This window comes from Staurois parvus, unplaced genomic scaffold (assembly GCF_062004578.1).
Source record: "Staurois parvus isolate SC_StPar_1 unplaced genomic scaffold, SC_StPar_1.0 ptg000196l, whole genome shotgun sequence".
NCBI classification, from domain to species: Eukaryota; Metazoa; Chordata; class Amphibia; order Anura; family Ranidae; genus Staurois; species Staurois parvus.
In genome coordinates this window covers 2,487,214-2,559,302 of record NW_028317992.1, presented here as the reverse complement: position 1 = coordinate 2,559,302, position 72,089 = coordinate 2,487,214, and the positions used below count along the sequence as shown (strand labels likewise).

At 41.3% G+C, this 72,089-nt stretch overlaps 1 protein-coding gene across 1 annotated transcript; it reads left to right on the top strand.

Annotated features, from left to right (window-relative positions):
* Positions 1-15,413: 15,413 nt before the first annotated feature.
* Positions 15,414-56,289, top strand: LOC149461620 (kelch-like protein 35). Its single transcript, XM_089677997.1, has 7 exons — positions 15,414-15,594; positions 33,011-33,877; positions 36,244-36,428; positions 40,497-40,615; positions 44,431-44,619; positions 48,764-48,952; positions 52,045-56,289. Exons 2-7 carry the CDS (start codon positions 33,012-33,014, stop codon positions 52,231-52,233), a joined length of 1,737 nt encoding a protein of 578 aa, XP_089534123.1. The 5' UTR covers positions 15,414-15,594; position 33,011; the 3' UTR covers positions 52,234-56,289.
* Positions 56,290-72,089: the final 15,800 nt, after the last annotated feature.

Here is a 72,089-nt window from a genome sequence, read left to right as displayed (position 1 = left end):
CAGCATTCTGATCACCGCCATACCCCATACCACATGATCGGGACCTCGTACAGAGGTCCCGTCCGACGATCGGTGTTTCACTGTGTCCGGAGGGAGCGCGCACAAGCAGGGTGCGGGGAGGCCGTTTATAAACGGCCACCCGACCCTGCAGTGCCATCGTCCGGCCGTTTATATGCAACAGCTGGTCGAGAAGTGGTTAATCCAACATGTGCAGGAATAACCTATATTGGTCGCCTAGTGTCCAATATGCAAGGATTATGGCCCCACTGGATATTTCCTGCTGTGGTCAACAATACAAATAATAATGATCATCAGCTTTCTCTTTAGTGTATACACAGTGACGGGAGGCCCATTCAAGTTCGCCATTTCTTGCCATATGTATACTCTTGCGATACCTTCCTTCTATGGTGGCCACTGTTGGAGCCACTTCTATGTTGGAGCTCACACCACTGTTATCTGGAACACAGGTGGGCTCCACCTCCCAGTACCGAAATTTCGGCTCCGGAAGTGCATCATCCCCATTTGGCTCCAAACCCTGAAACACTAATCCTGTCACCAATGATCATGGAATGTACCTATAAATTGAATAATATGTTTACATTTTACAAATATGATATAAAGTACTATAATATACTAAATTATATTAAGCCCTAAAAAGGAACCAATCTCCATGTTACTTAAATGTTACACTTTAATCTGCCGTTTGTTTATTGTTTGGATCTTTGGGGTGGGTATGCATCTTTCTGACCCCTCCCTTCTCCCCCTTCCCTTCGGTGGGAGGGATCAGAGATAAGTTTTCTCTATATTAAGGAGTGGATGGGAAGTTCAGACCTGTTTTGTTCTGATGAAGGGAGATGGTCCCTCGAAACGCGTCAACTGGTAATATGAAATCCATTTGAACCAGAGGAATTCTATTGCATGACAGACCTTTCGGTTCCTTGTTTTGTATACAACACTGTTACAATTTTGGCTTCTGTGAGTATGTACTCTTGTTATCCCTTAATAAAGTGCTGTAGATAATGCACTAGGCATTTGCACCCTTTTTTAAATTTTGTTGTATTTTACATTGTTTGCATAATTGGGGCAGCACAGTGGCTAAGTGATTAGCTCTTCCGCCTGGCAGCACTAGGGTCGTTGGTTCGAATCCCAGCCACGGCACCACCTGCCTGGAGTTTACATGTTCTCCCTGTGCCTGCGTGGGTTTCCTCTGGGTACTCCGGTTTCCTCCCACACTCCCAAGGACATGCTGGTAGGTTAATTGGATCCTGTCTAAATTGTCCCTAGTATGTGTATGTACGAATGTAAGTTAGGGACCTTAGATTGTACGCCCCTTGAGGGTTAGGGATTGATGTGAATGTACAATATATATGTAAAGCGCTGCGTAAATTGACATTGCTATATAAATACCTGAAATAAATAAATAAATAAAATAATTGCCAGATTCTCCGGACTCAAGAGGGCTTCATCGTCTCTACCATCCAGTTCTGATTGTGCAGTGACAGCCAGCACGTGTAGCAGCCTGTTCAGTTTCTCTGGAATTGTTTAGCACTACAGTATCAAGTTACTATTCCTTTGTGCTATGTTGTTCTAGGCCTGAAAATCAATGGGCAGGCATAGATGGGACATCTACCATGACCTGTTAACATTCACAAGCTTCCACGGAAAGAGGAAGATTTTTATCCAAGGATTATGAATCAAAAACAAATAAAGCCACAGGGCAAAACATCAATCAGTGGCAGTTATTGTGTGTACAAAGGTTTAGAAATTCTTTTACAGGTAATTATACAGGAAAAATAAAGTGGGAGGTAAAATAAAATCATTAAATATATAAGATGTTATCACTCTAATTTAAAAATATGACAGATGCAGGATAAAAGAACACGCTCATTGTTGTGTCATGACTGATGGATTTGGTAACTGCCATCCCTTTGATGAAATCCCCCAAAAAACTGAAAATCACTGCAGCTCTTTTTTTTACCACCAGAACAATTAACAGTTCCAGAAGGCAAATAACATAGTTACATAGTTAGTCTGGCTGAAAAACACAAAAGTCCATCCAGTTCAACCATAGAAAAAAAAAGTTATAATCCTACACCCACAATCAGGGGCGGACTGACAACTCATGGGGTCCCTGGACAATAGGGGATCATGGGGCCCCTGTGTCCTTGCCCAAACTCAAAAAAGCCTATGAAAAAAGTACCAGGGGCATCTCATGGGGCCCCCTACTGACCCCGGGCCCTCGGGCAGTGCCCGAGTTTCCAAATGGTCAGTCTGCCCCTGCCCACAGTTGATCCAGAGGAAGGCAGCAAAAAACCAGCAAAGCACGATTCAATTTGCACCTGCTGGGAAAAAAAATCCTTCCTGGTCCCCAGAGAGGCAATCAGATATTCCGTGTTGGGAACTGTTGGTTATGAGAAGGGGGTCTTTGGTGTCCACTAGCCAAAAAAGTGCTACTAAAATCCAACTTGTCTGGTGCGAGGGGGATTCAAAAGGTCCTGGAGGCCTGTTCCAGAGTGTGTAAAAAAACGAGCAAAGTGAGGAACCCAGTGGGCCTATGCACAAAAAATCATCCATTTTTTGGATGATGAAATGAGCCTGAAGACCATTGCGCACCTTTCATTACACAAATATACTGAACTATTTAAAGCAGTAACAGGAGATAGAGTAGCCTATTAGAGGGGAACTAGAAAACTTTAATGCTCCTTCGCTTGAAGGCCAAAAATGTCAGTAGGCTGCGACCATATCCAGGCTTTCATAGGATGCTCTCGCCTTTCTGCCCTCATGAGACTGGGGATGTCTAGAGATACTGCAATAACAAACAAAACAGAGGGTGTACTGGCCTAGTGCGTTATCCTTAAAATACAGCTTTATTGTGTAGAAAGCAGGGTGGATAAAAATCAATGATTTTTTAAAAAAAATAAAAAAAATCAGATTTAAATAAAAAAAATCAGATTTAAATAAAAAAAAATCAGATTTTTTTGATTTAAATCGGATTTTTTAAAATAAAATGCTTTTTGAGGAAAATATATTACCATCCAAAGGTTATTCCATCATGAAATAAAGATTAGTTTTTTTAATTATGTAGAATAAGGCTGTATATGTTTAATTGTTTTGGTAAATAAATTCCAATAATCCATTCACAATGTCATGCTCTTCCAGAGGTTTTTGTAAGATTATTGGGCAGTTTCTCTGCCTACAAGATATTATCACAGATGCTCGGTTTACTTTTGCAGTTCTCAAAACTGAATTTGACTCAGCGGAGATCACATGCCTCTTCTTCACAGCAAAAATGTTATAACATGAACAGAGTTAAGAAAAAGACCTTCATCCTAACTTCTACAAACCTATGAATACAGAATTAACCCCTTCAGTGCTAAGTTTCAAGAAGTTCAGTGAATAGAATAGAAACAATATTTTTCTGATTGTTTGGAGTGGAATAGATCTGCACAAGAAAAAAGTGAAACTAAGTGTGAGGAGGAAGGGGCTGACAGTCTAAGTTTCTTAAAATATATATATTTTGTTTAGCCAAATTAGTTAACAAACATGGATGTTTACGCAAATCACATATGCTGGAATATTATTGTTTCAGTTGAATAAATCTATTTAAATTGTTATTATTAAGGTAATGATTATTTTTCTCCTTCCTAAGTACAACAGAAAAGTTGTCCAAATATGAATGATTAACCTATTAAACTGGGGATAAAAAAACTAATATGAAAAGTTATTCTAAAAATCTTCATCTACTTGCATATTAAAGTTATACCAGCAAGAATTAGTCTTTATGTAGAAAACTAGGATTTACATCAAGCCTTACTGACTAGTGATTTAAATTGTGATTTAAATCGTGATTTAAATCAGTTTGATTTAAATCAAATCCACCCTGGTAGAAAGATAAGTATTATACTCACAAAGCACGCTAAAAATACAAGCTCATCGCATGGAAACAGCATAGTCCAATCTACAGATCATCAAAAGGTAACTATGTAAGCCTTTCTCAGCATGAGTGAATCAGCATGCACTCCCAAAATGGCAAGTACTGTCGTGGGTCTGCCAGCAATAGCCTTTCTTTTGCCCAGTTGGCTACCCTAAAGCTCCTTAACTGATGGCCGTCCCTTGAAAAGGATGGTCTGATGTCCAGAGCTGTGCCATAATCCACAACCTGATTTCCTTGTGATCTCAATGCACACCAGGATGCATGGCTTTTCTATGGCGAAATTAGTTGCCATACTGTAGCCACACTCAGCCACTATATACCCTATGAGTATCTCTTATTATATCCATTTGGCAGGAAGAATCCAAACAATTTTGAGGCACTTTTTTACCTTTTGCACTGGTCAAAATTGCCAATGCCAGGAACCAATTGGAAGAAGTCCACAGAATGAAGTGTCACCTGTGCTTACCCTTCTCCAGGGGTAAGAGTGAGAATATTTCAGGGTATTCCCTTTTCCAAATCGTTTACTTTACATGTTGTTTCAAGCATACTCTAAGGGGGCCCTCAAAACAAATGTATACATGTCCCTTTGCTGAACCTAATGAACCTTGTCTTTCTGCATTTCTGTTGCCAAAGCTGTTCCACGGCAGCTGCTGATACCATGTTCCCCATCTGCCTGAACCTCATTCCACCCACCCAGTCCGTAAGGTGCCCTGTGCAGGCACCGCCACCTATACTGAAGCCTGACCTCTCCATAAAAGTGCTCTCAACACAGCAGAACATTGTAACAAGGGTGAGGACCCACAAAACTCCACCATGCCTGGCAAAATACCCACCAGGCCGCTGTGTGCTCCAAACTGTTGGTAAACTGTGGTACTCACTAGACTGCCTCAGCACCAAAATGCTCCATACTCTTGCCACCATAAAGGGGCTCAGTTGAGCTGTCATCACTACTGATCTCACCAGATTCCACCAATGATTCCTACTGCTCTGAAGGTGTGTGGGCCCTCCAATGCACTGAAGTCAGCTGCAATGGCAGGGGTGTGCAGAAAGCAAGTTGCTGGTGGATCACTAATGATGCTCCCTTATCGATTCCAGACCCGTGGGGCAGGGTGTGAGAAGGGCTAAGAATCTCAGGATTCAGGATGCCTAGACCTCCTAGCACATATTGGAACAGGGGGCTATTTATGGTCCTCCCTAAACCCTCATAACTTCAGGCAGATGCGTCCTGGTGCCATTGTGCACCCCCTGCAGCTGCTCAGACCCCAGAACCTTTTGCCCTTGTTGACTTTCCAGACAGAAAGATCTTCCAGCAGTCCCTACAGCTGCTACCCTGCACCCCCCCAACCCAGGCCGCCGCCACCTAACCCTTGACTTCCAATTAGGTAGGAAATAGTTTTTTACACTAACGTTTAACTCTTTCCTGGAGAACTATTCCTTATCCCAGTCATGTAGCCCCTCCATTATTTTCCTCTGGGTCTTTCTTTATTCTTCTTTTTCTGCCGTTTAAGGGGGACATGTGGAGTTTTCAGTGCATGATGTATATAATATAATCAAGCCTGATCTGCATATCATTTTTTCAATACTAAAACACCTTGTTTCCATGCATAATTAGATATGTACATGGCGGAATCTATAATATACACTCACTGGCCACTTTACTAGGTACACCTTGCTAGTACCGGGTTGGACCCTCTTTTGCCTTCAGAACTGCCTTCATTCTTCGTGGTATAGATTCAACAAGGTATTGTAAACATTCCTCAGAGATTTTAGTCCATATTGACATAATAGCATCACGCATTTACTGCAGATTTTTCCCTATCAGAGTGCCCCCTTACATCAGGTGTCCCTATCTGAGTGCCCCCTTACATCAGGTGTCCCCATCAGAGTGCTTCCTTACATCAGTGTTTCCATCAGAGTGCTTCCTTACATCAGTGTTCTCATCAGAGTGCCCCCTAACATCAGTGTCCCCTTACATCAACTGTCCTCATCAGAGTGCCCTCTTACATCAGGTGTCCCCTTCAGAGTGCCCTCTTACATCAGGTGTCCCCATCAGAGTGCCACCTTACATCAGGTGTCCCCATCAGAGTACTCCTTTGCATCAGGTATCCTCTTCAGAGTACCCCCTTACATCAGTTGTCCCCATCAGAGTGCCCCCTTACGTCAGGTGTCCCCATCAGAGTGTTCCTTTGCATCAGGTGTCACCATCAGAGTGCCCCCTTTGCATCAGGTGTCCCCATCAGAGTGCCCCCTAACATCAGTGTCCCCTTACATCAACTGTCCTCATCAGAGTGCCCTCTTACATCAGGTGTCCCCTTCAGAGTGCCCTCTTACATCAGGTGTCCCCATCAGAGTGCCACCTTACATCAGGTGTCCCCATCAGAGTACTCCTTTGCATCAGGTATCCTCTTCAGAGTACCCCCTTACATCAGTTGTCCCCATCAGAGTGCCCCCTTACGTCAGGTGTCCCCATCAGAGTGTTCCTTTGCATCAGGTGTCACCATCAGAGTGCCCCCTTTGCATCAGGTGTCCCCATCAGAGTGCCCCCTTGCATCAGTTGTCCCCATCAGAGTGCCCCCTTGCATTAGGTGTCCCTATCAGAGTGCCCCCTTACATCAGGTGTCCCCATCAGAGTGCCCCCTTACATCAGGTGTCCCCATCAGAGTGCCCCCTTACATCAGGTGTCCCCATCAGAGTGCCCCTTAGCATCAGGTGTCCCCATCAGAATGCCCCCTTACATCAGGTGTCCCCATTGGAATGCCCCCTTACATCAGGTGTTCCCATCAGCGTGCCCCCTTACATCAGGTGTCTCCATCAGAATGCCCCTTAGCATCAGGTGTCCCCATCAGAATGCCCCCTTACATCAGGTGTCCCCATCAGAATGCCCCCTTACATCAGGTGTCCCCATCAAAATGCCCCCTTACATCAGGTGTCCCTATCAGAGTGCCACGTTACATCAGGTGTCACCATCAGAGTGCCCCCTTGCATCAGTTGTCCCCATCAGAGTGCCCAATTGCATCAGGTGTCCTATCAGAGTGTCCCCTTACATCAGGTGTCCCCATCAGAGTGCCCTCTTACATCAGGTGTCCCCATCAGAGTGCCCCCTTACATCAGGTGTCCCCATCAGAGTGCCCCCTTACATCAGGTGACCCCATCAGAGTGCCCCCTTACATCAGGTGACCCCCCTTACATGGATTGTTACCAACCGAGTGCCTTCTTGCTCTAACTGTCTGCATCAGACTGGCTCATGGATTAGTGGATGAACTCTCAGAGACCGGAGGGGGCACAGCTAAAATCTGGGTGGCACGGCCCAGCCCCTCACTAGAAACCGTCCCTGGGTGGGAAGCAATCAGTGCAGCAACCTGTGAGGCACAGAACATGCCTTGCTAATCAACTTCTGCTGCACTGATTACAGAGGAGCGAACTAAATCGCCTAACAGCCTACACTGCTCTAAGTGGGAGCTACAAAAGCCTCTACAGCGTGCCTGCCTGGTCCAGCATTTGTTATATAGCTGTTTCAGCTTGTCTGCTTTGTTACACTAATGCAAGCCATAGATGGGGAGAAAAACGGCCGATTTTTTGTTTAAAAAAAATGAAAAATCGGTCATTCAAGCGGCCAACGTTACCAGGAACGGTAAAAAAATCGGCCGATTTTCATCCCATCTACAGCCGGCAAAAAGAGTCCCTGCAGAGAGCTCTGCTATTTCTTTGACAGTTCCTTGACATTTATAGCGGTTGCAACAATGTATCTTCTTCTTCTTCATCCTCTTCTTCTTCCTCTTCTTCTTCATCCTTTTCTTCATCCTCTTCTTCCTCTTCTTCCTCTTCTTCTTCATCCTCTTCTTCTTCTTCTTCCTCTTTTTCCTCTTCTTCATCCTCTTCTTCTTCCTCTTCTTCATCCTCTTCTTCATCCTCTTCTTCCTCTTCTTCTTCATCCTCTTCTTTCTTCCTCTTCTTCATCCTCTTCTTCTTTTTCTTCTTCATCCTCTTCTTCTTTTTCTTCTTCTTTTTGTCTTCCTCTTGCAGGTCGCGGCTCATGCGCAGATTTTTTTATCGGTAAAAAGATTGGCCGATTTGCCCATAATTGCCGCGAAAATCGGCCCGATCGGCAAAATCGGCCGATCTTTTTCCAACTTTACCGATAAAAAAATCTGCCAGAATACCGAAAAACGGCCGAACTATTAGCCCACTAACAATCCAAAAATCGGCCGATTTTATTTTTTTATTTTCGACCCATCTATGGCCTGCATTAGTCCTCATGCACACGGGGCGTTTTTACAGCGGCTGGTTTTGGCATTTGGTGTTTTTTTCTACAGCCAGTAAACCCCCCAGCATGTTATCCTATGTGTCCATGTACACATAGGCTTTAATCAGCATTTTTTCTCAGGGGCTTTTTTTGGCTGGAACCCCCCCAACCCGAAATAGTGGGTTTCTAGAGGAGTTTTTTAGCTGTAAAAACGCACTAACGCTGGTAAGTCCTCATGCACATGGGGCATTTTTACAGCGGCTGTTTTTGGCTTTTGATGTTTTTTTCTACAGCCAGTAACCCCCCAGCATGTTATCCTATGTGTCCATACACACATAGACTGGAATCAACATCTTTTGGCTGGGATGTTTTTTGGCTGGAAAAAAGTCCAGGACTAGTGAGTTTCTAGAGGCGCTTTTTAGCTGTAAAAATGGTCTAACGCTGAAAAACACGGCAAAACATGGTAAACCGCTGCAAACCGGCGTTTTTGGACTTTTTTTTTTATAAAAAAAAAGCTAAAAAACACGAACGCGGAAAAAAGTTGCTAAACGCTGCTAAACACTAATGCCAAAATGCTAAAAAAGCTGAAAAACTTGTTTTTAACCTGACTTTAACGTGTGCATGGAGCCTAAATGCAGAAAAACATGGCAAACCGGCATTTTTGGGCTTTTTTTTAAACCCAAATTTTTTTTTCTGTAAAAAACGCAGCTAAACGCTAATACAAAAATGCTAAAAAAACCCTGAAAAACATGCGTCTTTAACGCGACTTTACACAGCTAGCACTACCAGAGTTATTAAAACGCCACGTGTGCATGGGGACTTATGTCGCCCATAGACTGTTCGGAAATCGGCTGATTTTCACACTGTTAGTGGGCAGGGGCAGACTGACAACTCATGGGGCCCCTGGGCAATAGGGGATCATGGGGCCCCTGTGTCCTTGTCCAAACTCAAAAAAGCCTATAAAAAAGGTACCAGGGGCATCTCATGGGGCCCCCTACTGACCCCGGGCCCTCGGGCAGTGCCCGAGTTTCCAAATGGTCAGTCCGCCCCTGTTAGTGGGTTAATTGGTCGGCCGTTTTTTGTTTTTTTTGCACAATTTTTTTTATCGGTCATGTTGGAAAATTTGCGGCCGATTTTCCCGGCAATGATGGGAAAATGGGCCGATCGTTTTACAGATAAAAAAATCTGCGCATCAGCCGTGACCTGCAAGGGACAGAAGTTATGGGGGGAACTTTATGATTTAGTCAGCCAATTTTTTTTTTTTGTCTTTATTTTTGGTGGTAACGGCCGAACGAATGACCGATTTTTCTTTTTTTTTTTTTTTTTTTTTTAAAAATCGTCCGATGTTTGACCCATCTATGGCCTGCATAATACTGAACATTGCCTGACATCAATGGAAGGAGGAGTGATTTGGAAGAGGGGTATGCGGTGGAGGGAGCTAGTCATGCCAATTAATGAACAGACTCTGCCTGCAGCCGAAACTGCCACCAACAGGTGATGGTGGAGGAGCTTTGTCAACGTTTCAGCCTCAAGCAGCTTTAGGATGAAATTGTAAATGTACAAACTGAACGTTACATTGGAAGAATACATTGACGTTTCTGGATTTATGAGCAATATTTCTCAGCTAGTACTCCATTATACTACATGAAGTGTCCAATATAATTCAATAGTGCCTTTATATGGAGGAAAGAGGAACAGTCTGTCTGGCTTTGTGAAAATGTGGTTATGTTTTATTATGTGTAGTAAAAGGATGTTTTTATTTTAAAGTGTTACTGAACCCACAACAATAAAATCAGTCTGTATATGCAGTAAAGCATGCTTGTTATACTCACTGTGGAACCAAAGGGGTTAATCCTCTGCATTGTGTAAAAACGCTGTTTGATCCTGACTTCTCTGATCCTCCCCTTCTTCCAGTGTCCCCCTCTTGGGAGAGTGCATGTGTTCAACACAGGGCCAATCAGCACTATCCAGGCAGAGGTCAGGGGTTCTGCATCCTCCTGAGCATAATGCAAACTTCTCCTACAAGCATTAACCAGTGCTCAGCTGGACACTGATGGAAGTCACAAGACCTCTCTAACTGCCATAGTACAGTGCTCTGAACTCACTGTGGAAACTAAGGGGTTAATGCTCTGCATAGTGTAAAAACGCTGTTTGATCCTGACTTCTCTGATCCTCCCCTTCTTCCAGTGTCCCCCTCTTATCTCCTGATAAGACATATCATGTGGAGATATTCTGCACATGCTCAGTTTGGTGTGTACTGTTAGAGAGGTTTTTTTTAATTTAGAGAGTGCATGTGTTCAGCACAGGGCCAATTAAAACCATCCACGCAAAGGTCAGGGGTTCTGCATCCTCCTGAGCAGAATGAAAACTTCTCCTTCAAGCTTTAACCAATGCTCTGCTGGATACTGATGGAAGTCACAAGACCTCTAACTGCCATTGCACAGTGCTCTGAAGAAACGGCACAGCTATGCCGTTCCTTCAAAGCGAATGCTCCGGCTGTCACAAAGAGCGAATGTCTCCTCAACAGTGCGCATTTAGAAGATATTCATTTTACCTACAGGTAAGCTTTATTACACAGTAGGCTTACCTGCAGGTAAAATATACAGAAAGAGTTTACTACCACTTCAAAGGATAAGTTCACATTTGGAATATGTTACATGTTCCACCTGATTTGTGGGTGGAACCAGGGGCAGACTGACCATTTGGAAACTCGGGCACTGCCCGAGGGCCCGGGGACAGTAGGGGGCCCCATGAGATGCCCCTAGTACCTTTTTCATAGGCTTTTTTGAGTTTAGGCAAGGACACAGGGGCTCCATGATCGCCTATTGCCCGGGGGCCCCATGAGTTGTCAGTCCGCCCCTGGGTGGAACATGTAACATGATCAGCATCTGCAGCCTCTCCCCTCCCCCTGAAAACAGCTCTGCCCGCACAACTGCATTATTCATTCACAGTTTTGTGAATGGATAGACTACAAGTACCTTCATCCATTGTGGCTGACGGCTTGTAGTTCTCAATGAACTACGGGGGCGCTGGAGAGCTCACTGGTAGTTCATTGATCTTCCTGCTCTCTGGTAACTGCCTGCCTGTACAAGGTACGAGCTATCCTGAGAGCCTGCAAGAGGCTGATATTGCAACTGTGATCTGCTGAACTTGGGTGCAATGCTCTGCAGGCTTCTTAGAAAAAAAATAATAAATACACATTTTTTTTAACTTTAAAGGTTTACTTAAAGTGTTACTAAACCCAGGACCCTGCATTCACTATATCCGGTCTCCCCGGACCCTGCACTCACTATATCTGGTCTCCCCGGACCCTGCATTCACTATATCTGGTCTCCCAGGACCCTGCATTCACTATATCTGGTCTCCCCGGACCCTGCATTCACTATATCCAGTCTCCCTGGACCCTGCATTCACTATATCTGGTCTCCCAGGACCCTGCATTCACTATATCTGGTCTCCCCGGACCCCGCATTCACTATATCTGGTCTCCCAGGACCCTGCACTCACTATATCTGGTCTCCCCGGACCCCGCATTCACTATATCTGGTCTCCCAGGACCCTGCATTCACTATATCTGGTCTCCCCGGACCCCGCATTCACTATATCTGGTCTCCCAGGACCCTGCATTCACTATATCTGATCTCCCAGGACCCTGCATTCACTATATCTGGTCTCCCAGGACCCTGCATTCACTATATGTGGTCTCCCCAGACCCTGCATTCACTATATCTGGTCTCCCAGGACCCTGCATTCACTATATCTGATCTCCCAGGACCCTGCATTCACTATATGTGGTCTCCCCAGACCCTGCATTCACTATATCTGGTCTCCCTGGACCCTGCATTCACTATATCTGGTCTCCCCGGACCCTGCATTCACTATATCTGGTCTCCCAGGACCCTGCACTCGCTATATCTGGTCTCCCCGGACCCTGCATTCACTATATCTGGTCTCCCCGGACCCTGCATTCACTATATGTGGTCTCCCCGGACCCTGCATTCACTATATGTGGTCTCCCAGGACCCTGCATTCACTATATCCGGTCTCCCCGGACCCTGCATTCACTATATCCGGTCTCCCTAGACCCTGCAATCACTATATCCGGTCTCCCTAGACCCTGCACTCACTATATCTGGTCTCCCCAGACCCTGCATTCACTATATCTGGTCTCTCCAGACCCTGCATTCACTATATCTGGTCTCCGCAGACCCTGCATTCACTATATCTGGTCTCCCCAGACCCTGCATTCACTATATCTGGTCTCCCACAGTACACGGAACATGGAAATGCAATTATTTTTGTAAATATAAACGGCTAAATACATTTTCTCATCAGCAGTCTTGTGACTTCTATCAGTGTCCAGCAGAGCACTGTTTAAAGCTTGTAGGAGTTTTAATTCTCCCATGATTGTCCTATAAGGCTGCATTACCCCTGACCTTCTGTCTGGACAGTGCTGATTGGCCCAGTGCTGATCACATGCACCCTCCCAAAGAAAAAAAAAACTCTCTAGCAATACACACTAAACTGAGCATGTGCAGCTTGCCCCCAAGACTCTGTTCAATCAGCAGATGGACTGGGGACAGTAGAAGAAGGGGAAGATTAGGGAAGACAGGATCAAACAGAATGTTTACAAAATGCAGAGGATTAACCCCTTAGGTTCCACAGTGAGTATAACAAGCATGCTTTACTGCATCTACAGACTGATTGTACTGTTGTGGGTTTAGTAACACTTTAATGAAAGCAGGTCAGAAAGCACAAAGATGAAAAAAAAAGATGAATTCACCGACATTTGCTATTTTTTTTTTATATAAATTATTGAAAAAGAAAACAGCAAAATTAGCACCTGTTCGATCAAGTGTGAAGATAAATGTAAACAGTTCACTGTTGGAGTGTACAAAGTTCGAAGGTGAACAGTAAACATTCCACTGGGTCTCCAAGCACACAGACACTCTTAGTCTCCGTTCACACTACTGTGACCTGAAAGTCACACGACTTACAGTGTGACTTCCTGGCGACTTGAGCACTACTTTGAAGCAACTTTCAGCAAATGCCTGGGTAATCTTCCTGTGATGTCAGATCCAATTCACATCATTATAGATGAGGATCCGACTTGGAAGAGAAGTCCATTAAAGTCTATGGGCACAAGTTGGATAGAAGTCTCCTTGAAGTAGTACAGGAACCTTTTCTAAGGTCGGAGCGACTTCAGTAGTGCTAATTACTACGGCTCTCATTGATTAACTCGGGATTTCACATGTCATGCGACTTGGGGGTCTCACAAGTCGGATCCCAAGTTGCAGCAGTGTGAATTGAGCCTTAAACTTCCAATTTGGATGGGCAACAGAAGCTGTGACGCATGTATGTGCTAATTTTCTGATGGATTTGTTTGTGATGTAAATGTAATCAGTAATAATAATTAAAAATAAGATAAATCAAAAAATTATTATATTTGTGTTTTGTTGGGAGAAAAAAAAAAGTATATATATATAAAATATTATGTTTTGTTGAAAAAATAATAAAATAAAATAAAACATATATATATATATATATATATATATATATATATATATATATATATATATATATAAATATTATTTTTTGTTGAAGAAAAAAACAGAACAAAACATATCTATGTATATGTTTTGTTAAAAAAAAAAATAAAAAAAATAAAATATATATATATATATATATAATGTTTTGTTGAAAGAAAAACACACATATATATATAAATATTATATGTTTTGCTGGGAGAAAAAAAAATTATATATAATCTTATGTTTTGTTGGAAAAAAATTAAAATAAAAAAACCCAAAACATCTATAAGTATGTATATATATATATATATATATATATATATATATATATATATATATATATAATATGTTTTGTTTAAAAAAAAAAAAAAATATATATATATATATAATGTTTTGTTGAAAGAAAAACACACACACATAAATATATATATTATATGTTTTGCTGGGAGAAAAAAAAAATATATACATATATATATATAATATTATGTTTTATTGAAAAAAAAATAAAATAAAAAAACCCAAAACATCTATATGTATGTATGTATAAATATCTATATATCTATATATATAATATGTTTTGTTTAAAAAAAAAATATATATACATATATATAATGTTTTGTTGAAAGAAAAACACACACACACACATATATATATATATATATATATAAATATTATATGTTTTGCTGGGAGAAAAAAAAATTATATATATATATATATATATAATATTATGTTTTGTTGGAAAAAAAAATAAATAAAAAAACCCAAAACATCTATCTGTATATATATATATATATATATATATATATATATATATATATATAATATGTTTTGTTTAAAAAAAAAATTTAAAATAAAATTAAAAAAATAAAATAAATATATATATATATATATATATATATATAAAATGTTTTGTTGAAAGAAAAAACACACACACACACACATATATATATATATATACACATATTATATGTTTTGCTGGGAGAAAAAAAAATTATATATATATATATATATATATATATATATATAATATTATGTTTTATTGAAAAAAAAATAAAAAAACCCAAAACATCTATATGTATGTATATATATATCTATATATATAATATGTTTTGTTTAAAAAAAAATAATATATATATACATATATATAATGTTTTGTTGAAAGAAAAACACACACACACACACATACATATATATATATATATATAAAAAATATGTTTTGCTGGGAGAAAAAAAATTATATATACATATATATATATATATATATATATATATATATATATATATATATATATAATATTATGTTTTGTTGAAAAAAAATAAAATAAAAAAACCCAAAACATCTATATGTATGTATATATATATATAATATGTATATCTATATATATAATATGTTTTGTTTAAAAAATATATATATTTTTTTTTTTTTCAACAAAACATATACTTTAAAAATGAATAATTGTACAGTCATGATAAAAAAATGGGAATTACAATGGCAGTTAATTTTGAAGCATTTAAAGACAGAGGCCACTTCCAGAAATCAGGGACAGCTGGCACTAATGACAGCCTCTGGCTCTTTGAGAAATCCTCTCCAGAGGTCTGTTTCATGTATAATCAATACATAAATCCCCCAGGAGAGGGACTGAAGCCCCCTCTGCCTTTGTCTGTAATAGGACTCCTCCTCTCCTGCATGCAGCTGACACACAGCTGAGCTTCAACTACACACTTTCCATTCAGGAGGAAACAGACAAAATTTTATTTGGTTTTCTGCCAGCATGCCTGCCCGCATTCTCTGCTGAATACAAATAAAGGAGAAGACCGTCTCCAACTGACACTTCGTGACACGAGACGGTGCAAGACGTTGAGCCAGCAATTTCTCTTCAATTCAGGTAACATGACAATGTCTTTGTTTTTGGAGCTGCTGTGACATAAGCTGGGTCATCCTAGGAATCATATTGCATGCTCATTGTCAATTGCCTGCAGGGGCTATATATGATAGAACCTGTAGGATACGTTAGTCTGCACTAAATGGAAATTCAATAGTTTAATATTTTATATTACCAGAATGCTCAAAAGTTTGCATCCCCTTGGAGAATTGGCAATATACAGTATGCACCATGTTTAAAGAAAGCATGAGTGTGCAGGCAAACTACAATTCTTTTATTTCATATGGGATTCATATTCATCTGTAGGTCATAACAGAATCGTAAAACAAAACATGACAAGTCAAATCAACAAACAAATGAAATGTTCCTGTTAAAAGGTCTGCATCCTCTTAGTTCCTAATCCTGTGTTTTGCCCCCTTTAGCATCGATGACAGCAGCAGTCTTCTGTAATAGTTGTCTATGGGACCCCGGATTCTTGCAGGTGGTATAGCTGCCCATGCGTCTTGGCAAAATGCCTCCAGGTCCTGCAAAGTCTTTGGTCATCTTGCATGAATTGCTCGTTTGAGATCTCCCCAGAGTGGCTTGATGATATTAAGGTCAGGAGACTGTGATGGTCACTCCAGAACATTCACCTTTTTCTGCTGTAACCACTGGAGGGTTAACTTGGCCTCCTGCTGAGGGTCGTTGTCCAAGAGCATCCCAATCACAGCATAAGAATGCAAATTGTCTGCCAGTATTTTCTGATGACATGCTGCATTCTGCTTGCCATTATTTTTATAAGATTCCCCGTGCCTTTAAAGCTCACACCCCCCCAAAACATCAGCGAGCCACCACCATGCTTCACAGTGGGGATGGTATTCTTGTCGCTATACACCTTGTTGACCCTTTTCCAAAAATAGCACTTATGGTTGTGACCATAAAGCTCTATTTTGGTCTCGTCACTTCAGATTACATTGTGCCAGAAGCTTTGAGATGTGTTAAGGTGCTGTCAGGCATATTGTAACCGGGTTTTTTTTGGCATGACACAGTAAAGGCTTTTTCTGGCAACTCAACCATGCAGCTCATTTTTGTTAGAGGAAGCGTCATATTGTGCTGCTTGAAAACACATACTGTCGTTTTCCAGAGCAGCCTGTATTTCTCCTGAGGTTACCTGTGAGGTTGTTGTTTGTGTCCTGAACAATTCTTCTGGAAGTTGTGGCTACAATCTTTCTTGGTCCATCTGACCTTGGCTTGGTGTCAAGAGATTCCCGAATTTTCCACTTATACAGTAAATAAGTGATTGAATGGTATTGACTGACATATTCAAGGCTTTGGACAGAGGTGGACTGACAACTCATGGGGCCCCTGGGCAATAGGGGATCATGGGGCCCCTGTGTCCTTGCCCAAACTCAAAAAAACTATGAAAAAGGTACCAGGGGCATCTCATGGGACCCCCTACTGACCCCGGGCCCTCGGGCAGTGCCCGAGTTTCCAAATGGTCAGTCTGCCCCTGGCTTTGGGTATCCTTTTCCTTCTTTATAAAGTTCCATTACCTTGTTACGCAGGTCTTTTGACAGTTCTTTTCTGCTCCCCATGGCTCAGTATCTAGCCTGCTCAGTGCATCCATGTGAGAGTTAACAAACTCATTGACTATTTATACACTGACACTAATTGCAATTTAAAAAGTCACTGATATGGGAAATTAACCTTTAATTGCCGTTTTAACCCGTGTGTCACCTTGTGTGTCTGTACCAAGGCCAAACATTCCAGGAAATGGAAACTATTAATCATGGCCATTTGGGTGATTTCTGTTATCATTATGATATAAAAAGGAGCCAAACAACTATGTGATAATTAATGGCTTCCTATGATCACTATTGTGAAGTAGAAGACAGTTTTTTGGCATGATCAGTCATATTTTCAATGTCAATGCCTACATTTCCTGATTTCTGCCAGGGTATGCAAACTTTTGAGCACAAATATACTGTATGTTTAGGAATAAAAATAGTTAAAGCATTATTTTTCTTTTTAATTTTAAATGGTGTCTATGAATATTCCATTGCCAACCATTAATTGGAGCTGTCTTGCATGTCTACTCGGCTAATCTTAGGCGCTCTGCTGAAAAAAAGAAGCCTGTTTATTACAGCATTCAATGTTTATATGCACACAATGAAGTCATAACTTATCTCCTTCTCCCGGTCTGCTCTGTTCAGAGAAGGCTTTACAAAATTTCAGTCATAGAAAGTCTGAAATCAAACAGCTTTAGATGTGGTATTAGAATTTTTAGATTTTGAAAACCCAAAAGGCTATGTGATATCAGTGGCATATGATTTAAAAAACAAAAAATCAGTGTAACCACTTGAAGACTGGACATAGAAAAGATGCCAAAAAGGAGACGGTACTTCTATGCCCAGTTCCCTTTTCTCCCCCTCCCTGTGCTTCCTGTACGTGGAAAAATCACTGGGAACGGGGGCCCCACTCTGTGTCTCAGGGATTGAGAGGGACCCTCTAAATATGAACCCTGCAGTCTCTAAATCTCTAAATGGGGTCCATAGCCTTTCAAATTTATCAGGGCAGCCCCTGTGTGGATAGATGTACTTTTCCATCCTAAGTGCATCTACCATATATCCTATCCATTTCTGCTATCTTTTTTAATTTTTTTTTTTCAAATGCAAAATTGATTTTTTCTTTCATTTGTGTTTTTCAATATTGAAATTAATACACGCAATAGAAAAAAATATTTATCATTTATATATTAAATGTAAATTAAATGTCTGCTCCTGATGACATCATGTGACGAATCAATATTGAAAAAAATACACGCAATAAAACAAAAAAAAAAAATTATCATTTATAATGTTGCCATGCTTTGTACCAGAAATAAATGTAAATTAAATGTCCACTCCTGATGACGTCATGTGACGAATCACGTAGGGTGGGGTTTGATAGCATTATGGAAAAAAATACAAGCAATTAAAAAAAAAGCAAAACAAAACATTTATTTATCATTTATAATGTTGCCATGCTTTGTACCAGAAATAAATGTAAATTAAATGTCCGCTCCTGATGATGTCATGTAACAAATCACGTAGGGCGGGGTTTGATAGCAATATTGAAAAAAATACACGCAATAAAAAAAAACCAAAAAAACATTTATTTATCATTTATACTGTTGCCATGCTTTGTACCACAAATAAATGTAAATTAAATGTCCACTCCTGATGACGTCATGTCACAAATCGTGTAGAGCGGGGTTTGATAGCAATATGGAAAAAAATACAAGGAATTAAAAAAAAAACAAAACAAAAAATGTATTTATCATTTATAATGTTGTCATGCTTTGTACCAGAAATAAATGTAAATTAAATGTCTGCTCCTGATGACGTCATGTGACCAATCGCATAGGGCGAGGTTTGAGAGCAATATTGAAAACAATACACGCAATTAAAAAAAACAAAAAAACATTTATTTATCATTTATACTGTTGCCATGCTTTGTACCAAAAATAAATGTAAATTAAATGTCCGCTCCTGATGACGTCATGTGACAAATCGTGTAGGGCGGGGTTTGATAGCAATATTGAAAAAAATACAAGCAATTAAAAAAAAAACAATACAAAACATTTATTAATCATTTATAATGTTGCCCTGCTTTGTACCAGAAATAAATGTAAATTAAATGTCCACTCCTGATGATGTCAGGTGACAAATCGCATAGGGTGGGGTTTGCTAGCAATATTGAAAAATATACACGCAATTAAAAAAAACAAAAAAACATTTATTTATCATTTATAATGTTGCCATGCTTTGTACCAAAAATAAATGTTAATTAAATGTCCGCACTTGATGACGTCATGTGACAAATGGTGTAGGGCGGGGTTTGATAGCAATATTGAAAAAATACACGCAATTAAAAAAAAAAACGAAAAACATTTATTTACCATTTATAATGTTGCCATGCTTTGTACCAGAAATAAGTGTAAATTAAATGTCTGCTCCTGATGACGTCATGTGACAAATCGCATAGGGCGGGGTTTGATCGCAATATTGAAAAAAATGCACACAATTTAAAAAAAAACAAAACATTTATTTATCATTTATAATGTTGCCATGCTTTGTACCAGAAATAATTGTAAATTAAATGTCCACTCCTGATGATGTCAGGTGATGAATCGCATAGGACGGGGTTTGATTGCAATATTGAAAAAAATACACGCAATTAAAAAAAAAACAAAAAAACATTTATTTATCATTTATAATGTTGCCATGCTTTGTACCAAAAATAAATGTAAATTAAATGTCCGCACTTGATGACATCATGTGACAAATCGTGTAGGGCGGGGGTTGATAGCAATATTGAAAAAAATACACGCAATTAAAAAAAAAATGTATAATTTATAATGTTGCCATGCTTTGTACCAGAAATAAATGTGAATTAAATGTCCGCTCCTGATGACGTCATGTAACGAATCGCATAGGGCGGGGTTTGATAGCAATATTGAAAAAAATACATGCAATTTAAAAAAAAACAAAACATTTATTTATCATTTATAATGTTGCCATGCTTTGTACCAGAAATAAATGTAAATTAAATGTCCACTCCTGATGATGTCAGGTGATGAATCGCATAGGACGGGGTTTGATCGCAATTTTGAAAAAAATACGCGCAATTTAAAAAAAACCAAAACATTTATCTATCATTTATAATGTTGCCATGCTTTGTACCAGAAATAAATGTACATTAAATGTCCACTCCTGATGACGTCATGTGACGAATCGTGTAGGGTGGGGTTTGATAGCACCACTTCCATTTCCAAGAGGGAGTTCAGAGAGGGTGCAGCGTTCCTAGGACATTTTGTTTTTAAAGCGCCATACTCATGTAAGTGCCTTTTATACAATAAAAGCAGTATAACAATATGGAGGTTGCCTTCTGATTGCTTTTCACGGTGGTGGAGGAGTACTGTGGATGCTTTGGAAAGCTTCCATCTATGGAGTCCAAGTTCAGTGGGTAGCAACTTCAGAAGTACACTGGAGACTGCTCGGCTCCAGGGGCTTGTTGAAGCACTAAACATGCTGTTTGACCTACCTTATCCAGGTAGTCATCTTGTGAGTTGGGCTCTGGACGGGGAACACGAGTGGAGCACCCAACACAAGATTTTTTGTTATCAAGATTATCATCACCAAGTCACTTTGAATGTGGAAGGTGTTCTTTAACCACCTCCCGTCCAGCCGTTGTATATAAATGGCCGGAAGGTGGCAGTGCAGGGTCAGGTGGCCGTTTATAAACGGCCTCCCCGCACCCTGCTTGTGCACGCTCCCTGTCCTCCGGACACAGTGAAAGAGCGATCGTCGGACGGGACCTCTATACGAGTTCCCGATCATGTGATCACTGATTGGCCAATCAGTGATCACATGCAGAGTAGTAAGCAAGATGTCACTTCTGACATCACTGCTTACTACGTTTGAAATCTGTGAATGATCACAGAGGTCACATGGTACAAGGCTATTCACAACAGCCTTGTACCATGTGACAAGCTGTGACCAATCACAGCTCACTCAGTAGTTCTCAATGGCTGCAAGAATGCAGACAGAGAGAAAGAGAAATGATTGCTTTTACATCCTATATGGGTGTAAAAGCAATCAGTGTAAAAAAAAAAAAAAATCATCATCCCCCAAAATTAGTAGTGTCACCATGTAAAAAAAAAATAAAATTAAATAAATAATAATATAAAAAAATAAATAAAAATGTTTAAAAATTATAATTTTTGGTTATAGACTAATTTGGCTTATTTTGTTTCTACTAAAAAGATAACGGAATACATTTCGGCCAAGATTTATGATGAAATATTATTTATTTGCAAAATTTTTAATTTTGTAAGAAAAACACTTTTTTTTCAAAATTTTTGGACATTTTCATTTACATAGCAAAAAAAATAAAAATCCCAGCGGTGAATAAATACCACCAAACTAAAGTTTTATCTGTTTCAAAAAATGGTAAAAAAATTCATATGGGTACAGTGTTGCATGACCGCGCAATTGTCATTCAAAGTGTGATAGCGCTGAAAGCTGAAAATTGCCCTGGTCAGGAAGGGGGTAAAAGTGTCCGGACTGGAAGTGGTTAACACCGGGACTTTATTATTGTGTTTATGGTTGCACTTCTTTTAATTTGTTCACTGAGAAACCAGTATATGTCATAGGGGTCATATTAATTGCAGTCACAGCACTATTTCATTCATTTGTGTTTGGTTTATAATACTTTTATATGGTGATAGCATCATTGAGATATCGCATTTATTATTGCTATTTCACACTAAATGCAATTTTCAGGTATTTTACTTATCTTCCATAACACAGGGGTTTATTGAGCTCCTGTCAGAGGGAGGTGCATTCAGCTTTTAATCACGGTTTATTATATTATATTATTAATAATTATATTATTGTGATGACACATTGCAGAGGGGAGTGCGGTGCAGCACCATTTATGCACCACTAGATCCCCAAGCAGCAGCACAGCAATTTAATTAACACATTCTCACCCACACCCTTGCGGATATTGCTAGCAGCAGCCCGCTGTGTATATAACCAATTTTTTGTCCACTGCGCAGGACCTACAGTTACATAGTTAGTCTGGCTGAAAAAAGACAAAAGTCCATCCAGTTCAACCATTAACCATTTCAATACCGGGCAATTTTACACCTTCCTGCCCAGGCCATTTTTCACGTTTCAGCGCTCTCACAGTTTGAATGACAATTGCGCGGTCATACAACATTGTGCAAAAATTTTATAATTTTCTTCACACAACTAGAGCTTTCTTTTGGTGGTATTTAATCACCACTGGGGTTTTTATTTTTTGCTAAATTAACAAAAAAAGACCAAAAATTTTGAAAAAAAAACACGTTTTTCTTTGTTTCTGTTATAAAAGTTTACAAATAAATAATTGTTCTTCATAAATTTAGGCCGAGATGTATTCTGCTACATGTTTTTGGTGAAAATAACCCAAATTAGGAAGTATTATTTAGTTTGTAGGAAAGTTATAGAGTTCACAAACTATGGGATATATCTGAAAATTGATCAATCCTGAAGTATTGACAGCCAATCTAATTTCTTGAGGTTCAAGAATGTCAGACTAGTACAGATATCCCCCAAATGACCCCTTTTTGCAGAGTAGACAGTCGGACGTACTTCATAAGAGGAATGGCGAGTTTTTTGAAGTTGTATTTTTTTGTCATAATTTTTCGGAAAATGAAAAAATTAAAAAAATTATTTTCACTATTTTTTTTTTTACATACTGTCACCAGTGCAGTACAGCGTCATCATATAACTGGCATGGCAGTGAACAGGGACACTGACTGGTGACAGTATGAAAAAAAAAAATATATATATATTTTTTAATTTTTTTATTATTTTTAATTTTTTATTAAATTTTTCTTTTATTTTATTAAAGATTTTTTTTTCATATTTTACTATGACCAAAGTAGTACAACGTTACCATAGTAACATTGTACTACTTTGGGGAAGTGATCAGTATTTTTTTTTTTTTCTTTACACAATTTGCTTATAGCAAAGAATTACTTTGCTATAAGCAAGCATTTACCTGAATGACATCGATTCATTCAGGGTTTTTTTTTTTTTTTTTTTTTTTGTGCTTAGCTGTGATTTGGACACAGCTAATCACATGACATGTGCATGTGACCTGCTGTGACCATTCACAGCTAGGCACTAGTATACAATGGATGGCATGAATGAAGCCATCCATTGTATACAACTGTCATGTGACCTGCTGTGATTGGTCACAGCAGGTCACATGGTACCGGCAACTGGAGTCGGTACTCAGATCTGTCATCGCCCGTGTCCGAGGTACACGGCCGGTGACAGATCGCGCCGCTGCGCGGCTCTGCAACTGCGCGAACTGCACATGTGCGGGAGCACGCCAAATGGCGTGCACCCGGAAAGGTACAGCGCTTCTGATGCCGCCAAATGGCTATAGGCCGGGCGGCTAATGGTTAAAAAAAAAAGTTATAATCCTATAGCCATATATGTTCTGTCATTAGAATCTCTATTGTCTACACTAAGGAATAATGTGGATATAAAGGGAATATGGATAGGAGACACAGAGCATAAGGTGGCAGGTTATGCGGATGATATGTTGTTCTATGTGGGGAACCCTAGGATAACTTTACCAAACTTAATGAAATCACTGAAAGAGTACGGGGAGATATCAAACTTAAAAATTAACCCAACAAAAAGAGAGATCTTAAATATAAACCTTCCAAATAGAGAGAAAAATAAGATACAAGAGGAATTTCCCTTCATTTGGAGAGAAAAAGAATTAAAATATCTAGGAATAAAATTAACTGCCTCCTCCAAAAACTTATAAATCAAACTATATTCCATTGTTAAATGAGATTAAGGACGAACTAAGGAAACTAGGAGGGGGAACGCCATCGTGGATAGGTCCTATAAATCTAATAAAAATGGTGATTGTTCCAAAAATCTTATATAAATTTCAAATGATACCAATTAAACTCCCAGAAGCATATTTTAAAATAATTAAAACCACTTGACCTCCAGAGGATTTGCCCCCCTTCCTGACCAGGCCTCTTTATGCTACTCGGCGCTGCACTAATTCAACTGATAATTGCGCGGTCATGCAATGCTGCACCCAAACAAAATTTACGTCCTTTTTTTCACACAAATAGAGCTTTCTTTCGGTGGTATTTGATCACCTGTGCGCTTTTTATTTTTCACGCTATAAACAAAAAAAGGCCAAAAATTTTGAAGAAAAACAATATTTTTTACTTTCAGATATAAAAAATATATAGTAAACTCAAAGTTGGTTATAAATTTAGGCCAAAATGTATTCTGCTACATGATTTTGGTAAAAAAATCCCAATAAGTGTATATTGATTGCTTTGTGTGAAAGTTATAGCGTCTACAAACTATGGTATAGATACTGCAATTTACGCCATTTTTTTGCTATACAGCGCTGCGCTAGTGTAACGGACAATTGCGCGGTCATGCAATACGGTACATAAATTAAATTTACATCCTTTTTTTCCCCACAAATTGAGCTTTCTTTCGGTGGTATTTGATCGCCTGTGCATTTTTTATTTTTTGTGCTATAAAATAAAGGCTGACAATTTTGAGGAAAAAAAAACAATATTTTGGACTTTTTGCTATAAAACATGTCCAGTAAAAAAAAATGTAAAAATCAAATTTAGTCATAAATTTCTGCCAAAATGCATTGTGCGACATGTCTTTGCTAAAAAAAAACCCCAATACGTGTAAATGAATTGGTTTATGTGAAAGTTATAGCGTTTACAAATGGCGGGAAAGATACTGGAATTTTTAGTTTTTTTTTATACTAATAATGGCGGCGATCAGCGACTTATGGCGGTGATCAGCGACTTATGGCGGGACTGAAGGACTGCGGCGGACATTCTGACATTGGGGGGTACTGACTTAGGGTCACTGACATCACCAGTGACACCAATACAGTGATCAGTGCAAAAAAAAAAAAACACTGACACTGTACTAATGGCACTGGGGAGGAAGGGGTTATGTTTATTTTGCAGGGAAGGGTTTTCTGTGTGAGGGGAGTGTTTTACTAGGGGGCGGGGGTGTGTACTGCAGGGGACACGGCTAATCGGGAGAGAGAATCTCTTCTGTCCCGATCACCCTGTCCTGGAGCTGTCAGGGAAGTGACAGACAGCACAGCTACTGCAGCTGTGCTCTCTGTCACTGATTGCTGCCGATCGCTGGGAGATAGCCGGTAAGGACATCCGCGGCTGTGATCGGCAGGACAGGAAGGGCAGCGGTGCGCCTCGCGCACGCCCCCTTCCTGTTTACAAAACACACATTTTAAAACGTGGTTTTGCCTGCCCGTGCCGCCCTGCCGCCGTATTTCTACAGTGGCAGGGTGGCAAGTGGTTAAAAGATACTATAACTCGGTAATATTGGCGAGAATTTTTTACTGGACGCATAACGCAAAAGGGAAAAGCTGGGTTAAAATTGAAAATGTATTAAGTAAAACTAATTTAAGTAGGATCATATGGGTGCCCACCAGGGGCGGACTGACAACTCATGGGGCCCCCGGGCAATAGGGGATCATGGGGCCCCTGTGTCCTCGCCACACTCAAATCACACCAAAAAAAAGCCTATGAAAGGTACCAGGGGCATCTCATGGGGCCCCCTACTGACCCCGGGCCCTCGGGCAGTGCCCGAGTTCCCCAATGGTCAGTGTGCCCCTGGTGCCCACACAATATCGAGGATTAGCAGAGAGCACAAGTTGGTACACATAAATGTTTTAAGAGTTTGGGGTGTATTGCTCAGACAGAAGGGATGGCAATCTAATTCACTGTTAATGCCCTTAGGGTCCACAGAGTTTTTTCTCCCGGGTAAAGAAGGCATCACAGGTAAGTGGATTAAGAAGGAGGATGCACAATTGAGGGATATAATGGTGGGGGAGGGAATGGGTTCATTTAAGGATTTGGAAAAGAAAAAGTGAGAAGTTTTTACGAGAATGGATGAGTGGCGTTATTTTCAACTGAAACACTTTGTAGGGAAGCTTCCAAAACCCTTAAGAACAAGAAAGGACTGGAACCCCTTTGAGCGGTTATTAGATACATGGGGGGATGGGAAACACGGAACTTCTAAAATATATAGGATTCTCACTGAAATAAACACAGATATAAGGCCACCATATATAGAAAAATGGAAAAGGGATATTGGTGTTATAAAAGATGTAGAAAAACAGAGTAAAACGTATAGATTAATTCACGAAAATAAAAATATGCGGGAGGTAGAAATGAACTATAAATGTATGGCAAGATGGTAAATCACACCGAGTGTGGCACACAGATTGAGTGGAGATAATTCACCTTTGTGTTGGCGGGGATGTGGAGGTAGAAGCACTATGTATCATATATGGCGGGAGTGTCCTAGAATACAGGAGTGCTGGGAGAAAATAGTAAATTTGATTCGGAAAATGACAGAGGTTGATATAATATTAGATGCAGAGACTTGCCTTTTCCATAGTACCAAGCTCTCAGTCAAAAAGTATAAGCAATCTGGTGTATTGTATTATTTAAAAGCCGAAAAAGGGCTTGATACCCAAGTTTTGGCGGAGACAGAAGGTGCCGAAAATAGAGGACTGGGTTGATAGGGTGGATCAAATATGTAGGATGGAGGAACTATACCATATGAATGAGGATAAGATGGAGAGTTATTATTTAGGATGGAACAAATGGGAGGATTTAAAAAAAAAATAAAAAGTCAAAGTTAAATATAGAATGTATGGGGGATAATATAATATAAAACAATATTGTTACACTTTTCTCTTCTCTATGAAGGATGTGGATCTCCAGAAAGGAATAGGAAAATGCAGAGCGGAGGGGGTGGGGGGGGGGGGCGGGATGCAGATGAGAGGGTGGGGGTGGGGTAGAAAAGGTGATACGATAAATGAATTGAAAATATGTCAATGTTTTTAAAAGAGTATGTTTGTATCTATTTGAAAATCAATAAATATTTAAATAATAATAAAAAAAAATCCTATAGCCACAGTTGATCCAGAGGAATGCAAAAAAAACCCCAGCAAAGCATGATCCAATTTGCTCCTGCAGGGACAAAAAATTCCTTTCTGATTCCCCGAGAGGCAATCGGATATTCCCTGGATCCACTTTACCTATAAATATTATATCCAGTTATATTCTGTGTATCTAAGAAAGAATCCAGGACTTTTTTAAAACAATCCACTGAGCTGGCCAGGACCAACTCTTGAGGGAGTCTATTCCACATTTTCACAGCTCTTACTGTGAAGACACCTTTCCATGTTTGGAGATTACATTTCTTTTCCTCCAGACGTAAAGAGTGCCTCCTTGTCCTCTGTGATGACCTCAGGGTGAATAGCTCTACACCGAGTTCACTATATGAACCACTGATGTATTCATACACGGAGATCATATCCCCCCTTATGTAATCATACATGGAGATCATATCCCCCCTTATGTATTATACATGGAGATCATATCCCCCCTTATGTATTATACATGGTGATCATAGCCCCCTTATGTATTATACATGGTGATCATATCCCCCCTTATGTATTATACATGGTGATCATAGCCCCCCTTATGTATTATACATGGAGATCATATCCCCCCTTATGTATTATACATGGAGATCATATCCCCCCTTAATCTCCTCTTCTCAAGAGAGAATAAATTCAGTTCCTCTAATCTTTCCTCATAGCTGATCTCCTCCATGCCTCTTATCAGTTTGGTTGCCCTTCTCTGTACTTTCTCCAGTTCCCCAATGTTCTTTTTGTGAATTGGTGCCCAAAACTGAACTGCATATTCCAGATGAGGTTTTACTAATGATTTGTACCGGGGTAATATGATATCTCTCTCTGGAGTCTACACCTCTTTTAATACAAGAGAGGAATTTGCTCGCTTTAGAAACCGCAGCTTGGCATTGCATGCCATTATTAAGCTTGTGATTAGAGATGAGCGAATCGAACCTGGCGAAGTGGAATTCGTTTCGAATATCAGGAAAAATTCGATTTGCATCGAATCCGAATTTTAGCAAACTTCGGGTGCACGAATCAAATTTTTCCCGATCAGCCGGCAAAAGTGTCACTGCAGAGAGCTCCGCTATTTCTGACAGTTCTGACAGTTCATTTACAGCGGTTGAAACATTGTATCTATTTGTTTCCATTTAGGATACAGATCTTTTTATTCGCAAATAAATAGATACAATGTTTCAACCGCTGTAAATGTGAAGGAACTGTCAGAGAACTGTCAGAAATAGCGGAGCTCTCTGCAGATACACTTTTTGCTGTACTGGAATACTTCTTCTTTTCATTCTTCTTTTAATTCTTCTTCTTCTTCTTCTTCTTCTTCTTCTTTTCATTCTTCTTTTCATTCTTCTTCTTCTTCTTTTCATTCTTCTTCTTCTTCTTTTCATTCTTCTTTTCATTCTTCTTCTTTTCATTCTTCTTCTTCTTCTTTTCATTCTTCTTTTCATTCTTCTTCTTTTCATTCTTCTTCTTCTTCTTCTTTTCATTCTTCTTCTTCTTTTCATTCTTCTTCTTCTTTTCATTCTTCTTCTTCTTCTTTTCATTCTTCTTTTCATTCTTCTTCTTCTTCTTTTCATTCTTCTTCTTCTTCTTTTCATTCTTCTACTTCTTCTTTTCATTCTTCTTCCTCTTCTTTTCATTCTTCTTTTCATTCTTCTTCTTCTTCTTTTCATTCTTCTTCTTCTTCTTTTCATTCTTCTTCTTTTCATTCTTCTACTCTTCTTTTCATTCTTCTTCTTCTTCTTTTCATTCTTCTTTTCATTCTCCTTCTTCTTCTTTTCATTCTGCTTCTTCTTCTTTTCATTCTTCTTCTTCTTTTCATTCTTCTTTTCATTCTTCTTCTTCTTCTTTTCATTCTTCTTCTTCTTTTCATTCTTCTTTTCATTCTTCTTCTTTTCATTCTTCTTCTTCTTCTTTTCATTCTTCTTTTCATTCTTCTACTTCTTTTCATTCTTCTTCTTCTTCTTTTCATTCTTCTTTTCATTCTTCTTCTTCTTCTTTTCATTCTTCTTCTTCTTTTCATTCTTCTTTTCATTCTTCTTCTTCTTCATTTCAATCTTCTTCTTCTTCTTTTCATTCTTCTTTTCATTCTTCTCATTCTTCTTTTCATTCTTCTTCTCATTCTTCTTTTCATTCCTTCTCTTCTTCTTTTCATTCTTCTTTTCATTCTTCTCATTCTTCTTTTCATTCTTCTTTTCATTCTTCTTCTTCTTCTTTTCATTCTTCTTCTTCTTTTCATTCTTCTTCTTCTTCTTTTCATTCTTCTTTTCATTCTTCTTCTTCTTCTTCTTTTCATTCTTCTTCTTCTTTTCATTCTTCTTCTTCTTCTTTTCATTCTTCTTCTTCTTCTTTTCATTCTTCTTTTCATTCTTCTTCTTCTTCTTTTCATTCTTCTTCTTCTTCTTTTCATTCTTCTTTTCATTCTTCTACTTCTTCTTTTCATTCTTCTTCTTCTTCTTTTCATTCTTCTTTTCATTCTTCTTCTTCTTCTTTTCATTCTTCTTCTTCTTCTTTTCATTCTTCTTCTTTTCATTCTTCTACTTCTTCTTTTCATTCTTCTTCTTCTTCTTTTCATTCTTCTTTTCATTCTCCTTCTTCTTCTTTTCATTCTTCTTCTTCTTCTTTTCATTCTTCTTCTTCTTTTCATTCTTCTTCTTTTCATTCTTCTTCTTCTTCTTTTCATTCTTCTTTTCATTCTTCTTCTTTTCATTCTTCTTCTTCTTCTTTTCATTCTTCTTTTCATTCTTCTTCTTTTCATTCTTCTTCTTCTTCTTTTCATTCTTCTTTTCATTCTTCTTCTTCTTCTTTTCATTCTTCTTCTTCTTCTTTTCATTCTTCTTTTCATTCTTCTTCTTCTTCATTTCAATCTTCTTCTTCTTCTTTTCATTCTTCTTTTCATTCTTCTCATTCTTCTTTTCATTCTTCTTTTCATTCTTCTTCTCATTCTTCTTTTCATTCTTCTTCTTCTCTTTTCATTCTTCTTTTCATTCTTCTCATTCTTCTTTTCATTCTTCTTTTCATTCTTCTTTTCATTCTTCTTCTTCTTCTTTTCATTCTTCTTCTTCTTCTTTTCATTCTTCTTTTCATTCTTCTTCTTCTTCTTTTCATTCTTCTTCTTCTTATTCTTATCATTCTTCTTCTTCTTCTTTTCATTCTTCTTTTCATTCTTCTTCTTCTTCTTTTCATTCTTCTTCTTCTTCTTTTCATTCTTATTTTCATTCTTCTTCTTCTTCTTTTCATTCTTCTTCTTCTTCTTTTCATTCTTCTTCTTTTCATTCTTCTTTTCATTCTTCTCATTCTTCTTTTCATTCTTCTTCTCATTCTTCTTTTCATTCTTCTTCTTCTTCTTTTCATTCTTCTCATTCTTCTTTTCATTCTTCTTCTCATTCTTCTTTTCATTCTTCTTCTTCTTCTTTTCATTCTTCTTCTTCTTTTCATTCTTCTTTTCATTCTTCTTCTTCTTCTTTTCATTCTTCTTTTCATTCTTCTTCTTCTTCTTCTTCTTCGTCGTGCCCCGTGACTGCCCAAATGAGTGAAGTGCGCGGTGATTCTAAGATCGACAGCACTCATCTGCATGTCATACTGACTGACAGTATTATTTCTCTTCCCCAGCAGACTCCAAGGGCATTTAAATTAAAGGTACAGTGTTCTGCACTAATATAAAGGCTCTCTGAAGCCTAGAAACCCTTTTAATAAGTTAAATTCGCGGCAAATAAATTCGCATCGAATCGAATTTCTCCCGCAAATTCGGCGAATCAGCCGAATCGAATTTTTGAATAATTCGCTCATCTCTACTTGTGATCTACCAGAACTCCCAAATCCTTCTCCACCATTGGTTCCCCCAGTTGTACCCCCCCCCCCAGTATGTTGGACGTGGTTAAATTTATTGGATGTGGAACAAATCACAGAATACAATTCAAACTTTTTTTTTACACAAACAAGAAAACAAAAACTGGTCAGGTAAAAAAAAAAATACAAATAAATATATCTTTTTATTTTTTTTTTAAGATGGTAAAAAAAATATATATATATTTTGGCAGGACAAAATTGAAAAAGAGAGCCTTGTTTGCCATATCTTGTACAAGAAACATGATGGTAGCATCATAGACGGGCATCAAAGCCACAGCATCTGTTTAACACAATCAGTCTAATGGAAAATATTGATTGGCTGCATCATGACTCACAATTTTCAAAGCTTTCAGCTTGGATTCAAAATGAACCTAATAATACCTTATATATAGAGATTTTTGTAGCAAGCAACAAACTGGCAGATCATTCTGTATCACACATATTAAATGCAGATGAAGCGTAATGGCCATTGTACAAAGAATGCAAACCAACAATTCTTCAATAGTTAAAGAATTAAAGGACTCACATGGATACTCCCCTTGCTGAAAGTGATTGATCCCTGATTTATCCTGATCAGCAAAATTGCACAAAATTCACATCCATTATATGGAAAAGGTGTCCTAAACCAATCTCAGGGTTACAAATCTCTCTCTATATTGTTCTTATGGTCTTATATGTGGACTGGTAATATTATCCTGACCCTGAGAAACTATGCATGTACTGTTTATGTCAAAATTTAATAAAAATTAAAAAAAACCCAGTTTTTGTCAAAATGTAAAAAAATCAAAACAGTATGTTGGGAATTTTTTTAATTTACATTTTCATTTCTTTTCTTATGCCCCAGTAAGGCAATGTTTGCGAGCTCTCACTGGCTTCTTCCAGATTTGGGATCTTCGACCAACTTGAATGTCCTTGCTGGGCAGACATGACTCCTGCACATGAGCATAGGAGTTAAAGAATATGTAAACCCAACATTTCATATTCCTGATATTGCTTCCTTTCTGTGAAACACCTGGTGTACCCAGCATTCCCTTTGCTTTCCTATTAAAAACTGACCACACTAAGCAGGAGAGCACAGCTTGGTCAGTTCTCTAGCTATACTGGGAATTCAGGCTGCTCTCCTCCAATGATCAGACTTCTGCTGACACATTCCGCCCCCCCCCCCCCAGCACAGCCATTCACTGGGAAGATTAGTGAGCTGCTGTTCCTCCTTCCCCAGCTCTTATGCCACTGAGAACAGAGGTAATGTGATCACTTATAAAAAAGGGAAAAAATGTTTATAATGCTTTTTTTTCATATGTACACACAAATGTATTGCCGTTCATTTCTATTTTAAACAGAATGTCTTGTTTTACAAGCTGAGAGTTTCCATATACTTTGATTCATCTCGACACCTCTTACATTCTGCAAAAAAATACCCTTCCTGCTCAAAAATCTTTAAATTTTGCTTTACATTTAGCATTAAAGTGGTTGGAAAGGCTGAAGGTTTTTTACCTTCATGCATTCTATGTATGAAGGTAAAAAACCTTCTGTGTGCCGCAGTGCCCCCAGCCCCTTCAATACTTACCCAAGCAATGTGAATGACAGCCTCAGCTGTCCCAGGTCTCTGCCTCCTCCTTGGTTGTCAATCACAGCCAGTGAACCAATGAGGAGGGGGGGAATCCGTGGCTCCATGTGTGAAGGGTGCCCCCATACCAAGCTGCTTGCTGTGGGGGCACCTGGAAGACAGGAGGAGCCAAGAGAGCCTGTGAGAGACTCGAGAAGAGGAGGATCCAGGCTGCAAATCCACTGCACACACTATGTAAGTATAGACATGTTTGTTATTTTCCATAAAAAAAATTAACCTCTAAAATCACTTTAATAAATATATCTTAATTTAAACTTACTTTAAAATAACTAATAGGACAATACTAGTGTATTTTTATCAAAAGTACGTAAAATGCAACATTATCAGATAAAGGTCCATTTATTTTCTATCATTTACAGTATATATTCATTGTGATTTGTTGTTTTACAGGATGAAAAAAGAACTGAGCTTTTGTCTTCAAAGTCCCATAAGAGAAAACATAACACATGGAGATTCTAATCCCTGTGTTGGGTCATGTTATGCTACAGAAATTCTAGAGAGTTTAAACATCTCCAGGAAGAATGGGTTATTCACCGATCTAATGCTACAAGTAGAAGGTCAGCAGTTTCCCTGCCACCGAGTGGTTTTGTCCACCAAAAGTACATATTTTAAGGCCATGTTCACCAGCAATCTCAAAGAAAGCCATCTTGGCATGGTCTGCCTTCCTGAGGTTTCAGCGTCATACATGGCTCTAGTTTTGGACTTCATGTACGAAGGAAGAATTACGATTCAAGAAGAAAATGTTCAGGAGATCCTCTGGATGTCAGATTTCCTGGACATCAGCAGTTTACGAAACCTGTGCGTGAAATTTCTTGAAAGTCAACTAGATCCTTTGAACTGTGTAGGGATAAAGAAGATTGCAGACACATTATCCATTCCTTCTTTGTCTGATAAAACCAGTAAGATGATGTTGGAAAGGTTTACAGAAGTTTCCATACAAGAGGAATTTTTGGACTTAAGTAAAGAGGAACTGATCGAGTACCTATCTAGCGATGACTTGGTGGTGCCCAAGGAGGAGGTGGTCTTTGAAGCTGTCTTGAGATGGTACAAGAAAAATGAAACGAGAGGGGAAAAGGTGCTAAAGGATCTTTTGGAACATGTCAGATTGCCCATGCTGGACCCTGCTTATTTTCTGGAGAAGGTGGAAATGGACAAGGTCATCCAAGATTCCCCAGAGTGTGTCCCTTTATTATATGAAGCTCAGCTGTACCATATTCTTGGTGACACTGGCAACTCAATTAGGATGAGGCCAAGGAGGTAATAATATATTTACTTATTTTGGCTATAGGTTATGTCATTAGTACGGATGAGCAGATTGATTTTGGTGAAATTAATTTTACTATTAAAGTAAAGTTTTGCCATCTGTGTTCCATTGGGGAGATATCCCTTCACTTCCTGTCCCATAGCCAAGACAGGAAGTGAGAGGAAATCCCTGCAATTTAAGGGAATCCCTAGGGGACCCCCGGGTCACCAGAACTAATGCCCCCATTGAAAGACTTCCCTTCTATTACTTTTCTGGGGACAACCCAGAAGTCTTTTGGTAAAGATGATCCAGGGAATATCCGATTTCCTCTCGGAAGATCAGGAAGGAATTTCTTTCCCTGCAGGAGCAAATTGGATCATGCTTTGCTGGGTTTTTTTGCCTTCCTCTGGATCAACTGTGGGTATAGGATTATAACCTTTTTTTTTAATGGTTGAACTGGATGGACTTTTGTCTTTTTTCAGTCAGACTAACTATATAACCCAACATTTTGGAGTTTCTTTTACTTTCATTTTGAATGATGATGGCAAACAGGAGAAATAGAGAGGGGGGATCTCCCTAATGGGGACACAGACAGCAATAAAAACTGATAGTTTTTCTAATCCCTTTTTAATTTTGCCAAGTTTTGTCTTTAGTTATTCTTTAACTCCTTGATGCCGACGTCAGACAAATATGTGGCCTCATGGAACTGGGCTTTTTTCCATGGGGCCGCATATTTGCGTACTTGTCTTTGTGCTGGGAGTGCACCGCTCAGCGTGCTCCCAGCACAAAGACCGCGGTGTCACTGAGAGCCCCGGGTTCCGGTTCTAACGATCAGGACCCGGGACTCCCGATTCCGGGTCACATGATCGCTGTGATAGCCTCTGATTGGCTATCACAGTGATCAGTCACTGTACAGCCCGGCCCCCTTGCTTTTTTCTCTCTCTATGAATGGAGAAGAGAGATACATTGTATATCTCTAACTCCTGGCATAGAGATAAAAAAAAATGTTTGTAAAAAAAAAAAGATAATTAAATAAATATTAAAAAATAAAATAAAAACTAAAGAAAAATACCTAGATCAAGGTTTGATCTAGTTCAGTGCCAGGGTTAGTGTTTGGGTCAAGGTCAGGGTCAAGGTCAATGTCAAAGGTCAGGATTTTTAAAAAAATTGGTCTCAGTGTCAATGTCAGTGTCAGTGTCAGTGTGTTTTAGGTAAAAAAAAAAAGACAAAAACAAAATGCGCACTATTGTTTCTGGGCTGTACTACGGGTACAAACAACAAATAACATACACATATATGGTATCGCTGCGATCGTAAAGAGCTGGAGAATTTATTTTGGGTTGTTCTTTGGTGGTAGGTTATGGTAGTAACAAGAAACACACAGCTAAATAAAAAAAAAGATTTTTTTTTTACTATTTTGGGCCAGTTTTCCTTTGATAATACAAAAAAATCAGGAGCTATCCATTACAATTTACCACCAAATAAAGGCCGAATTTCTCCTGAAAAAATCAAGCTATAATCCACCTGGATGTACAAAGTAATTGTGATGATGTGTACGGTTTTACTAACACATGTCAACGTTGCAGAATTGTGCTTAGGCATTTACATTTGTTTTACCCTTAGGCGTGAAGGGGTTAAATTAAAAATTTTCACTGGTGTAAAAAAAAAATGCACATTCTCTGATTTACTTTTTATTTTAATGATTTGGGCATTGGTACTTTCTTTGTATGTATGATAGCTTTTTTTTTCATTTTGTATTTTTTTAAATCTATTTGTTTGTGTATTGTTGCTCTAATTGTTTTTTCACTGTCTTTTTTTCTGAAAAAAGCTAAAATAATAGGGCTGATGATAGATTTTTTTTTTTGGCTCAAGGTTAGTTGAAAGCAGCTTTTGTAACCTTCAGAAACTTCACTATTTAAATGTTACCCTCCCAACCTTTACTCCATTGCATTTAGCCAGAATGGTAAATTTTTTCTAAAATTTAAATTATGGGATATAGGCTAGCTCTTAATTTTGCTCATGTCTAGTCAATAGATAAAGCAACAACATGTAAAAAAAATCTAGGGAAAGAAATCAAAAATTAATTTTTGCATTCTATTTTTAGGTATCTGTGTGTTTTTGTTTAAATAGTACTCACGATGAACAAGAGATATGTTTATTTTTTTGTGTTTTTGACAATTTACATAGCCTCATATTATTGGTCTTATGTACATACTAGCCCATTCATAAAATAATATATATGAATGACCTGTATTATACATAACCTCATTCTTTAAGCTATGAACTTCATTGCAGAAATTTCTGTAAAAAATTGGTGAAAAGGTAATTTTAAAAGTTATTTGTGATCAGATGTTTTATTAGGTATACTATATCCTTCCAGATTTATGGATTTATCTGAAATGATTGTTGCCATTGGTGGCTGTGACAAGAGAGGGGCCTTAAAGTTACCATACATTGACAGCTATGACCCTAAGACGGGACAGGGGATGGGGCTCTCTGGACTCCCAGGATACATCAAATCTGAGATGGCCACCTGCGTGTTGAAGAATAACATTTATATCTCAGGTATGAGTGAACACACATGGGCTCATTTGCAAATAGCACTTGTTGGTCCTTTAATGTGGAGCTTTGTACAGTGGAGTGGTCAACCTTCAAAAAAGGAAGGTTGTTTTAATTACAAATAAGTTAATATATGAAATAAATTAAATGAATAAAAAAAATATTCTAAATAATGTAACTATATGATCCAGTGAAAAAATGTCCCAAAGAGAAAAGATACGTGAAACCCTTTCAGTGTGAAAATTATATAACAATTTCAAAGTAAACGTTCCAGAATCATCCCGTGATTCTGTCACCCAACACCACCATGGAGACAAGATGCGGGCATTTAAAAATCATAAGCATCTTGATATAATCACCACCACCCCTCTGTCCAAGTATACCACATCCACTGCCACCCCTCTGTCCAAGTATACCACATCCACCACCACCCCTCTGTCCAAGTATATCAAGTCCACCACCACCTCTCTATCCAAGTATACCACATCCACCACATCCTCTCTGTCCAAGTCTACCACATCCACCACCACCCCTTTGTCCAAGTATACCACCTCTATCACCACCTCTCTATCCAAGTATACCATGTCCACCACCACCTCTCTATCCAAGTATACCATGTCCACCACCACCTCTCTATCCAAGTATACCACGTCCACCACCACCTCTCTATCCAAGTATACCACGTCCACCCTCACCCCTCTGTCCAAGTATACCACCTCTATCACCACCTCTCTATCCAAGTATACCACGTCCACCACCACCCCTCTGTCCAAGTATACCACATCCACCACCCCCCCTCTTTCCAAGTATACCACATGCACCACCACCCCTCTGTCCAAGTCTACCACATCCACCACCACCTCTCTATCCAAGTATACCACGTCCACCACCACCTCTCTGTCCAAGTATACCACGTCCACCCCCACCCCTCTGTCCAAGTATACCACATCTACCACCACCCCTCTGTCCAAGTCTACCACATCCACCACCACCCCTCTGTCCAAATATACCACGTCCACCGCCACCCCTCTGTCCAAGTATACGACATCTACCACCACCCCTCTGTCCAAGTATGCCACGTCCACCACCACCCTTCTGTCCAAGTATACCCCATCCACCACCACCTCTCTATCCAAGTATACCATGTCCACCACCACCTCTCTGTCCAAGTATACCATGTCCACCACCACCTCTCTGTCCAAGTATACCACGTCCACCGCCACCCCTCTGTCCAAGTATATCACGTCCACCGCCACCCCTCTGTCTAAGTATACCACGTCCACCACCACCTCTCTGTCCAAGTTACTTGGTAAAGACTTTAATCCCTTTTTAAAAATAGGCACCACATTGGCCTTATGCCAATCCAGTGGTACTATGCCAATCATTAAAGAGTCCCTAAAAATTAGAAACAATGGCTTTAAAATGACAGAGCTCAATTCTTTACCCCCTTCCTGTCCAGGCCAATTTTCAGCTTTCAGCGCTATCACACTTTGAATGACAATTGCACGGTCATGCAACACTGTACCCATATGATTGTTTTAGCATTTTTTTGAGACAGATACAACTTTATTTTGGTGGTATTTATTCACCACTGGGAGTTTTTTTTTTTTGCTATATAAATGAAAACGTCCAAAAATTTTGAAAAAAAGTGTTTTTGTTACAGAATTTTGCAAATTAATAATATGTCATCATAAATCTTGGCCAAAATTTATTCAGTTATCTTTTTAGTAAAAAAAAAATAACCCAAATTAGTTTATAACCAAAAATTATAATTTAAAAAAAAATATTTTTACATTTTTATTTAATTATTTTATATTATAATTTATGTTTTTTTTTACATACTGTCACCCTAGCAGTACAGTGTCACCATGGTGACACTGTACTACTTGTGGGGGGTGATGAAGATTTTTTTTTTTTGTTACACTGATTGCTTTTATACCCATAAAGGCTGTAAAAGCAATAATTTCTCCTTCTCCTTCCTAGTTGCATTCCTGCAGCCATTGAGAAATACTGTGTGAGCTGTGATTGGTCACAGCTTGTCACATGGTGCAAGGCTGTTGTGAATAGCCTTGTACCATGTGACCTCTGTGATCATTCACAGATTTCACACGTAGTAAGCAATGATATCAGAAGTGACATCTTGCATACTACTCTGCATGTGATCACTGATTGGCCAATCAGTGATCACATGATCAGGACCTCGCACAAAGGTCCCATATGACGATCGGTGTTCCACTGTGTCCGGAGGACACAGCGGGCACCGGATCAAGGTGCTGCGTGCTCCCAGAGAGCGCATACAAGCAGGGGGCGGGGAGGCCGTTTATATACTACGGCCGGACAGGAAGTGGTTAAGGACCCGTGGGTGTATGCCATCCTCTCCAGGTGCTTTATTCACCTTTATTCTGTTTAAATATTTCTGGATAATATCAATTCTGGGCCATTGTTCTACCATAGGCAGTAGAGGAAAACACATGAAAGCAATGGTCGACACACAAGAGCATGGCTAACAGGCTGCTCACCACACAGACATCCATAGGAAATCCTAGAAAAACGGTCAGTCCTCTGATGGCTGACCCTACAGGCTTGGATGGAAGATGGTGAAGATGAAGGGTCACTCTCTGGCTGAAAGAGGGCAGATGAGGTTCCCTGTGAGGTCTCCAAGGTTCTGCAGAGGGCAGAGCAAGGTGTAGGCCACAATATTGGGGTTTCCCAGGTCATCCTCCTCTGGTAGGTCCACGTGTCCTCTTATCCTTGTTCCTGCCTCGTGGTTCTCAGGTTTAAAATCTGGCCACCTTGAGGCTCTCTCATCTCTCCGCCCTTCCTCCTTTGTCTGTGCTGGGACTAATGCAGGCCATAGATGGGGAAAAAAACGGCCGTTTTTGTAACAAAAAAAAACAAAAATCGGTCGTTCAATAGGCCGACGTTACAACCAACAGTAAAAAAAATCGGCTGATTTTCTTCCCATCTACAGCCGACATTTAATTACTTCTGTCCCTGCAGAGAGCTCCGCTATTATATTTGACATGAAAAAGTAATGCGGTTGCAACATTGTATCTATTTGTATCCATTTCGGATATGGATGGTTTTTTCGGATACAAATAGATACAGTGTTGCAACCGCCATACTTTTTCATGTCAAATATAATAGCGGACTGGAATTCTTCTTTCTCCTCTTCTTCTTCCTCTTCCTCTTCTTTCTCTTCTTCTTTTTCTTCCTCTTCTTCTTCTTTCTCTTCTCCTCTTCTTCTTCTTCTTTCTCTTCTTCTTCCTCTTCTTTTTCTTCTTCTTCTTTCTCTTCTTCTTCTTTCTCTTCTTCTTCTTCTTCTTTCTCTTCTTTCTCTTCTTCTTCTATCTCTTCTTCTTCTTTCTCTTCTTCTTCTTTCTCTTCTTCTTCTTCTTCTTCTTTCTCTTCTTTCTCTTCTTCTTCTATCTCTTCTTCTTCTTTCTCTTCTTCTTCTTTCTCTTCTTCTTTTCTTCTTCTTCTTCTTTTTCTTGCAGGTCATGGCTCATGTGCAGATTTTTTATCGGTAAAAAGATCGGCCGATTTCCCCATCATTGCTGCGAAAATCGGCCGATCGGCAAAATCAGCTGATTTTTTTCAAACTTTACAGATCAAAAAAATCTGACAAAATCCAGAAAAACGGCCGACCAATTAACCCATTAACGGTGCGAAAATCGGCCGATATTTTTTGTGGCCGAAAGATCGGCCGATTTTTTTTGCGGCGAAACATCTATGGCCTGCATTAATGTGGATCTCATCAACATTTGAAATAACTGTGTTTATATATAACTATTTTTAATCCTTCTGCTGCTAGCAGTAGTAAATTATTTATGAATGTGAGTTAGGGACCTTAGATTGTACACCCCTTGAGGGTTAGGGACTGATGTGAAAGCACTGCATAAATTGACGGCGCTATATACAGTAAGTACCTGAAATAAATAAATACATATCAGTGCTCATTAATGCGATGACCTTTTAATGCATTTCTATTGATTTCAAAGGAAAACAAACTTGCTACCAGTCATACAAAAAGCAACAATTGGTTTGAATGTTGTTTATCACGTTACATTCCAGGTGGTCATATAGATAGCCGGCATGTTTGGATGCTCAATGTCCACGTCAACAGTTGGGTTAAAGTCGCCTCGCTGAGCACAGGCCGATGGAGACATGGCATGGTGACATTGAAGGGACAGGTGAGTGGGGAGGGAAACTACAGACAATGGCCCAATAAATTTTCATCAGGCATGTGCACAACGAAAAAAATGTGTTTTGTTTTGGATGGATTCATTATGTTACAAACTGAGATTTGTCCCATTTGTAACAAAATTCGTTTTCGCTTTCATTTAACCGCCTCCCACCTGCCATATAGTAATATGAGGGACACAAGGTGGTTCTCTTATTCTGGGAGGACATCATAGGACGTCCTCCCATTCTCACCGTGCATGCGCGGCTCAGGGAGCGCGCGGCGATTGGCGGTTCGCGGTGTCCCTCAGACACAGCGGATCACCGATCACGGAAAGAGCCGAAGATGTCGGTTCGGTCATGTGATCGGCTGTGTCCAATCACAGCTGATCACATGTAAACAGGGAAATGGCATTTCTCTCCTCACGAGCTGTCACGCTGACAGAGGAGAGAAGGGGAGAGGAGAGCCGGTAATCGAGAGCTGGATTACCCTGATGATCTTTGTAGCCCCAGCATTGCCACCTGTCAGTGTCCTATTAATTCTATTAATTTTTTTCTATTCTATTCTTTTCTATTCTTTTATTCATTCTATACTCTTTTACTATTTTTTTTTTCTGTACTTATGTTTTCTATTCCTTTATTTTCTATTCAATTCTATTTTTATTCTTTCATTTATTTATTATTTTTGAGGTACTTATATAGCACCGTCAATTTACTCAGAGCTTTACATATATATTGTACATTCACATCAGTCCCTAACCCTCAAGGGGCATACAGTCTAAGGTCCATAACCTGCATTCATACATACACATACTAGCATATTCTATTCTATTCTGTTTTATTCTATTCTTTTCGAAGTTCAGAATATGGCTATATTCGAACACTAATACACACAGTATTTAAAGGAAATCAGCAATAGTCAGCAATATGTTTATATTTTGAATTCAATGTATTTCAATTTTTAATTCAAATCAAATTTGATTCGAATTTGATTCAAATTTCAGATGAAATTAGTTGTTTTTTTTTAATTCATTTAATCATACATCTGATACAGCCAAATCTCTGAATAACAAGAATTTTGTCCAAATTTCGATTCAGAATGAAATGACCGTCACATGTCTAATCTTCAATGGCCCCTCTGACTCTTCAGGATCCTATTTGGATATCTCCAGCTTTTAGTGTGGCCAGTGGTTGTCTCTAACAGAACTTGTTCTGATTCTTCCAATGCGTCTGCTTAGAAAAAAATATTCACCAAATTTAGGAGGAAAGGTCGCTGGGGTCAGGTGTATGGCAGTCATTCCAAATATCACAGAGGAACACTGTCATACACCATCCATGGCCAGTCTACAGAAATCTTGGTGTGTCCATACATGGGTTCAAATTTTTAAGTAGTGTGCATTAGAAAAATACCCATAGCCTAGGGGAACATCATGGGACTTTACTGGTACAGTATAGGACAAACTCACATATTTTAGTTATAAAATATTTTATTGAATACAACATAAACTGGACTTGTTTTAAAACAATACATGGCTAACCAGCCCAAATGTATCCGCAATGTTCTCTATAGCATTATATCCTCCAAAGGTCGACGCATTTCGCTTGTTAGCTTCCTCAGGACCCTACAGATTGGAGGCAGAAAAATCAATTGTCTTAACTAAAAAATATATAAATACATAAAACATTACTCATGTGCACTTTGACGGTCACGGCGTCAGACTCCCAGCCCTTCTCACCGACTTGTGACCGAAGGACTAGCCATTCTAGAACCATTGCGTAACAATGTCACGCTCAGCTCACTGGACCACAATCTATGTGCCGCAGCCTGAGAGCGATTGTTACTGGGTCAGATTAATAACGCAATTAACCCTTCACAATGCCACCACCTTTTTTTGTACAGAGGAGGAAACTCTCAAATCTTAGCAGTAACACTATGATGTTTGAATAAGCGTGTGTATACACACTGTCACCGCAGGCAGATGTATGCAGTAGTTTAAAACACACAGTAGCGCTCTTCAGAGACAGGGATTCTTAGTTTGCATTAAAGAGCTTTAGAAACAGTTCAACACTTTTCAGAAAATAGGATTTATTACTAAAAAGGTCAAAATGGTGCAATAAAAATATTTACAGAAAAAGATGTAGCCAATATATATATATATATATATATATATATATATATATATATATAAATACAGAGAGCAATAACACAGCAGAGAAATAACAGAAAGAAGTTTAGAGAGGTAGAATACTTGCTGAAGTCCTTGGTTAAGCAGATCAAGTGTCCTGAACAAAAGGGTACCATCTTCCAAGTTGGTTCCTGATGTTAAAAAGGGAAAATCTCTCATCTTTCCTCTCTCCAGGCATGACAGCTTTTTGTAGGGTCCCAGCAGGGGGGTGTCTCTGAAACCAAGGACCAATCGCCTCATATGGCAAGGGGGTTGGGGCAGAGCCCTGGCTAGGACCAAAATCCTTCCCAAGTTATACCATGGTCAATAACCTTCCATAGGTACATGTAGAATCCTATCCAGGGGCGTACTGACAACTCATGGGGCCCCCGGGCAATAGGGGATCATGGGGCCCCTGTGTCCTTGCCCAAACTCAAAAAAGCCTATGAAAAAGGTACCAGGAGCATCTCATGGGGCCCCCTACTGACCCCGGGCCCTCGGGCAGTGCCCGAGTTTCCAAATGGTCAGTCCGCCCCTGATCCTATCCACTGGTAGGATAATATGCAGAATGATAATCTGAATGTCCAGTCACCAGATATGACATATCGGCTTGGGACGGTTAAGGAGATATTGCTTTCTGCTCTCGGGTAGACGTATTCTAGGGATGTAAGGTATCAGGTGACTCGCATTAAACTGACCAATCTGAATATATATTTTGTTTTATTGTATGAATTTCCTGCGAGAAGTTATGAGTGTATGAGAAAGTGGTTTCCAATGTTTTACTGCTATTTACTGCTGAGATGTATGTTTTACTGCTATTCCGGTATGCTTTCAAGTCCAGTGACTGGCGGGTTTATAGCTTTACGAGCAGCTCAGAGCAAGAGTCGGACAGACACCATGGCATCAGCTAATTGGGTTTACAACCATGAAGTGTATCCAGCTTTGCCCGATGCACTCCTGAACTCAGCACACACCAGGCCACCTGCCATTCAACAGAAAGGGAGGGGCTGATTTGGAGTGAGAATGACACAAGATGGAGGATCTTTAGCAAAATGGATGTTCGCGTCCATATTTGTACGTACAATCGCTACATGCATATGTGGCTGTTTTTTTTCTCCCTGCTTTACAGGGGAGAAGAAGCAGCCAGATCGCTAGTCCCTGTACACAGAGTTCTGTGTTTTTGTAAACACAGTACTCTGTGATTGGCCACAGCCAATCAGCTGCCTTCAGCCAAAATCATTGCAAAGCTCGTACTGTGTCTATTCACAGCACAGGTTGGCAGGGGATGTGCGCATGCAAGCCATCAAACTCAGGAGGAATCAGCCTATGCACAGATACGTGATGCATTTACTGTGAGCGGTCGGCAAGTGGTTGACATTTGATTTTGAAATGAATGTAATTTCCTGAACAAAAACCCCATTCACTGTTAGAAAATTGTTAATTTGAGAAATATCTTCAATCCTGCCCCTTCCAGTGTTCTGATCACGGTCAATAACGAATGTTAATTTAGGTTATGTTAAGACATGAAGGGGAGGAGTTATTACTTAGTGAACACTTGTGGGTCTATAAAAAAAATACAATTATATAACTGATTTTACATTTATAACAATAGTAAAAAAAAGTCCCCTAATAATATGAAGTGATTCTCTTCTTCTCCATAGATCTATGCAGTTGGTGGTTTTGATGGTCAGAGCCGGTTGTCCACAATGGAACGGTACAGCTCGTTTACCAATGCCTGGACTGCTGCCACGCCCATGCTGGAAGCTGTGAGCTCTGCGGGGGTGGTCACTTGTAAGAACAAGCTGTATGTCATTGGTGGAGCAGTAAATGATCATCAGAGCACAGACAAGGTAATCTACAGTTCTGATACTTTACTGGATTGTGTAATTAAGTTGGGTTTTAACGTTCAATGTGTTGCGGCTTTGTATATATTTTTTATTTACTTAGTATGGTCAGGACTGAAAAAGTAAAGACAAGCAAAGAAGAGTGATGGCAAAAAGACCTACTTTAGATACTTTCCTTGAGGGTTAGGGACTGATGTGAATGTACAATATATATAAGAATATGCATGCATCATACATACTAGGGGGGTACAACTGGGGGAATCAATGGTGGAGAAGGATCTGGGGGTTCTGGTAGATCACAAGCTTAATAATGGCATGCAATGCCAAGCTGCGGCTTCTAAAGCGAGCAAAATCCTCTCTTGTATTAAAAGAGGTGTAGACTCCAGAGAGAGAGATATCATATTACCCCGGTACAAATCATTAGTTACACCTCATCTGGAATATGCAGTTCAGTTTTGGGCACCAATTCACAAAAAGAACATTGGGGAACTGGAGAAAGTACAGAGAAGGGCAACCAAACTGATAAGAGGCATGGAGGAGATCAGCTATGAGGAAAGATTGGAGGAACTGAATTTATTTTCTCTTGAGAAGAAGAGATTAAGGGGGGATGTGATCTCCATGTATAATACATAAGGGGGATATGATCTCCATGTATAATACATAAGGGGGGATATGATCTCCATGTATAATACATAAGGGGGGATATGATCTCCATGTATAATACATAAGGGGGATATGATCTCCATGTATAATACATAAGGGGGTATATGATCTCCATGTATAATACATAAGGGGGGATATGATCACCATGTATAATACATAAGGGGGGATATGATCTCCATGTATAATACATAAGGGGGGATATGATCTCCATGTATAATACATAAAAGGGGATATGATCTCCATGTATAATACATAAGGGGGCATATGATCTCCATGTATAATACATAAGGGGGGATATGATCTCCATGTATAATACATAAGGGGGGATATGATCTCCATGTATAATACATAAGGGGATATGATCTCCATGTATAATACATAAGGGGGATATGATCTCCATGTATAATACATAAGGGGGATATGCTCTCCATGTATAATATATAAGGGGGATATGATCTCCATGTATAATACATAAGGGGGATATGATCTCCATGTATAATACATAAGGGGGGATATGATCTCCATGTATAATACATAAGGGGGGATATGATCACCATGTATAATACATAAGGGGGGATATGATCTCCATGTATAATACATAAGGGGGGATATGATCTCCATGTATAATACATAAGGGGGATATGATCTCCATGTATAATACATAAGGGGGGATATGATCACCATGTATAATACATAAGGGGGGGTATGATCTCCATGTATAATACATAAGGGGGATATGATCTCCATGTATAATACATAAGGGGGATATGATCACCATGTATAATACATAAGGGGGGATATGATCTCCATGTATAATACATAAGGGGGGATATGATCTCCATTTATAATACATAAGGAGGGATATGATCACCATGTATAATACATAAGGGGGGATATGATCTCCATGTATAATACATAAGGGGGGATATGATCACTATGTATAATACATAAGGGGGGATATGATCTCCATGTATAATACATAAGGGGGATATGATCACCATGTATAATACATAAGGGGGGATATGATCCCCATGTATAATACATAAGGGGGGGATATGATCTCCATGTATAATACATAAGGGGGATATGATCTCCATGTATAATACATAAGGGGGGATATGATCTCCATGTATAATAAATAAGGGGGATATGATCTCCATGTATAATACATAAGGGGGGATATGATCTCCATGTATAATACATAAGGGGGGATATGATCTCCATTTATAATACATAAGGGGGATATGATCTCCATGTATAATACATAAGGGGGATATGATCTCCATGTATAATACATAAGGGGGGATATGATCTCCATGTATAATACATAAGGGGGGATATGATCACCATGTATAATACATAAGGGGGGATATGATCTCCATGTATAATACATAAGGGGGGATATGATCTCCATGTATAATACATAAGGGGGATATGATCTCCATGTATAATACATAAGGGGGGATATGATCACCATGTATAATACATAAGGGGGGGTATGATCTCCATGTATAATACATAAGGGGGATATGATCTCCATGTATAATACATAAGGGGGATATGATCACCATGTATAATACATAAGGGGGGATATGATCTCCATGTATAATACATAAGGGGGGATATGATCTCCATTTATAATACATAAGGAGGGATATGATCACCATGTATAATACATAAGGGGGGATATGATCTCCATGTATAATACATAAGGGGGGATATGATCACTATGTATAATACATAAGGGGGGATATGATCTCCATGTATAATACATAAGGGGGATATGATCACCATGTATAATACATAAGGGGGGATATGATCCCCATGTATAATACATAAGGGGGGGATATGATCTCCATGTATAATACATAAGGGGGATATGATCTCCATGTATAATACATAAGGGGGGATATGATCTCCATGTATAATAAATAAGGGGGATATGATCTCCATGTATAATACATAAGGGGGGATATGATCTCCATGTATAATACATAAGGGGGGATATGATCTCCATTTATAATACATAAGGGGGGATATGATCTCCATGTATAATACATAAGGGGGATATGATCTCCATGTATAATACATAAGGGGGGATATGATCTCCATGTATAATACATAAGGGGGGATATGATCACCGTGTATAATACATAAGGGGGATATGATCTCCATGTATAATACATAAGGGGGATATGATCTCCATGTATAATACATAAGGGGGATATGATCTCCATGTATAGTACATAAGGGGGGATATGATCTCCATGTATAATACATAAGGGGGGATATGATCACCATGTATAATACATAAGGGGGGATATGATCTCCATTTATAATACATAAGGGGGGATATGATCTCCATGTATAATACATAAGGGGGGATATGATCTCCATGTATAATACATAAGGGGGGATATTATCAACATGTATAATACATAAGGGGGGATATGATCTCCATGTATAATACATAAGGGGGGATATTATCAACATGTATAATACATGTTGTGTAAGCCACCCTTTGCCTGTTAGGGGTGCAGGGTGATCTGTCCTAATATTGTGTAGACATGTATATGTGGGGGTGGGGGTTGTCCATTGTTCACTGCCATGTGGCTGCATCCCATTATTCTATTATGTGGCTGGCTTGAGAGCAAACTATTATGGGATGTATGGGTTTGTGTATTGTCTACTTCCACATGGTGTATCCCATTGTTCTACTGTGATTGTACTGGCTTGGTGGGGGGTGTTTTTTTGGCAGCCCTTCCCCCTGATGGGACGGCCTGCTGATGTGTTTCCTGTTACTGGGTGTATTTCCCCGCCCTGTGTATATATCTTGTATCTGTATTAAAATAAAGCAGTCCATTTCCTGTCTTTCATACGAGTCTGGTGCTGTCCCGTCTTGTATGGCCAGCGGTGGTGTGTGTGGTCGGAGTTTGGACAGGGAAGCGGGAGTCTAACGGAAATACCCAAGTGCAGTCTGGGACCGGTTCTGTTACAACTCATTTTTTTCAATTTAAGTTGTTTTCATTTTTTAATGGAGTATGGAAGGGTTAGACCAACTGTCGTGTTTTAGTGCTGTCTGGGTCCCAGTTGAGGAGATCAACCCTCTGGTGACCACTGTCAATGTGGCAGAAATTGAGGGGAAATCCAACAATTTTGAGTTGTCCCCAGAACAAGAAGTAAGGAGCAATCTCCCAATGAGGACATCTGCCTAAGAGTGGAATTCAATTCCATTTTGGGAGGTTTCCTCTAATTTCTTATTGTGTCTGTGGGACAGGAAGTGAATGAAAATTTCCCCATCGATATACACAGAGTGAAAAAAATAATTAGTGGGGTTTTTCACCCTTTCCATGCTACCAAAACTAACCAAAACCTATGCAGTTATACATTCACTTTAAAGGATTCTGGTTTTGCATGCGTTCTGCATTTTATGGGAGAATTGTATTCTGGTCTTTCAGCATAATGACAGACGTTCTACATCTTCTAGGTTCAGTGTTACGATCCCGTGGAGGATAAATGGACCTATAGGTCTCCAGCCCCATTCTGCAAGGACTGTATCAGTGCGGTTGAGATAGATGGATTGATTTATGTTGTTGGCGGGTTAATGAGCACCATCTTCAAATACCAGCCGGAGCCGGATGTGTGGAGCGAGGTGGCTGCATTACCTGGAGTACTGGTGAGAACTTAAAGTGTTACTAAACCCACAACAGTACAATCAGTCTGTATATGCAGTAAAGCATGCTTGTTATACTCACTGTGGAACCTAAGGAGGTAATCCTCTGCATTGTGTAAAAAGGATGTTTGATCCTTTCTTCGCTGATCCTCCCCTTCTTCTACTGTCCCCAATCCATCTGCTCATGGTACAGAGGCTTGGGGACAAGCTGCACATACTCATTTTGGTGTGTATTGCTAAAGAGTTTTTTTTTTCTTTGGGAGGGTACATGTGTTCAGCACAGGGCCAATCAGCACTGTCCAAACAGAAGATCAGGGGTCCTGCAGTCACATAGGACAGTGAGAGGAGAAAAAAAACTCCTACAAGTTTTAATCAGTGCTCAGCTGTACACTGATAGAAGACACAAGACTGCTATATACTGCTGATGAGAAAAGGTGTTTAGCAGTTTATATTTACTAAACTAATTTCATTTCCATGTTTTGTGCACTGTGTGCAGGGTCCGGGGAGACCAGATATAGTGAATGCAGGGTCTGGGGAGACCAGATATAGTGAATGCAGGGTCTGGGGAGACCAGATATAGTGAATGCATGGTCCTGGGAGACCAGATATAGTGAATGCGGGGTCCTGGGAGACCAGATATAGTGAATGCAGGGTCCGGGGAGACCAGATATATTGAATGCAGGGTTCTTGGAGACCAGATATAGTGAATGCAGGATCCTGGGAGACCAGATATAGTGAATGCAGGGTCCGGGGAGACCAGATATAGTGAATGCATGGTCCTGGGAGACCAGATATAGTGAATGCAGGGTCCGGGGAGAGCGGATATAGTGAATGCAGGGTCCGGGGAGAGCGGATATAGTGAATGCAGGGTCCTGGGAGACCAGATATAGTGAATGCAGGATCCTGGGAGACCAGATATAGTGAATGCAGGGTCTGGGGAGACCAGATATAGTGAATGCAGGGTGTGGGGAGACCAGATATAGTGAATGCAGGGTCTGGGGAGACAAGATATAGTGAATGCAGGGTCCTGGGAGACCAGATATAGTGAATGCAGGGTCCTGGGAGACCAGATATAGTGAATGCAGGGTCCGGGGAGACCTGATATAGTGAATGCAGGGTCCGGGGAGACCTGATATAGTGAATGCAGAGTCCGGGGAGACCAGATATAGAGAATGCGGGGTTCTGGGAGATGAGATATAGTGAATGCAGGGTCCGGGGAGACCAGATATAGTGAATGCAGGGTCCGGGGTGACCAGATATAGTGAATGCAGGATCCTGGGAGACCAGATATAGTGAATGCAGGGTCCTGGGAGACCAGATATAGTGAATGCAGGGTCCTGGGAGACCAGATATAGTGAATGCAGGGTCCGGGGTGACCAGATATAGTGAATGCAGGATCCTGGGAGACCAGATATAGTGAATGCAGGGTCCTGGGAGACCAGATATAGTGAATGCGGGGTTCTTGGAGATCAGATATAGTGAATGCAGGGTCCTGGGAGACCAGATATAGTGAATGCAGGGTCTGGGGAGACAAGATATAGTGAATGCAGGGTCCTGGGAGACCAGATATAGTGAATGCAGGGTCCTGGGAGACCAGATATAGTGAATGCAGGGTCCGGGGAGACCTGATATAGTGAATGCAGGGTCCGGGGAGACCTGATATAGTGAATGCAGAGTCCGGGGAGACCAGATATAGAGAATGCGGGGTTCTGGGAGATGAGATATAGTGAATGCAGGGTCCGGGGAGACCAGATATAGTGAATGCAGGGTCCGGGGTGACCAGATATAGTGAATGCAGGATCCTGGGAGACCAGATATAGTGAATGCAGGGTCCTGGGAGACCAGATATAGTGAATGCAGGGTCCTGGGAGACCAGATATAGTGAATGCAGGGTCCGGGGTGACCAGATATAGTGAATGCAGGATCCTGGGAGACCAGATATAGTGAATGCAGGGTCCTGGGAGACCAGATATAGTGAATGCGGGGTTCTTGGAGATCAGATATAGTGAATGCAGGGTCCTGGGAGACAAGATATAGTGAATGCAGGGTCCTGGGAGACCAGATATAGTGAATGCAGGGTCATGGGAGACCAGATATAGTGAATGCAGGGTCATGGGAGACCAGATATAGTGAATGCAGGGTCCGGGGAGACCAGATATAGTGAATGCAGGGTCCTGGGAGACCAGATATAGTGAATGCAGGGTCCTGGGAGACCAGATATAGTGAATGCAGGGTCCAGGGTGACCAGATATAGAGAATGCGGGGTTCTGGGAGATGAGATATAGTGAATGCAGGGTCCGGGGAGACCAGATATAGTGAATGCAGGGTCCGGGGTGACCAGATATAGTGAATGCAGGATCCTGGGAGACCAGATATAGTGAATGCAGGGTCCTGGGAGACCAGATATAGTGAATGCAGGGTCCTGGGAGACCAGATATAGTGAATGCAGGGTCCAGGGTGACCAGATATAGTGAATGCAGGATCCTGGGAGACCAGATATAGTGAATGCAGGGTCCTGGGAGACCAGATATAGTGAATGCGGGGTTCTTGGAGATCAGATATAGTGAATGCAGGGTCCTGGGAGACCAGATATAGTGAATGCAGGATCCTGGGAGACCAGATATAGTGAATGCAGGGTCATGGGAGACCAGATATAGTGAATGCAGGGTCCGGGGAGACCAGATATAGTGAATGCAGGGTCCTGGGAGACCAAATATAGTGAATGCAGGGTCCTGGGAGACCAGATATAGTGGATGCAGGGTCCTGGGTTTACACTTTAAGTAACACCTGCATGTCATGCTGAGTCTCTGTGATTGAAAGAACTGAAATCTAATGAATGAAAGGGTTGGGCTAGTGACAGGCTGGGGAGGAAAGCGCTAGATGATGCTGGACATCCTCTAACCAGAACACAAGGTGAGCTCTTATCTGACTGGCCGCAGCTTCTAATGCACACTATGAGAAGCTCACAGTGTGCAGTGAAATCAGAGTAAGTAATGTGAGTCTAGGAGAGGAGGCGGTACAACTATTCAAGAATAAAAGAGAAGGCCGGAGTTCAGCTTTAATAAAAGTCAAATGATGTCTGTCTTGTTTTGCAGGAAAGCTGTGGGGTGACGGTCTGCGGAGGGAAGATCTATATTCTGGGCGGCAGGGATGAAAACGGCGAAGGGACGGAGAAAACTTTTGTATACGATCCAAAGACAAATATAGTTTCTGAGGGACAGCCTCTGCTACGCGGCATCAGTCACCACGGCTGTGTCACCGTTCTGCGAAGACAGAGCACATGACTGAACTGCCCAATCACAAGAGAGGATTCAAGAAGAGAGTCGGCGCAAAGAGCGGTCAAGAGGGACAGTCACCACTGGGGCATTCCTGGTATCTTTGTCTATCTTTGAACTAAGGAATGGACATTGTGAACACCGGACTGGGCACGGTGAAGTCAAAGAGACTCATTATACATCAACACGGCAAGGAACACAATGGGATGGGGACCATTATGACTAGGAGGTGCATTTTATTCCTACCGGGCTAATGGCCTCCCTAGGTGACTTGATCCCATTAGGCAGTAGGGTTAATGTAGGGGACTGGTGCTTCCGAGCCTCAGCAGTGTATTGCTCAGAGAAAATATCCAGCTTGCTGGAAACACTTAATGCCTTCATTGCATTGCATTGACTGAGCCCAGGGCTTTTTTTCCGGAGGGAATGTGGGGCAGCGCAGTTCCGGCACCTCCAGCACTGAATGTACAGTATGTAATGGCAAGGAGTCCTGGAGTGTGCTGGAGCAACTATTGATGCTGACGGCTGGGGGATCTATTGTTGCTGGAGGTGATCTAGTTTTGCTGGTAGGTCTTCTGTTTCTGGAGGTCTATTGTTGCTGGTGGGGTATCTCTTGATGCTGGAGGGGATCTGGTTTATGCAGGAGCTCTACTGTTTCTGGGGAGGTCTATTGTTGCTGGTTAGGGATCTATTGTTGCTGGAGGTGATCCCATTTTGCAGGGAGGTCTACTTTTTCTGGGGAGGTATATTGTTGCTGGTGAGGGACCTATTGTTACTGGGGGTGGGTCTTATATTACTGGGGGAATCGTTACTGGGAGGGATCTACTGTTGAGAGGGGGCTATTGTTGTTCTGGGGAGGTCTATTGTTGCTGGTGGTGGATCTATTGTTGCTTGAGGTGATCTCTTTTTGCAGGGTGGTCTACTGTTTCTGGGGAGGTCTATTGTTGCTGGTGAGGGATCTATTTTTGCTGGAGGTGATCTCGTTTTGCAGGGAGGTCTACTTTTTCTGGGGAGGTATATTGTTGCTGGTTAGGGATCTATTGTTGCTGGGGGTGGGTCTTATATTACTGGGGGGAATTGTTACTGGGGTGGATCTACTGTTGAGAGGGGGGCTATCGTTGTTCTGGGGAGGTCTATTGTTGCTGGTGGGGGATCTATTGTTGCTGGAGGTGATCCCGTTTTGCAGGGAGGTCTACTGTTTCTGGGGAGGAATATTGTTGCCGGTGAGGGACCTATTGTTACTGGGGGTGGGTCTTATATTACTGGGGGGAATTGTTACTGGGAGGGATCTACTTTTGAGAAGGGGGGCTATTGTTGCTGGCCGCTGGAGCGTCTACTGATGCTGGCTGCTTGGAGATCTGTTATTGCTGCCTGGGGGCTATTGTTGCTGGGGGGGGGGGGCATTTTGTTGCAGGTGATCCATTATTGCTGGGGAGATCTATTGCTGCTGGCTGCAGGAGATCTACTGTATTTCACTGCTTTTCTTGCAATCCTTAACAAATTCCATACAAATTATTTAGCACCACATAATGATACTTGGTTCTGTATTCTCTAAAATGGGCGGTACTGGGAGGTGGGTAGGGGGTGGGATCAAGGAATGGTAGACAATGGGTGACTTGGAAAGGGCAAGTTCCAGTACCTATTCTCTGAGAAAAAAACCCTGACTGAGCCAAACCAGAAACTGCAGTAAGGACCCCTCCTGGCCTCAGGGAGATATCTGCTTATCTTTGACAAGCCATAGACTGGCCATACATTATACAATTTTCTTGTATTTTTCTTTGGTTTAGATTTACCAAAAACCATATAATAGGAGGTCAAACCTAACAACACTTTCAATTGTATCCAATTCTTGCACTACACAGTTGAAGGTAAATCTAAAGGAAATTGGGCAGAAATTGGATAGAAAACTGTATAGTGTATGGCCAGCCTTATTCACTAACACAAAGGAATGTATCTATAAAAAGTCGAATGTTACTAGGCTATTTTTCTCTCCAGGTTGAAGGTTATTCCTTTATACCAAATAGAGTGAATCAGGCAAACACCCCACCATGGCCACTAGATGGAGCTGACGATCATAATCAATAAGTGCTCATCACTCGGTCTAGTGGCCATCATGTGGTATTTTCCTGAATCACTCTATTCTGTATACATGAAAAACATTTAACCTGGTAAGTAAATAGCCTAATAACATTCGATTTGCTCGAATAATTGTAACTGTAAAGCTAGAAATGGTGGGCTAGAATTTCCCACATAAGCCTCGCAACATTACATTTGTTAGTAAGCAAGCCTGTCTGAGAAAAGCCGTGGGTAAGAGTGGGAGTCCCCTTGAAACCCACTGGAACCATTACCTTGACCCCAGGAATAGCTGGCTGGTGGGTTCCCCCTCCAATGCACCAAGCTTGTTTACTTACAAGTGTGAGCTCAGAGTTGGGATCCTTATATGGAGGGATCTGCACCCCCGGCTATTGTGTTCAGACAGCCAGCTCTGACGTTTGTGAGAATATCCAGACAATGGCTGCATCTGATTGGATGCAGCTGATGTTCGACTGACAATTTTAAGCCTGGCTCAGGGGCGGACTGACCATTTGAACACTCGGGCACTGTCCGAGGGCCCAGGGTCAGCATGGGGCCCCATGAGATGCCCCTGGTACCTTTCATTGTCTTTTTCATAAGCTTTTGGGTGTGGGCGCGGACACAGGGGCCCCATGATCCCCTATTGCCCGGGGGCCCCATGAGTTGTCAGTCCGCCCCTGGCCTGGCTCCTTTTTCGGCTGAAAGGATGTCGAGCGGAAAGGTACTCAACTGAAATACGCCCTGTGTACTCTATATCCACCTTAAAGCAGGAGTGACTTGTAGTTTGCAGCCCGGGGTTCACACTGATGCGGTGCGGCACATCGCATGCGATTCGCACAGGAACCGCACCACATTCCTATGCGAATCACATGCGATTGCAATTCGAGCCGTACATTTTGTAGGGCTCAAATCGCACCGTATCTTCACCAAAAAAGTGCCGGCCCCTTTTTTAGCCCTCACCAGAATCAAATTGCATGGGTGTTCACACCCATGCGATCCATTTCTGCACATCGCACCGCATTTTGTGAACTGATTTCAGGGTGTCGCTAACTTAAAATACACACCCGCAGTGGTTCGTATGAACCGGGTGCGGTTATAACGCGGCATGGAAATCGCACAGAAACCGGTGCGAATTCTGCACTGCATCAGTGTGAACCCGGGCTTACGGAAGAATCTGAAATTATACCTATACATCTAAAAGCATCCATAGGAATGAGAAAATCATCATCTACAATCAGGTTGTAAGGTGCATGGCCAGCTATAGAGATCATTGCTGATTTCCCAAGATATAGGACTGGGGGTGTTTGCCTGTGATCATCCCTCCTATCTCTCTCGGGAATAACTCATAATCTCACTAATCCTGGCTGTCTCCATGTGTACTCCAGGCTGTCATGATGGATGTGTCAGGAACACATCCATCATGACACCCGAGGGTGTCAGGTCCTTGACTGCTCCTCCATAGCAGGAAAACAAGGGAAAAGCTTGGTTGTATTGAATTATTTCAGCACGTTTTAATTAAATGTCCCAGTTTAAGTAGGGCCTGTGGCCCCTTATTTATATATTTTATTCAAACTTTTTAGTTAGCACTTCCGCCTGGCAGTACCACTGTCGTTGGTTCGAATCCCAACCACGGCACCACCTGCCTGGAGTTTGCATGTTCTCCCTGTGCCTGTGTGGGTTTCCTCCGGGTACTCCGGTTTCCTCCCACACTCCAAAGACATGCTGGTAGGTGAATTGGCTCCTGTCTAAATGGTCCCTAGTATGTGTATGTATGAATGTGAGTTAGGGACCTTAGATTGTACGCCCCTTGAGGGTTAGGGACTGATGTGAATGTACAATATATATGTAAAGTGCTGCGTAAATTGATGGCGCTACATAAGTACCTGAAATAAATAACTAAAATAAATGTTAACACTGCATGCATGTCATTGTTTTGTATATGGTATATGAATTATTTAATAAATAAAGTTATGCACTATATGTGTTCTATATAAACCTGTAATCTGTTTAATCTAACTAATCATTGAGCATTTATACCCTATAAACCTTTTTTTTTTGGGGGTATAGGTTTTAATTTGTCCAAACATTTGTGTGCTTGTCATATTGTGTGTTGGTATGTTCCGCTGTAACCGCTCCCTCGCCTCCTCTGTTTTGCTGTCAGTGAGTACGGCTCCCTAGCTAGGCATTCCCTGCTTCACCATATAGCTAGTATAGAGCTAGTTTCAGTTTCCACCACAGCAATCTGGTCTGAAAAAGTAGTCTTTACACCAAAAAAAAAAAAAATTAGAAAATTTAAACTGCATTGGATTCTACTTTTGAGTGTTCTTGGTGACTTGACACTGCTTGCGGAACTTGTTGAGTAAGCAAGTTGCCATACTGTTCATACAGACCGGATTTCAGGTAGTATATCTTTTATTAGCCTCTTGCGCTCTGGAAGATTTTACCCCGTTCATGATCAGGCCATTTGTTTGCTATTCAGCACTGCGCTACTTTTACTGGCGATTGCGTGGTCATGCAATAAACGAAACCCAAATCTAATTAATATTTTTTTTATACAAATAGAGCTTTCTTTTGGTGGTATTTGATTACCACTGGGTTTTCTATTTTTTGCTATATAAATGAAAAAAGACTGAAAATTTTGAAAACGTACCCGATAAAACATATCCAATAATAAAAAAAAATCGAATTTTGTCATGAATTTAGGTCAAAATGTATTCTGCTACACTTTTTTGATGAAAAAGTTCCAATAAGTGTATAATGATTGGTTTGCATGAAAGTTATAGCACTTACAAACTATGGTATACAGTTGCAAGAAAAAGTATGTGAACCCCTTGGGATTACGTGGAGTTTTGCATGAATTGGGTATAAAATGTGCTCTTACATCATCTAAGTCACAACAATAGAAGAACACAGTCTGCTGAACATAATACTACACAAACATTAGATGTTGCCATGGTTTAATTGCACATAACATGTAAACATTCACAGTGCAGGAAGGAAAAAGTATGTGAACCTTTGGACTTAATAACAGTTTGACCCTCCTTTGGCAGCAATAACCTCAACCAAACATTTCCTGTAGTTGCAGATCAGACCTGCACAACGATCTGGAGTAATTTTGGACCACTCCTCTTCACAAAACTTTTTCAGTGTAGCAATATTCTTGGGATGTCTGGTGTGAATCGCTCTCTTAAGGTCATGCCACAGCATTTCAATCGGGTTGAGGTCAGGACTCTGACTGGGCCACTCCAGAAGGCGTATTCTGTGCTGTTGCAGCCATTGTTTTGTTGAATTACTTGTATGCTTTGGGTCATTGTCCTGTTGCATCACCCATCCTCTGCGGAGCTTCAGTTGGCGGACAGATGGTCGTATGTTTTCCTGCAAAATGTCTTGATAAACTCATGAATTCATTTTCCCATCAATGACAACAATCCGTCCAGGCCCTGAGGCAGCAAAGCAGCCCCAAACCATGATGCTCCCTCCGCCATGTTTTACAGTGGGGATGAGGTTTTGATGTTGGTGTGCTGTGCCTTTTTTTCTCCACACATAGTGTTGTGTGTTCTTCCCAAACAACTCAATCTTGGTTTCATCTGTCCACAGTATATTTTGCCAGTAGTGCTGTGGAACATCCAGGTGCTCTTTTGCAAACTTCAAACGTGCTGCAATATTCTGTTTGGACAGCAATGGCTTCCTCCGTGGTGTCCTCCCATGTACTCCATTCTTGTTTAATGTTTTCCTTATTGTAGATGTGTCAACAAAAATGTTAGCATGTGCCAGAGATTTCTGTAGGTCTTTAGCTGACACTCTGGGATTCTTCTTTGCAAGAGCACAGCGCAAAATGCTGCATGAGGTAGTCATTTTTACAGGACGACCACGCCTAGGGAGAGTAGCAACAGTGCTAAACTTTCTCCATTTGTAGACAGTCTGTCTTACCGTGGACACATGAACATCAAGGCTTTTGGAGATACTTTTGTAACCCTTTCTAGCTTCATGCAAGTCAACAATTCTTGATCGTAGGTCTTCTGAGAGCTCTTTTCTGCGACGCATGGTTCGCATCAGACAGTGCTTCTTAAAACCAGTAAACCCAAAACAGGTGTGTGTTTTTTAAGGGCAGGACAGCTGTCAGCAACACATCCAATATCATCACACTGATTGGAGTCAAGGTTGGCTCACTCCTGGCTCCAATTATCTCTGGGAGAAGTCATTAATCTAGGGCCTCACATACTTTTTCCTCCCTGCACTGTGAATGTTTACATGTTATGTGCAATTAAACCATGGCAACATCTAATGTTTGTGTAGTATTATGTTCAGCAGACTGTGTTCTTCTATTGTTGTGACTTAGATGACGTTCAGAGCACATTTTATGCCCAATTCATGCAAAACTCCACGTAATCCCAAGGGGTTCACATACTTTTTCTTGCAACTGTATATGTTGGAATTTTTATTTTTTTATACTACTAATGGCAGCATACAGCGAATTATAACAGGATTGTTATAGTGTGGCGGGCAATCTGACACTAACTGACACTGGGAGGAACTGACTAACTGATACTGACATCACCAGTGACATTAATACAGTGATCGTTGATAATACTATACATTGTCACTGAGGCTGGGAAGGGGTTAACATCTAGGGCAATCTAGGGGTTAAATGTGTGCCTAACTATGTGTAAGGTGTGCTGCTTTCACTAAATAATATCTCCGTTTCTCATCCCTTCTTTACAGGAATGAGAAATTGAAAGATTGCTCCCTCTGTACAGAGCTCTGTGCTGTTTACCAACACATGAGCTCTGGGCTGTGATTGGACACAGCCGATCAGCAGGTCCCGGCCGTGAATCATTGACTGGGACTTGCTGACAGGCTACCGATGTGTGCAATGACAGTGGGTAGCGGGTTGGGGAAGTAGGTGGCAACGTACTAATAGGTCATTTTGCCTACAGCTGCAACTCGCAGTGCTGGAAGGAGGTCAGCAAGTGGTTAAAAAGCAACATTTGAGAAAAATGTGAAAACTCCTGGCCATCACACTTATAGGAACTTGATGGACCTCTCATGGGAATTAGTATGGAGTAGCACCCTTTACAGTCATGACAACCTCTAATCTTTTGTGGGAATGTGTGCCCATTCAGCCAAAAGAGCATTTGGAAAGTTAGGTATTGATGTGGGATGTGAAAACATGACATGCAAAGGCCATTCTAATTCATCCCAAAGGTGCTCAGTTGGGCTGAAGTCAGAGTTCTGTGCAGGACACTTGAGTTCCTCTACACCAGCCATTCTCAACCAGGGTTCCTCTAGATGTTGCTAGGGGTGAGCTGAGCTGTGGTGCTAAGTAGGGTTGACATCTGTGCAGGCCACTTGAGTTCCTCTACACCACTTGAAGCCACTTGACCTACAGCAGCCATTGTCAAATGGGGTTCCTCTAGAAGTTACTAGGGTTGAGTTGAGCTTTGGTGCTCAGTAGAGTTGACATCTGTGCAGGCCACTTGAGTTCCTCTACACCACTTGAAGCCACTTGACCTACAGCAGCCATTGTAAAATGGGGTTCCTCTAGAAGTTGTTAGGGTTGAGTTGAGCTTTGGTGCTCAGTAGAGTTGAGATCTGTGCAGGCCACTTGAGTTCCTCTACACCACTTGAAGCCACTTGACCTACAGCAGCCATTGTCAAATGGGGTTCCTCTAGAAGTTGTTAGGGTTGAGTTGAGCTTTGGTGCTCAGTAGGGTTGACATCTGTGCAGGCCACTTGAGTTCCTCTAAACCACTTGAAGTCACTTGACCTACAGCAGCCATTGTCAAATGGGGTTCTTCTAGAAGTTGTTAGGGTTGGTTTGAGCTTTTGTGGGCGGTAGAGTTGAGATTTGTGCATGCCATTTGAGTTCCTCTACACCAATTGAAGCCACTTAATCTACAGCAGCCATTTTAAAATGGGGTTCCTCTAGAAGTTGCTAGGGTTGAGCTGAGCTGTGGTGCTTAGAAGAGTTGAGATCTGTGCAGGCCATTTGAGTTCCTCTACGCCACTTGAAGCCACTTGATCTACAGCAGCCATTGTCAAATGGGGTTACTCTAGAAGTTGTTAGGGTTGAGCTCAGTTGAGTTGAGATCTGTGCAGGCCTCTTGAGTTCCTCAAGTCATTGTCAAACTGATTTTTTACAGAAATTGCTAGGGGCAAGTTGAGCTGTGACTGATTGACCTCCAATTGATGGTACCAATTGATGGAAGCACACAATTAAAATTTCTTTTCACTGGAATCATCTAAGTTCAAAAAATGCAAAGTGGTCTTCACATACGTTTGTCCCTTTGGGTAGGTGTAATGGTCAGGTTTGCACAGACACTGAGCCATAGAGTGTATGTGTACATGAGGAGTGTGAAAAATGCTGTAAATTAAAAAAGCTTTCAGAAATAGAAATGTTAATAGTTTATTTTTTATCAATTACCATAATGGAAAGTAAATGAACAGAAGAGAAATCCAAATCAAATCAATGTTTGGTGTGACCACCCTTTGTCTTCCAAAACAGCATCAATTTTTCTAGGCATACTTACACACTATTTTTGAAGGAACTTGGATGGTAGATTGTTCTGTACATCTTGGGGAACTTACCACAGATCTTCTGTGGATGTAGGCTGCCTCAGATCCTTCTGTACTCTTCATGTAATCCCAGACATACTCCATGATGTTGGGATCAGGGCTCGGTGGGGGGCAAACCATCACTTCCAGGACTCCTTGTTCTTTGTTACACTGAAGATAGCTCTTGATGACATTGGGTGTATGTTGGGGTTGTTGTCCTGCTGTAGAATAATTTTGGGGCCAATCACATACCTCCCCGATGGTATGACATGATGGATAAGTATCTGCTTGTATTTCTCAGCATTGAGGACACCATTGACCCTGACCAATTTTTCAGCTTCATTTGCAGATATGCAGCCCCTTGCAAGGACCCTCCACCATGCTTCACTGTTTCCTGCAGACAATTATCGCTCTCTAGTCCTTCACAAACAAACTGCCTCCTGGTACAGCCATATATTTCAAATTTTGACTTATCAGTCCAGAGCACTCAGGTGTGCTGCCATTTTTCTGCACACCATTTCCCATGTTTTCATGTGTAGAGCTACCCTCTTGAGGGCTGCTGCGTTTCTGGGTTTCTCTAAGCTTCGCATAGCCAGCCATTTTCCACACTTGCATCCACAGTCAGTGAACAGTCTTTTGAGCTTGGTTTTTGTTATTTTATTAGGGACAATAACATGGATAGGGTAACATGGATTATGGAATGCCCACTTGACTGAATCAATGCATGGGGACAACTTTCTTCCTATTCACAAAAACAGATACTGGACTGTTCTTTTCCTTGGATCCAGTCAGTCTTTACAAATCAGTAGCAAAAGCCCCTTACGGGCTAGGGACTCTCAACCTCCCTGAATGTTAGCTTAGATTGTTGAATCTACATACAGAAGTATCCCCTCTCCACTGTAGAACTGCTCCCAGCTCCACAGCCTGCAGACACTACCAGCCCTCCTAGCTGCTCTGAAGATCTCCCAGGACAAGGATAAAGGATTAAAGACAACACTGTCCTTTGAAAGCTTGCTACATGTGGCAGTCTCTCCCCTAGTGAATCCCTGGGTGTGCTGATGTACTCACTCTGTCCTCCTTGCTCCCACTGCTTTCAGGCATTGATCCTGTTCATACCGTGATGCTGAATGGATTCTCCTGTGCCAGCCCGAGCCCAGCCCCACCCTAGACCTAGAGGATCCCTCCTAGACCACCAACAGTCTCCTCAAAACTCCATATTCCACCTGACTCTCCCATATTTATAAGTTGGCCTCACCACTCTAGCAGGACCTCCAAACCTAGGATTGGTTAGACTCCCATAAACATGCAGATCTAGGTCACCATCCCTTCTGCCCACTGGCTTGGTCAAACTCCAGAACAAGGTGGAGGCGATAGAGTCCCAACCTGCTGAGTCACCCAGCCTGACCTGCAGTAACTCGACCTAATTACAGACTCACACAGTGAGTTGCTCTGGACCCCTTTCTGAAAGCCCAACCCCCGCTGACGCCACGGTATGATTTTAACCACCCTCAAAAGTAGACTCTCACACTGGTAAAAGATTTCTAACAACTTCATTGTAGCTTGGTTACACAACATAAATAGAATTGGCATGTGCAAAGTCAGTTACTACTTATGTCAACTTTAAGCAAAGAAAGGAACAAAACTTTTCAGAGTCTCAGTTCGTGTTAGCAGGCCTGTTTTTCAGGAAGTATCCCAATACCTTCAACCTGAGGTGGCTTTACAGTCCCTACTGAGCAGCAAGAGCTGTCAAACAGGTAGACTAGCTCACTTTGGGCCCTCAGGACCTGATGGCAAGGAGATATAAATAAATTAGGGGAAAAAAAACTCTTTACCACACAACAACCAATGTTCTTTAAAGGCAATGAAGGGTATTCTGCACGCATTATGGGGCCCAGTTGGTGCACAGTGCAAAGACTTGTGAATTATGGTTCTCTGAGGAACAATGCAATAGAGGAAGGGAAATACAGCACTCCCCCTGAAGCAGCAATTGACTGGTGTAATGTTCCGTCAAAGCACTAGTCACTAGTGAATCTAAAGCAACAAGTGTTTAAGCTGGCAGAAGTAATTGCTGGCACAGGGCAATGCCTCTTTGGACTGCAAGACTATTGCCACAATAGGAAAAGGCCTCCTTAATAGAGTGAATTGATAATGGTGGTGACACAGCTGTGTTTCAGCCTATAAACTGATGGTCCTGCTATCAGCTCTGCTGTGTTAAGTATGATCAAACGATAGCGGCTGAAGGAACTAGGCCGCATATTCTAATAATTGTGTGCAATGTCCGTGACTGTATGCAGGCGAATAGCAAAAGTGAACCAAGTGTTCCCTGTCCTTGGCAATGCTTGGGACTCTCTCACTCAAGGGATGGCATCTGGCGATGCCATCTGGCATCTCCTTGCCTCCTTTCTCTCCCTCTTTCCATAGCCCGGTCCGGTCCTCCCACAGCCAGCACACTCCTCTCTCCAGATCTCTCCCCTCTCACTTCCTGCCTCATCTCCTGGACTTTCACATATATATGCCTCTGCCAGCTCCTCTGGGAAATGTAGTTCTTTACTACACTGCTCCTTAGAAAAGTTTTGTGGTTCAGCATGCAAGTTCAGTGGAACTGCTCTACAGAGTGTGAATGCCACTGTTCTGCAGGACACTGCCATTTTGTGTTCATTTTAACATCCTGCATCAATACTTGTAGCAGGGTGTTACATGTCTTTCATCTGATACATGAAGTTTCCTTGGCCAACCACTGCCTCTACAGTCCCTAACGTTGCCAATTTCTTTGTTCTTCTTCAAAGGTGTTTGAACAGCACTTCTTGAAACCCCAGTCTGCTTTGAAATCTTTGCCTGTGAGAGACCTTACAGATGCAGTATAACTAGACTTATTTCTTGTTGCTGTGCTCAGCCTTGCCATGGTGTATGAAACTGTCTTCCACAGCCTCACCTTAGTAGCAGAGTTTGGCTGTTCCTCACCCAGCATTAAACCTCCTACACAGCTGTTTCTGTTTTAGGTAATGACTGTTTCAAAATACATATGAAATTGATGATCATTAACACCTGTTTGGTATAACTGGTTAATCCTACACTTAACTCTAATTCTACAAAGTCCCTGACTTTGTACAAGTGTAAGACCCCTTTTACATGGAGTGGACCCATCAGCGGATCCACTTGCTCAGCAGGGATTCTCTCTGTTGATCTAACCCTGAGCAAGCAGATGACAGGTCTGTGTCCACTATGCTGCTGCAAAACTGACACAGCCCGCTGTACTCTATGGGCGGTCAGATGGAAACAGACTGCTTTTTCGTTTTCGTCCAACTGCCATCCCATCCGATCTGACGCATGCAAGGGGAATGTATCCGTATCCATCTCTTTTTGGTGGATCAGATTGGATGTCAGAGGGTATAAATGGACACATGTCCGTTTACACCCGCCGCTCCATAGAAGAGAATAGAGGTTCTGATCAGGTCCTCCTGAAAAAATGGGCTGGCAAATCCGATCGGCACGTTGATGTGAAAGGGGCCTAAGAATTGATGCTGGTTTGAAATCAAAGGGGAGTCACACCAAATACTGATTTGATTTAGACTTTTCTTCTGTTCGTTCACTTTTCATTTTGTAAATTGCTAAAAATTAAAAGTTAAAATATTTATTTTTGAAAGCATTCTTATTGTACAGCTTTTCTTCACACCTGTCTAAAACATTTGCACAGTGCTGTGTATATATACTACTGTACAGGTGAAACTCAAAAAATTAGAATATTGTGCAAAAGTTAATTTATTTCAGTAATGCGACTTAAAAGGTGAAACTGATATATGAGATAGACTCATTACATGCAAAGCAATATAGTTCAAGCCGTGATTTGTCATAATTGTGATGATTATGGCTTACAGCTCATGAAAACCCCAAATCCACAATCTCAGAAAATGAGAATATTGTGAAAAGGTGCAATATTCTCGGCTCAAAGTGTCCCACTCTAATCAGATAATTAAGCCATAACACCTGCAAAGGGTTCCTGAGCCTTTAAATGGTCTCTCAGTCTGGTTCAGTAGGAATCACAATCATGGGAAAGACTGCTGACCTGACAGTTGTGCAGAAAACCATCATTGACACCCTCCATAAGGAGGGAAAGCCTCAAAAAGTAATTGCAAAAGAAGTTGGATGTTCCCAAAGTGCTGTATCAAAGCACATTAATAGAAAGTTATGTGGAAGGGAAAAGTGTGGAAGAAAAAGGTGCACAAGCAGCAGGGATGACTGCAGCCTGGAGAGGATTGTCAGGAAAAGGCCATTCAAAAGTGTTGGGGACTTTCACAAGGAGTGGACTGAGGCTGGAGTCAGTACATCAAGAGACACCACACACAGACGGATCCTGGATATAGGCTTCAAATGTCTTATTCCTCTTGTCAAGCTGCTGCTGAACAACAAACAACATCAGAAGCGTCTTACCTGGGCTAAAGAAAAACTGACCTGGTCTGTTGCGCAGTGGTCCAAAGTCCTCTTTTCTGATGAGAGCAAGAGCAACTTTTGCATCTCATTTGGAAACCAAGGACCCAGAGTATGGAGGAAGAATGGAGAGGCACACACTGCAAGATGCTTTAAGTCCAGTGTGAAGTTTCCACAGTCTGTGTTGATTTGGGGAGCCATGTCATCTGCTGGTGTTGGCCCACTGTGCTTCATTAAGTCCAGGGTAAACACAGCCGTCTACCAGGAGATTTTGGAGCACTTCATGCTTCCTTCCGCAGACGAGCTTTATGGGGATGCTGACTTTTCCAGCAGGACTTGGCACCTGCCCTCACTGCTAAAAGCACCAAAACCTGGTTCAATGACCGTGGGATTACTGTGCTTGATTGGCCAGCAAACTCGCCTGACCTGAACCCCATAGAGAATCTATGGGGCATTGCCAAGAGAAAGATGAAAGACATGAGACCGAACAATGCAGAAGAGCTGAAGGCCGCTATTGAAGCATCCTGGTCTTCCATAACACCTCAGCAGTTACATAGGCTGATAGCTTCCATGCCACGCCGCATTGAGGCAGTAATTGCTGCAAAAGGGGCCCAAACCAAGTACTGAGTACATATGCATGCTTATACTTTTCAGTGGTCCAATATTGTTCTATGTACAATGCTTGTTTTATTGATTGCATGCAATATTCTCATTTTCTGAGATTGTGGATTTGGGGTTTTCATGAGCTGTAAACCATAATCATCACAATTATGACAAATCACGGCTTGAACTATCTTGCTTTGCATGTAATGAGTCTATCTCATATATTAGTTTCACCTTTTAAGTTGCATTACTGAAATAAACTAACTTTTGCGCGATATTCTATTTTTTTGAGTTTCACCTGTACAGTAGTATATATACAGCACTGTGCAAAAGTTTTAGACAGGTGTGAAGAAAAGCTGTACAATAAGAATGCTTTCAAAAATAAATATTTTAACTTTTAATTTTTAGCAAAAATGGTGATAGTCAGCGGCAATTCCCATTGGGGATTCCCAACCCTCTTGAACTAAATCCCGAAGCCTCACTACACAAATTCCATACTATAGTGCGAGAGGAGATTACAGTCTCCTCCCGTAAATTATCTTCTGATCTGTTGAGAGGCTTAAAAGAATTGGGCCTTCGCGCTCATCAATTGGAACAACGTATGGATCTGGCGACTACGGTCTTGGAGGTTCATGAACAGGAGGTAGAGGATTTGCGTGCTGAGCTGGACACTTTAAAAGATAAATTGGAAGATGCTGAGAATAGAGCCCGCAGAAATAATCTCCGCATCCCCGGAGTTCCCGAAGTAATCACCGACCTACAAGGTACTGCTACTGCTCTTTTCCAGGAGTTGGCCCCTGAGATTCCCCTGGAGCGTTTGGAGTTTGACCGTATCCATAGAGCTTTAGCCCCTAAGCTCACAGAGGGTCCTCCCAGGGACATTATTATTAAATTCCACTTTTACCGCACTAAAGAGCGTCTGTTACAGGCGGCTCGGAACCGTCCGGTTTTGGAATTTCAGGGACGATTGCCAAACGTCGTACTTTGAGACCCTATCTCCAAATTCTTTAATCAGCTAATATCAAGTACAGATAGGGCTTCCCTTTCAAGCTCTCATTCTCCTTCCAAGGTTGTCAATTCCAGGCTTCTTCACCAGCGGATCTTCGCTGTCAATTTCGGGAACTTAATTTGGAGTTGCCACACTCCCAGAGTGAGGAGGCTGCAGTCTCTACACGCCCTCGGAATTCCCAGTCTTCGCGTATATCTTCTTCTCCAAGCCAGAGTAGCTCTCAGGCCCTTCGATCTCTACAGGCCCAGCATTTTCAGGAAGTCTCCGTGACTTGCTATTTAGTGGCTGGTCGTCAGTATACAGCTTTATCACATGTGGATCTTTGCCGCCACTTTCTGGTTTTGAACCTGGATTTGTCCCGCTCCCCGAATGGGGAGGCTACAACATCTGCAGGTCCAGGGGGCTCATAACCTCACGTGATTTACCTCTTCCAAGCCAGAGTGGATCTCAGGCTCCCCCCCCTTTTTTTTTTTTTTTCTTTCTTTCTCCGCTCTGATTGGTTGAGATTTTTATTGTCTTCCTGTTGACCACTCACTCACAGGTGTATTAGCCTAAGTTGTTGGCATAATAATTCTCTGTTTTTTTTTATTAATGCCGAACTGTCCCAGTGGATTATCGTGTCCCCCTCTGATGTTAGCGGTCTGGTTATTTGCCCCACCCGCTACCCAGCCTCTATGTGGGTATTTTACCCACAGTTGATTATTACGATGTTTGTATTAATCTTATTGTTTAGCAGATATATTGCTTGTATATCAGATGTCTTCTTGTTTTCTTCTTTCTTCTCCACCTCCTTTTCTTTGTCTCTTGTCATGTGTGTCTTGTGTTTTTGTAAATTTTTTTCAGGGCTCCTGGGGATCACGGCGGATCGGATCTTTTTTCTTTCCAATCACTATGTCGTTGAACTGGTTATCTCTGAATGTTCAGGGGATGAACTCTCCGCAGAAATGGGTAAAGATATTTACCGTATTTTCCGGCGTATAAGACGACTGGGCGTATAAGACGACCCCCCTACTTTTCCTGTTAAAATGTAGTGTTTGGGCTATACTCGCCGTATAAGACTACCCCTCTTCCAATGCACACCAGTGGGAAGAATCGTGCCCCATCATTAGTATCAGTGGGAGGAATAGTGCCCAGTCATTGGTGTCAGTGGGAGGAATAGCACCCCATCATTGGTGTCAGTGGGAGGAATAGTGTCCCATCATTGGTGTCAGTGGGAGGAATAGCACCCCATCATTGGTGTCAGTGGGAGGAATAGCACCCCATCATTGGTGTCAGTGGGAGGAATAGTGTCCCATCATTGGTGTCAGTGGGAGGAATAGCACCCCATCATTGGTGTCAGTGGGAGGAACAGCACCCCATCATTGGTGTCAGTGGGAGGAATAGCACCCCATCATTGGTGTCAGTGGGAGGAATAGTGTCCCATCATTGGTGTCAGTGGGAGGAATAGCACCCCATCATTGGTGTCAGTGGGAGGAATAGCGCCCCATCATTGGCGTCAGTGGGAGGAATAGTGCCCCATCATTGGTGTCAGTGTGAGGAATCGTGCCCCATCATTGGTGTCAGTGGGAGGAATAGTGTCCCATCATTGGTGTCAGTGGGGGGTGGAATAGTGCCCCATCATTGGTGTCAGTGGGGGGGGGAATAGTGTCCCATCGTTGGTGTCAGTGGGGGGGGGGAAAGTGCCCCATCGTCGGTGTCAGTGGGAGGAATAATGCCCCATCATTGGTATCAGTGACACCAATGATGAGGCACTATTCCTCCCACTGACACTTGCTAACCCCTGTTCAGTGTGGTGCTGCTGCAGCAAGCATATATGGTTGCAGCAGCACCTGTGCACGGCACACTTACCTTCACTTGATTTTCGCGGGGCCGCTCGGCTCCGCCTCCTCCCCGGTGATTGGCCGCCTGTGTGCCTTTCCTGAGCTACAGTTCTGGCGGCCAATCACCGGTGAGGAGGCAGAGCCGAGCAGCTGCACGAACATCCAGTGGCCGAACTGAAGGAAGGAGCAGCTGCGCTTCCTGGACCGGATCGTCGTGGGACCGGAGCCAGGTAAGTAACAGAAGCCCCTGCCCACCCCTGTACTTAGTTTCACTTCCGTTGGAAGGGGGGGGCGGCGGCGGCACCGCACCGCCCCCCTAAAAAGTGTCAGCATGCCGTATACCGGCGTATAAGACGACCCCCGACTTTTGAGAAGATTTTCAAGGGTCAAAAAGTCGTCTTATACGCCGGAAAATACGGTAAGTTTCTTCGGGCTCGTCAAGTTGACATTGCTTGTCTGCAAGAAACTAATTTCTCAACTACTTCTGCCCCAAAATATTTGATGCACGCTACCCTCAGGTATTTCAGGCTACTGGCCCCACTAAACAGAGAGGAGTGCTAGTTGCCTTTCATAGCAAAACTCCGTTTGTCTGTGTGAAGCGTATTGCTGATCCCAATGGTAGATACATTCTGCTTCAGGGCACGATCCAAAGTATAGAAGTTACCATAATGTCCTACTATGCTCCCAATGTTAATCCTGGACCTTTTCTGTCACACCTCTGTTCCCTCTTGGCTATACACCAACGGGGTACTCTCTTGATGGCAGGGGACTCCAATTTGTTGTTAAATCCCACACTGGATAAATATCTAGCAGAGCATCCTGGCCCTTCCGCATCAACTAAATCATTTGTACGTACGTTAAGTACCCATGACCTGGTAGATCTATGGCGTGAATTTCATCCCCGGGGGAAAGACTATACTTATTATTCTCACCCTCATCATTCTCATTCCAGAATTGATCATGCTTTTGTATCACGTAAACATCTCCCTTTGGTTCGCTCTGTCTCTATCCTTACGGTTCCATGGTCTGATCATGATCCCATTTTGGTGGTCTGTCGATCTCTTCTCTGTAAGCCGGTCTATTCTCCATGGATAATGAATGACTCCCTGCTTTCGCTGAAGGCGATTCAGGCAGAACTACAGCGCAAATCTCAGGAATATTTCCAGCTAAACTCAGGTTCTGTCTCTTCTTCGGTGACCTTATGGGAATCATACAAGGCTGTTATTAGGGGATATATTATCCAGATAGCTTCAAGACGAAAGAAGGATAGGCAGCTTAAACAGTGTCAGTTGGAATCAAAGTTAGCTTCCGCATCGGCTCAATTTAAACAGTTACTTACCCCGTCGAACCGTAGATTGTTAGATCAGGCTCGCTTAGAACTGGATCTTTGTTTAACCGATGAGGCTGAGCGCTCCTTACGCTGGACACGCCAGAAGTGGTATAGTAAAGCAAACAAACCAGACTCCATGTTGGCTCGTAGAATACGTTCTTTTACACATCACCCCAAATCAATTTCTTTACACACTCGTCACAATACTCTCACAAGTAATCCTGTAGAGGTTTTGGAGGAGTTCCGGTATCGACTTGCCAAACTTTATACTGAGTCCACACGGGCTGATCCTCAGTCAATTTCTGACATTTTATCTCGTTTGTCCCTGCCTACCTTGACTGCGGCTCATAAGGACTTGATGGACTGTAATATCCAAATATCAGAGGTTTTGCAATGCATAGCAGACCTGAAGATGGGCAAACGCCCAGGTCCAGATGGATACACGGCACTATGCTACAATAAATTAGCTGATGTGCTTTCCCCTCACCTTGCCGCTATGTTTAACGTGGTGAAGGGAGGTTCAAACTTTTCCCCGGATTCTTTGACCGCAAATGTAGTTATGATCCCCAAACCGGATCGAGATCATTCTTTCTGAGCAAATTATAGGCCTATCTCTGTTATCAGCATTGATATGAAGATCCTTACCAAAATTTTGGCCACTCGACTGAATTCCTTCCTTTCTCGTCTGATAAAAAGGGACCAGGTGGGATTTGTCCCCCACAGACAAGCCGGAGATGCCATCAGGCGCATTTTACAATTACAACATTTAGCTCATACTCGCAAGATTGATATGATGCTCCTATCTTTAGATATCAATAAGGCCTTAGACACTTTATCCTGGCCTTATCTTTTATCGATCCTTAACCGCTTTGGCTTTGGCCCCTTGTTCTTACGATGGATCTCTTAGCTATACACATCCCCTCAAGCAAAACTTAAATACTATGGCTCTACAAGTCCTCTACGTTCTCGATTGCCAGGGGTACTAGACAAGGTTGTCCGCTTTCCCCCATACTTTTTATTCTAGCCTTGGAACCGTTGGCAGAAGCCATTCGTATGCATCCTGATATAAAGGGGATTGATGTAGCCGGCTCCCAACATAAGTTGTCTCTGTTCGCAGGCGATATATTATTGTCAATTACGAATCCAGGGGTTACTTTGCCAAATTTACTGGCGGTTCTGGATTCCTTTGCAATTCTTTCGGGTCTTCATGTCAATCCTGCCAAATCAAAAGCTATGTCAATTACTCTTTCCTCATCACTTTTGGCTACTTTGAAACATTCATTCCCTTTTCAATGGCTCTCGGCCCTACCATATCTAGGAATTAAGCTCACCCCGACATATGACGGACTATACCGGACTAATTTCCCCACTGTCTTCCAAGAGCTGACTGAGATGTTGTCCTCCTGGTCTCATTACCCGCTTTCATGGTTCGGTAGAATCAATGCGATCCGTATGACCTATCTCCCTAAATTATTGTATTTATTTCGCGTTTTACCAGTTCCTGTTCCTTCGCATATATTGCGTATCCATCAGCGAAAACTTTTGTCCTTTATTTGGAGTTCTTCTCGACCCAGAATTAGTAAACATATTTTATTTGCTCGAAGGAGTGAGGGGGGACTATCTGTCCCAAATCTCCAGTCTTATTACCTGGCTGCTAATATTGCCCCCCTAGCTCATATTCATGCATCTCACCAATTCCCCTTGTGGGCTACTGTGGATGTGTTAGACTCCCATCCGATACGACTCTCCTCCTTACCGTGGCTTCCTTTTTCTCATCGTCCATCAACCCTTAGCCGAACACTGATGCTCTCGCTTCGCCTTTGGGATTCCATTAAATACTCCGCTGGCTTTATTTCTGCCCATCTACCATTGTTATGTCTCTTACATAACCCGTTATTCCCTCCAGGCAATTTGCTTGGTGGCAAACACATGGTTTTTATGATGTACATTCGTTACTATCTCCTACTCGAATACTTACCTTTGAAACTTTGCGCTCTTCCTATAACATCCCTTTGCGAGAACACTTTGGTTACCTTCAACTTTATTAATACAC

Bases quoted from the DNA above. Each gene is read 5' to 3' on its own strand.
- LOC149461620 (XM_089677997.1), top strand. From the start codon at position 33,012: ATGAAAAAAGAACTGAGCTTTTGTCTTCAAAGTCCCATAAGAGAAAAC. The intron at 33,878-36,243 runs GTAATAATATAT...ATATCCTTCCAG, and splicing joins ATTAGGATGAGGCCAAGGAG to ATTTATGGATTTATCTGAAA. The intron at 48,953-52,044 runs GTGAGAACTTAA...CTTGTTTTGCAG, and splicing joins CTGCATTACCTGGAGTACTG to GAAAGCTGTGGGGTGACGGT.